The following is a 61,337-nucleotide window of genomic DNA, read 5'->3' as shown; positions in this document are numbered from 1 at the left end:
GCTCCCTGGACCCCTCAGTGGGAGGGAAAATAGCTCCAAAGAAACTTGGTGAAAGTTCCCAGGTTTTCATACTAGTTTTTCTTCCATGGTGTGTTAAAGGCAGCAGGGCAGCATACTTTTTTTTTTAAGCTGTAAAATTAATTAATTCCCTTGTAATGCTTCAAGAGACCTTCAGAAAAGCCCTAATTTAGCATGCTGAATTTCTCTTTGATAAGAGTTTCTTGGAGCTTTCAGTTCTCCTTTTTCCTCAAACGCGTTGCTTGGAGTGTCCCCCTTGGAGGGTGCTGGCTCCATCCCCAGCCCCTCTCCTCCTCCTGGTAGATACACGGGCTGATGCAAGGCTGGTCCTCAGTCCCCATCTCACAAATCCTATGGAGCAACTGCTTGGGGGTTTAATTAATGATATTTTGAGATGCTATGTGCTCTCTAGCTCCTTTTTAGTGACGCTCCAAAGCCTTGGACTGGGGTCCCACAGAGCAGCAGAGCCAGGAGCAGCACCCAGTACACAGCATGGGGAACCCCAAGGAGCACTTGGAGCAAGTGTCATTTTTATGTTAAAATGCATTTTCTGTAGGTAATGTGCAGGCATGCCAGGGCTCCACATACACCAGGTACTGCCAGAACACTATGGCACAGGGTATGCATCAGAAACGTAGTATTTTTTTAGTGAAGTGCATCTCAGATGTGCTTTTTGCAGTTATGAGTAGCCTTCCCCATTTCTCCCTTGTTGCCCAATGGGAAGTGATGCAGGAAAAAGCTCTGCTCCTCTCCTAAATGAGCACATTCCTTGAAAATGAGTAAATCGGCAGCTGCAGAAGAGCTGCGGCCTTTTGTTAAGCAACAACCGGGCAGCTTTTGTGTTTTTAGTCAGCTCTGCAAATCAGATGCAGGGTCCTCAAGCTGCTGAAGTTCCAGGACAGTCAAATTCCTGTAACAAGTTGAATTATCGTGTGGCAGTACACCTTTCCAACTCATTTGGATTTCCTGGCTTATCTGATTCTTCTCATCTCCCTGTTTTGAATGCAGATCCATTGCAAAGCTGTTTTTTTAAAAAAAAACCAACAAACTTCATCCTGATTCCAGCTGTGTGGCAGCTGCTGGAAAAGCAATTAAAAGGAGTGGAAACTGAACAAAAAAAATGATTAAAAACAAAGGGGAAATGAGAAACAAGAAATAAAAATCCCGTTGGTCCTTGGCTGCGGGATTCACCTCTGCAGAGGAAGGAGTGCTTGCTGACTCAGGCTCTGAGCAAGATGAGGAGAAGACGGTGAAGTTTTCCCTCCAGAGACACTCGGGCAGGGACAAGGTTGCTTTGCCTCCGACCAGGAGATCACGTTTGCCCCATCTCAGGGCACGCAGCTGTCCTGCTGCTGCTCTCCCCGGGACTTGCAAGCCTGGCAGAAATATGCTGTTCTATTGCACACAATGCACATGTTCTATTAAATACTGCAAAATGTAGTGTTAATATCTGCAAGCTCTAGGCCAGCTGGTTGTAGGTATTGCTCCCCAGTTGTGTCATCACTGCAGAAGCGTTGAGAGTGTTTGCGCGGCCGGGCCGGGAATCTGACGTCAGGCTGGAGAGGGGCATGGCCATCGGGCTGGGCTACAGCATTTGAACCCTCTCCAGGACTGCAAGGAGATGAAGAGCCCAGACATCTCAGAGCTGCAGGAGACATCTTTCTAATGGAAAACACATCACCAGGTAAGGAGTTTCGTATTTCTCTTTTGTTAAGTGAAAAATTATACCTAGGGTGTTTTCATGCAGGGGTTGGGTTTGATGATAAATTTTTTCCTTATTTTTTTAATACAGTGTTATGCTGAATGTATAAGAGCAGTATCTTCCAGCTCTGCTCTCTGACAAACGTTGAGCTTTGCATCAAAATATTTAAGAGGCAAAGGAGCAAAAATATTCTGCTTTTCTGGGTGTGTGTGTGGATTTTGATTCTTGCTGCTGATGTACTTTGGTTTTAGGCAAAGAGCCACAGATTGAGTGCTGGGTCCTCCCAGCTAATTGATCCCTCCCTTCGCTCCCCCTCCTCCAGCCTTGCTATCACCAATAAAGGCTTCTAAAAACACTGACCCCCAAATTTCACTTCTCTGTATGAATTAAAGTGTTGAACTTTGATACAGGGCAGGATTAGAGCTGTTTTTCTCCAGAGCAGGAAAAAAACCTGTTTCAAAACCTGTGTGTTTTAGAGTAGAAGCAGTACAAATCTGTCTCGTATATATCAGGAATTAAAGACAGGGCTGCACAGGGGCAAGATGCAGTTTTTATATTTGCAGTAACTGGCAAAACGGGGAGGGCACGCTCACCTCTGTGCTCCCCACGCACAGGGATAAATCATTGGCTCTCGGAATGCCGGCAGCTCCTCTGGGAAGCACGAGATGCAGCTCACATTGTTCTCTCCACAGCCAGCATCGAGTGGGTCCAGCCACTGCTCCCGAAGAGCAACTTGCCTTTAGGAATCTGTCACAATATGCTCCATTAAGTTTTTGTTAGAGGGGAAAAAAAAAATCTGAGGAGGTGCCAAGTGGGAAATCACTGAGACAGTAAATAAATGAAGTGGTTATAAGGGACACGCCTTCCTGGGACAACCTTTGGTATAGCAGAGCTAGACCCAGGATCCCAGTAAAAGTTACCACTGGGATAACAGATATCACGAGGATAGATATCACGAGGAACACACTCAGGAGTGTGTTCCTGGAGAGCAAGAAGTTTGGGTGCATGTACTGAGCCCTCAGGAGGGAAATGCTTCCAGAGACACCCAGTTTGACAAGTGATGCTCGTAACTGGATTAAATCTTTTCAAACTCTGTTGCCTCCAAATAAACCTCTGATGTTTGTTTTTGTCTTCTGAATCTGAGGTTTTGAAACTCAGGTCTTGTAGAGGCATCTCTCCTACTTACATTTTGTGTCTTTCGGTGTCTAACTGAAAAGTTCTCCCTGATGAAGTTCGTGCAGCATTTGTAGGCAGCATCACTTGTTTGAATTTCTGGCTTCGTGTTTCAGCTTCCAGTGGTATTTGCTTCTTGCTCCACAGGCAAAAATAACATTAAAACTGGTAGAAATTTAGCTGGAATTTTCCAAAAAGTTTTAGATTTGCTCCATTATTTTTTAATGAAGTGTTTGTTACGTCTGTAGATATTCAGAACAGTTTTTACAAGACCATCATCATGTTTTCCATGTTGTCCAAACACTCCAGTGTGAACCTTTGTTTACTGCCTCAACACCCCGGGCTGGGCTGCTGCTTTCAGTTCACAGTGGCTGAAATCCAGACCTGGGCAAAAAAGTAGCACTTCCTAGAAATCCCTTCCTAAATTGCTTTTAACCTTCATTGTAGTCTGCGGTGGGGAAGCATGGGAGAAAGCTCCAGGCAGGGAAAGCAGAGCACTGGGGAGATAAGCCTGTGCTAACAGTTGGAGGGTAAACAAGGATTCTGGATCCATCGCCCCTGGAGTACGCAAATATTTAATTCTTCCAAAAACAAACAATGAAGGGAACAGAGTAGTAGAAACGTTTATTAACTCCAGCTGCCCAATCCGCGAAATCAGGAAATAATGTCCAAGGGGAAAAGAGTACTATGCGTTTGAGGTTGCTTTGATTTTTGCTTTCAGCCATTTTAAAGGATTAAAATACAAAAACATGTTCTGAGGTTCCCTCCCCTGCTCTCCTTTTGAGAAGGTCATGAAACCAGTCACCCTGAAATTGCTGTTGTTCTTGCACGGGATATTTGCTGCTTGGCCACGTGATCCAAATTGGAGCTGAAATAAATATTGCCCATAAAAATATCCCAAATAAATACTCCCTGCTCAGTATTTAGGAGGCTATAAAGAAACACATCAGTGTTTTAATGCTGCTCTGCTCTAGCTATACTAGAGTCATAATTCATTATATTAGCATTTGGGTGAAAACAGAACAAATTGATCTCTCACCAGCCTGCTTACGGGAGAAGGTGGCAGCATCTATTTTAGGCTACTTCTAGCATCTAACCAGTGTTTCTAACTTGGCCTCCTGGGTTGCAGCTGCCTTCCCCCTGTAGAAGATGTGGGGAGAAGGGATGTATGTAATGGGGATGTTTTAGGGTCTAGTTACAACATCTAGAGCAGATGAGCAGTGGCTTTGCCAACAAACCACATGTCTAAGGCAAGACATAAATTCACTGTAAGAACTGCAGCATCTGAGGCTCAGCTCAGATGTACAGCATAAACCAGAGCTACTGCACTTACGAGCTGGACTTGATGCCATTGCTGCCAAACATGGAGATCATGTATGTTTTAAGTATTTTGAATAACTGCATAAAAAGAGAAAATTAGAATTTATATCTCCTTTCCTCTACATGCCATTCAATCTTCTCACATTTTTAGTACAGGACAGACTGGCTTTTCTGTTGTTAATTTTATGTAGATGAAGAATCAAACTGTAGCCATTTGAATGCCTCATTCTACAGAGCCTCTTTGGGATGAAGAAGGATGAATCTGTGCATGTGGAAGAGGCAGCTGAGTCCAATGATGCTCTCTGTTCCCTTGCATGATCTTGGGCTATTTCATCTGAACTTCTCCTTGATTGTCCAAACTGTAAAACGGGGAGGAGTTCTTAACCTTTGGCATGTTATTGGCTTCATCTGAAGTGGTGTTTACCCAAGTAAACGTATTAACTTCCAGACATCTGTTTTATTCTCAATTATATTATTTTCTTTCTCATCCTAGGTGGGAAAATGCAGGGGATGTTCAAGAGAGCCTCAAAAATATTTCAGCAAACCCGTGCTCTACTATGGAAAAATATTCTTCTGATGTGGAGGATGAAGACAGAAAGTTTTCAGGCAAGTATCAGTTCTTCCCAAGGGAAGTTAGGATTTCCACTACAAAGTATTTTTACGTTGCATTGTTTTTATGCTAGGTGATATATGAGAAGCCTCAGCTGGTAATGCGGTTCTCTGGAAAATGTCAGCAGTTTCACTTCTTCCTGTGACACTACAATATCACAGCATAGTAAGGGCTTGTTACAAAGCTGGCTTGTTGCTTTTGGTTGTTGATCCCATTTCTGCACTGTCCAGAGGAACACAATGTCCAATTCATGATTACGGGTGTAAAATTATCAGCAGACCTTGTTGGCTCCGGTACTAAGAAAACATGTTTTTCACTTGGAACATTCCTCGTATTTTAAAATTATTACACCTGTGAAACAGCTCTTCCTCATTTACAGAAAGAAGGCATTCACGGCTGGAGGAGCTGGGCTGTGGAGCCCGATCAGGGCTGGATGAGAAGGTCCTAGAGGACACTTACCACCCAACCTCCAAGTCACTGGGCTACCCCTCACCTTTGCATTTCCTTCCTTTCATTTAGGAATGGATTACATTGGCGATATTTCTCTTAATAATACAAACATCATCAACTATGATATTCCACTACCCACGGCAAGAAATTCCTTATTACTTCCTTGGCCGATTAGATGACCCAGCCTTCAACGCTACGGGAGTTACACTCGCATACACACCTGTAACAAACACCACCAGGCGAATAATGAGCAAAGTGGCTTCGGATTCTGCAGTGACGGGTAATGCTGCTCTTAAGTCCTTGTTACAGCTGCATTGTCTGAACCGACCCTGATACAGTCCTCTCTCATTGTGGTGGGGGGAGAAAAGCGTTTGGACAACCCAATTTCACAATTTTTGAGGATACAAATTGTGGCTGATGACCATTTTCCTCTTCTTGCAGGACTAATCAAAGTTTCAACTGTGGTGTTTTGTTTGGTTTTTTTTTTTTTTTTAATGACAGGTATAATAATAGAAGAGGTGGAAGATGAGAAAAAACTGGAAACAATAGGAATTGTGGAGGAAGATATTATTGGTGTTGTTTTTAAGGATGACTTCTCCTACCATCTCAGATTTCAAAGCTACAGTGTGCTGTCTTCAAATGATGCCTTTGAACACATCGGTAACAAAATAAATGAAACAAGAGAACTTGATTTTACATTAAAAGATGCTTAGATGGATCTCTGCTGCCATGTCACTTGGAAGGGATCGAGGGTGTATGTGCTAAATGCTTCAAGAAAGACATTAATTAGAATTTGAGGGTTTGTTCACTTAGAAGGAAACAAATGCCAGAGAAAAAAAGTTTTTAAGACCACACACACATTATCCACAGTCCTTTTTGTCCGTCTACCTTCTATGTCTTACCACGTCAAATCACGCCTGGAAAATGAGCATTGTGTGTGCACTAATGTACTTCTAACCTATAGTCCACGGACATATATTTTATACATTAACAAGTAAACCTACACACACATTTGTCCACATTACTACTACTTTGACCAAATGCACCCCTATTTGCTGACTAAAAGTAGTGAACAAATCAAAAAGTAAGCTGCTTATCAGATAAAAATCAAGTGAGTTCATCAGTTGGGGGGGGGGGGGGTGGGGGGAAAGTATTTTGTTAAGAACTGGTCTTGGAAAATGGAAATGGTGGAGAGCCTATTTACTGTCTGCACAAGTCAGTAGCTCTTTGCAAATGTGACGCCAGCTCCAGGATGCTCTGGATTTCTTAGAGGTGCTCCTCTCCTGCCCTCAGCAATGGGCACATTTACGGTCGCTGTTGAGCCTGGGCCCCTGCCAAAACAGGCGAGCTGAGTGTGGCTGGCTCTTCTGCACCACGAAGACAGAGTTGATGCCACATCAGGTGGCCCATGGAGCCAAAGTCACCAATTCCCAATACCACGTTATTCTTGGAGAAAAATGGCTGCTTCGGGAAAAAGACTGAGTAAAACTAAATCTCGAGTTCCTGACTCTTAGGTCAAATACATTTTCAACCCCACAATTACATATAAGTATATATGGAAATATATAGATAAAATTCTTCATTTTTTTTCTTTTCCACAGATACCTGCTTCAATTTTTCATCGAGTTACTGCAAAGTTCCATCGTACTGGTATGCGGGTTTCCTATCAGTGCAGTCCAGCATTGATGCAGCAGTCATAGAAGTAAGTATGATCATGATAGAAAATATGCTTTCTGTTCTTTCTAGTTATCTGTAAACTTAAAAGAAATAACCGAACAAAAAAACCCACCAGCAGGTGCATTAAGTGATCATTAACTACTTAAATACATAATGTAATTGAAAAGTTAAAAGACTGATAGATCATTCTCATGGCTCAGGGCGGTGTTAGTGTTTATAACAAGGCAACACAAAAAAAAACTAAATATTTTTTAAGTGGTAAATAACCACTTATAAATGTAACATTGTTATTGACAAACTAATCATTTTAATGCTTATGAAAACCTGTTTGTTCTGATGTCAGCTGTTTCATTACAGAAAATCAAATTAATGGCTAATTTCTCTAGGTGAAAACAAACCATTCCGTCTGGGAAGAGATGAAGTCAATTAGTGGCATTCGTCTGAAATCACCTTTGATCAAACCTGTGTATAAACTGGATTATATTTGGTTCATTATTTACATTATATTGTGCTTCTCCCCATATATGTACTTTTTATCAGTGAAAGTTATAAGAGAGAAAAAGAAGCTCAAGGTATTAATGAGAGCAATGGGTTTGCAAGACATCGCATTCTGGTAAGTCTCATAGAAATAAACTGTGTAACTACAGGAATTATATTATTGTATGTGTATAAGAAGTATACTAGCTTGCAGGATGGATGTGGGTCTGGTACCACCGCTCGGGTGAGGAGCAGCAATTCCCCAGACGCCAGCAGCAGGCATTTGCAACCACCTAACCAGATGTCTGGGCTCTTTGAAGCCAAGTTTTGCACGTTGCTGGAGCAAAACATTTGCTGCTTTTCTCTGTGACGCACCGTTTGCTGGAGGACCTCAGTTTCCAAGCTCTCACACAGGATTTTTTTGTTGCTGTTTGTTATACTTAGCTCTGCTCTCCTTCCCCATAAAGAGAAAGAGCACTCTTCATGTAGCAGAGATGCTTGTAGCAAGGTTCTTGGGGGTGAGGTGTTGCTTGCCTCCAGGAAATGGGTGGATACACGCAGAGAACACAAAAAGCAAAGAAACAAAAAAATTTTGGAGAAAATTGTAAATGATGAAGCACGGGAGGGATGTAGGGTCTATCAAAACAGGCTTTCAAAGCCTCTGAGCGTGAAGTATTTCACATGATGAGGAAAAGCATAAGTGATTCTGGCTGTAGAGCCTCTGCTAAGATGCCCTGTGGCTCTTTGCTGGCATCGTTACATCTGCAGAAGTTTGGGTAGGTGCAAGACTTGGAATTTGCACCTTTCTGGACTGGAAACTAAATGGAAGTGTACTTGGAATTAGGAAGTATTTGAATTAAAAAGAGTGTATCTTATATTGGCTATGTCATGGCAAGTGCTGTCATGTACAGAGGCAAAAATAACTGTGCCTTCATTTGTAGGTTATCCTGGAGCTTGCTGTACACCGTTTACATTTCCATAACTGCAAGTCTGCTGACACTGATCACGATTACAGAAGTCACCCATGATCACAACTTTTTTGAAATATATTTTTTTTATTTCTTTTATGGCATAGCATCTGTAAGTCTGCTTTTGTGTTCTTAAATGATGCACAAATTTTCCATTTCCTGATTAAAACATCTGCGACTCAAAGACTACAGAGTCCTCTAGGGCTGAGCATTATATGAGAAACTAACAAAAACTTCACTACTGGGATTTATTGTTATAATTCATACGCTAATATATCACTGCTATCACATTTTGGGAGATTCAGACTTGAAATCAGAGTAAAGAGAGGTGCTAACACCAGCATTAATGGGAAGGCTGGGGCTGCCTCCTTGCATCCAGCCTCCTCGAGAGGCCAAGAGGGATCTGATCTGTCTGCCCCTATAGACCTGCCCTAAATATCAGAGCTGTCTGCTAAATGATGCAAGCCTTGTGCTGTGCCATGTCCATCTGTAGGGGACAACTGAAACTCAACTGGGTTTCTGATTTTGCTTGTTGGATGTTCATGCTGGGTTTTTTAATCACCAGCAGAAATGCATCCTGCTAACTAGTGTTTTTCTCTGTTGCAGATTCACTTCTGTTTCATGCTCAGCTCGTTGTTAAAGCAGCCAAATATTGCCAGTTTCGTGGGATTTGTCCTTCACATCATCTTTGGTTTGCTGGGCTTTTTGACATTGTTTGAAAAGCTACCACAGTCTTTGGAATGGATTTTAAATCTCTTCAGTCCTTTTGCCTTTGCAGCTGGCTTCTCAAAGGTATGGTCAAATTAAAGCCAGCACATCATAAAAGTTGAGCCCACAGTGCTGCCAGATAACAGTAGCTGCCATATGTAATTCTCAGTGCCATAATGACCCAATCGCACCCCTCAGCCCTAGATGCTTTGTAAAAAGAAATCTTGACTCCAAAAAGTACATGCTAATTCATAACAAATACAGTTGGACTGTCATGTGCATCACAAATTTGACCAGCTCTGTATATACAATAAATTCTGATCTCTGGAAAATTATCACAGCAGTGGGGTGTGTCTGGTGGGTACCAAGATCTGCAAGAACCGTGAGGTCTTGAAGTGCTGCCTTAGCAAATACCATGTGCATCACTCTTCTCGTGTAGTAACTTCTGCACAATTTTGAATTCAGTTTACTGAAGCACTTCTGATACTTGTGGTCATAATAAAACGTTGCCTTGTTTAGAAACAGCACCATGATCATGAGTGGGTGTGGGTTTCTGGCAAAAACAGTCATGATGACACAGCAGTGACTCGCACGTAGTGTATCTGGCTAAAGGAAGTGTTACATCTGACTTGTGCTTTTTTTTTTCCTCCTAGATAGTAAAATTGGAAAAATATGGACCAGCCTTTTCACCAGAATTGTACCCTTTCTTTAATCTGTACATCATACTGAGCCTTGACAGTGTCTTGTATTTGCTGTTGGCCATCTACTTTGATAAGGTTTTGCCTGGTAAGTAGAAATGTGAGAGAAAGAATACAAATTTCTTTGCATTTTTCTCTATAATCCTATCCCCTCATAGGGAGAAAGTTGCCAAAGGGGCCGTGGGATAGAGCTGAGAAGACTGTAATCTACATGGAACAACAAAAAAGCAAGCTGGTCAGGTTGTGGAAGGGCATCTTAACAGCAATCAGCCTTGCCACGTTACATCAGGGGGTGAAAACTAGATTTTCTGTATTGCTCAGAAAAAGAATGGCTGGGAAGAATCTTGTTTTCCCAGAAGCTGGGTGCATGTCGCTACCTCATTTGGTCCTGCCTCAAAATCAAGCTCCAAAAGGAACGTTAAACCCTGCAGCGAGTCACTGAGATCCTACTCCAACAGCCCTAACCACTGGGTTTAAAGGGATGTTGTAGGACTTGACCTGATTTTCCTGTATGCTCTGGGCCAATGCCAACGAGTTTGTCAGTGAGGTCTTTGCTGTGATTTACAGACGTGGACGAGTGGACAACTTATATTGCAGAACTTACCAGTCCTTCTACACTGCTGAAAGCCTGTATTCTGCAGCTAAAGAGGAAGAGATGGCTGGACATGGCGTTTGTCAAAGTTGAATTGACAGATAGCAGGTTTTCGTTGATGATTCACCTTCTCTGTTTCTGAATTAGGCAAGTACGGAGTACCACATCCCCCTTCATTCTTCCTGAGACCGTCATACTGGTTCAAGCCCAGGAGTGGGTACGTGGGGCTGCGAGCTGGCAGCGAGAGCAGCCACGATCCCATCTCCAGTAATAACACCGAGCCGATGCCTCCAGGCTTCGATGGGAAGGAAGCAATTAGGTAAAGACTCCTGTAGGCATGAAAAATATAACGCTGCACATTGTAATTGACTCTAGAGAGCATAGCTGTATTGCACTGGTAAATGTTAGACTCGGCCATCTAACATGCACAGATAAGCTGAATGGCAAATATGTGAAAGGGAGGGTTTGTTCAGTGTTTCATTCCCCTCCAGAGCTGGATTTGAACATTTCTTGGATGTGGTGCATCCTCTGTGCCAGGGACCAACTCGCTGCCCCGTGCTTTCCTCTTTGCAGAGTAGCAGCAGTGAGTCTGTTCCCCTTCGCTGTCACCTTTAAGAACACTGTGGATGGAGTGTGCTGCATAAGATACTGTTATTTACATCCTTACCGGGCTAGTATGGCCCATTGCTGTTGCTGCCCGTTGCTTATTACTAGAAAGCAAATATAAATACGCTAAAATAATAGCTAGGTCATTCTTCTAATTATATAACCACGTGTTATCTCATTCCCTAGGGCTTCCTGCTTCATTCACTAAATGTTTATTGAGTTTGACTTTGAAACTTTTTAAACATCTTTTAGAAAAGTAATTAGCTAATTCTGCTGGATCAGTTTGAGGAGAAAGTTGAGAAATATTCTTCCAATAGTTTTTCAAAGGTTATTTTGAGGCAGAGGAAACATGCCAAAATTGTGAGATTCAATAGTAACAGCTTGCTTACTTTCCTTTAGACTAAACAATATTAAAAAAATATACAAGAAGAAGGGCAAGACAACTGAAGCTTTAAGGGGTAAGAAAAGTTTTGTAATTCTTTTAATGTCATTTTTCACTAGATATGAACCCAAATGCCTCCAGCACTGTTAAAATACATTATGCAATGGTTATTTCTGCTGGAGTAAATTACTGGCAAATTTCTACCAGGTTGTTATCTTCCTGTTCACTCCAGGAAAATTACTATTTATTATTTTTGCAACAGCAGAAGTGTCCTTAAAAGCTGTGGTTTTGCAGCTATGACCCACTCTAAAAATCCCTTTTTAAACCTCCCTTTCAAAATGTAAACTATTTTGGGCAAACAAAACTTGGTATTTTGGTTCCTGGCTACAGCCAATTCTGCTGTCACTGGCTGAGCCGTGTTCTCCAAGCTCTTGCACGTCTGCCAACTGCAAGTATGCAAGTAGTTGGGATAATCAAAACATAGTAGTGGGATATTTGTTAAATGCCTTTATTTAACAAGAACTCCAAGTGACAGTGAAAGTATTGATATGGTCTCAAAGGTTTATATTGAGTAAACCCAACAACCCACAAAAATCAAAAATAAGTATTTTTTTAAAAGAAGAAAATGAGGTGGCTAAGTCTGGCTGCTTTGAAATAACTCTTCAAATTGCACACGCTGGAAAGGCTCTGGGCCTCTTCTCTTTCTGTGGATCTCTCTTGAGCCATGCTAAAATGAAAGATTATGAACCTTGCAGAAAACAGAAGTCAAAATTTTTTAAATATCGAAATTAATAAACTTGTTCCCTCAGTTCAATCAAGACATGACTGCAAGTTCCTTACTAAGTTTAGTCCTAACTGCTGAAGATGCAATCCATGTTTTTGGATCTGTGTTTTTGCCTCTCAGCTTCAAAAGGAATGTCACTCCTCTGCCGTACTTGGCAGCAAGCCACAGGTACAAGTCTCTTTCTCACAAAGCATCCTAATGTTATCCTATTTCTATTCTAGGTTTGTCCTTAAATATATACGAAGGCCAGATCACTGCATTACTTGGTCATAGTGGATCTGGAAAAACTGCTCTCTTAAATGTGCTCAGTGGATTTTCCAAGCCTTCAGCAGGTAAGATGATGGATCTGAAGGCTGAAGAGGAGAAACTGTTTGTTTTTTCAAGTGTAAGGGGGTAAAGATGCAAAAACCCAAGTTTTCCCTCAGTCATTCAGTCTGGTTTGTTGTCAGGGCAGATTGCTTCTTCAACGTGAGCTTCAGGGCTAATGCATCCTCTGTGGATACGCTCATGTGTGCGAGCATACACAGCCGGTTAGTTCTCCATCTGGATGGCCTGATGTTTTCCATGAGCTGCATACCTATAGGAAAAATGTTTTAGTTCTTAAGGGAGAAATTTGATGGTCTGAAATATTTTTGAGTGGTATCAAAACTTTGGACAACACAGAGTTATTTTGCTTTTTTTTTAAAAAAACACTTGAGAAACATCCCCGATGATGGAATTAATGTCAAAGGTATGAACACAAAGCAGTTTGCTTTCCCCTTGGGACTGGGAAATACTGTGTAAAATTTGATTCATTCATTCCTGTGTACAGGTTCTGCAATGATATACAACTACAAAGTTTCTGACCTATGGGATATGGAAGAAATTCAGGCAATGGTTGGGATTTGCCCCCAGTTTAATTTGCATTTTGAAGCCTTAACGGTGAAGGAAAACTTGAGAACTTTTGCTCATATCAAGGGGATTCAGCCGAAGGAAGTAGAGCAAGAGGTTGGTGTGTGTTTGTCAGTCACTCTGTTTTATGGCATCTTGGACAGTCTGAGCTTTCTTTATCAAATATTATTGCAGCATCTTGTTCTATGGAAATTACAACAACCCTAATTTATGGGAGAAGTGTTTTATCAGTTCTTTCCTATCCTCATGCTATAAGAGTTAGAATTCAGATTTGCAGTATTTATCTCTAAGCAAAGCCATTTAAAATAAATAAGTTTTAAATCTTGAAGTTATACTCTCTTGTACTGTGTGTAGCCATTTATGAATTAAAATGTGACCAGTGCTTTGGAAATCTTGTCTTTGCATATTGCCAAGGTGCAGAAAGTTCTCGCGATGTTGGATCTCACCAACCTTCAGGACGTTCACGCCGATACTTTGAGTGGGGGACAAAAAAGAAAATTGTCTCTTGGAATTGCAATTTTAGGGAATCCCCAGGTAGGGACCGATCGTATTTACACAAAACATGTACTGTTTTAGCACATAGATTTGCATTTTGACTTGGCACACAGACATTTGTACTTTTCCTCTGGCACTCCAAGTCTGCTGACCTACTCATTCACTTGGCTGCCAGAATGCTTGAGGAATCTAGGAATAATATTGTAACAGAAGAAAGAGCAATAAAAATGGCTGATATTTGAGGATGAATTTTATTCTTAGAGTGAGATCATCAAAAGCATGAAATGAAATGATGTAAACGCGGAATTGCCAGGTTGGACACGTGGAGATCTGATCTTGTTCGCCTTTGTAGGTGTTGCTTTTAGACGAGCCGATGGCTGGGTTGGATCCCTGCTCCAGGCACCACGTGTGGAGCCTTCTGAAGGAGCGCCAGGCTGGACGCGTGACGCTCTTCACGACCCAGTCCATGGAGGAGGCCGATGCTCATGCTGGTGAGCCCAGATTTTCACAATGTGGTTGGCAACGGTTTGCAAACAAGCCCACGGTCTGTGCTCGCTGGACACGTTTTGTCTGATAGTGACCACCCAACCTAGGCTGAGCAAAGGCTAAAACTGGACTGACATGCCCCTCCAAGCCCTTGCCTGTGCTCTGCTTCAGGATGAAGCAGTTGCATATTATCTGGATATACCACTAGCAGCACCCACACAAATTAGTGATATTGTTTGAATTAATATCTCTCCTGTTTCCTTATTACTCCTGGGCTGCATGGGAAATTTTCCACAAGCTTGTAAAAATGCATAATTAAAAGATTAACCTTGATGCTTGGGAGAAAGGCAGCGGTTTAAAAAGAAAAGAATCTTCAGCACTGGCCTGGTTTTAGTCCTCTCGACTTCATTATGAAAATATCTGTTGAGTTCAGAAGGAGCAGTGTGAGGTCAGTTTACTGCGCTATTGTAAATCCCCCCTAAATCCTTTGTATTCCTACCTCCTTAGATCGGAAAGCTTTCCTCTCAAATGGGACATTACAGTGTGTTGGCTCATCTCTGTACTTGAAGAGAAAATGGGGAATTGGCTATCACTTAAGGTAAATCCTCTTCTTTTTGGTCATCACTCTTTTTATGAAAAGTTTCTAGTTGATGTATTTTCATGTAGAGTCTGTGTCTCTATAGAATTTCTATATAAAGTAATAGAAATCTTGACCATTCATTTTAGAAGGCTTCTGAGGCTGCCAAAAATATCTTGCTTTGGATAGCAAGCTGTTTTTCTTTGGAACCCAATCCTGAGAGCTCTGAGCATGTAGCTAAAATGACTTTGCAACCTCCTTCACAGCCAAAGGGGGACTAGAGCAAGATGAATTCCTATTTCCACATACTCTGTGGTGCCAGAGTGATGTACAACAGCTTTAATGTGAAGTTGATTTTCTTTGGATTTTAATGTCTGTGTTCTTGGTTTAGCAGCACTGGCCAGGATGATTATTGTTAACCTCAACTATTTCTTGCATGCATGGCAAAACCAGGGGCACTGCAGATGTCTATAAAAATTCCCATTGAAATGCTGCCCAGGTTTGGAGGTTTCCCTATGGCTTGAGGAACGACTGCTGGCTTTGTATTTTAAATGGATGGTGCGTGCATTTTTTTTTTCTCATTTAATATTATAGCAATTGCTTTTTAATACAAACAGAATACGCATAAATGACCTGTGTGACCCTGAGCTCACATCATCCCTGGTCAGACAGTACATCCCCGATGCTGTGCTCAAAGGACAGAAGCAGGGCGAGCTGTGTTATACGCTTCCTCTGGAGAACGCTGATAGCTTCCCAGGTAAGAAAAGCCTGTTGTTGTGCCAGGGTTGTAAAGGGAAACCAAGTGGTGGGAAAAGCAGAAAGCAAAGTTGCTGTGAAGGGAATAACTATATTCCCTGATCCATACTGCAATTAGGAAGCCCAGAGCTGCATAAACATCAGCCTTAAAGAAAGCCTCTAATGGACATGCTAATATTAATAATGCAGATAAACAAAAGAAAATCCAACTAATCTACAAACCAAAATCCACTGAGTCTCCTCTGGTTTCAGGATGACCTTTCTCCCACCAGAAAGGTCCATGGTAATCAAGAAGTCTGCATTTTCCACTACTTATCTCTGAAGAGCATGATAATTTTGCCATGGTTTTTAAGTTATGGAGTTTAATAATGTGAATGCTAGAACATAGTGTTAATCATGTTAGCCTGAGTTTCTGCTCAACGCTAGCTTTGGTTGCTGGGCTGAGTCTGGTTGTTTCTATCCTGCAGATCTGTTCAGCCATCTCGAGAGCAGTCTGTTGCAGGGGGTTGTTAATTATGAGGTTAGCAGGACAACCCTGGAAGATGTTTTCCTGAAGCTGGAGGGCGAGGAAGCCATCAATCAAGAAGGTAAAACATTGACTCCAATTTGTGAGTGCGGTATGATTAAGGTTCCACATATACATATGTTTTAATTAAATATCTAATGAGTTTCTGTTAAAAGTGAATTTTGGTAGTTTTTGGTAGGTCAAGAGTTGCAGTTGTATTCAACTTTCCTTTAGTGAAGAATGTCGTCTTGGAGACGTCAAGATGATTCAGTCTTGACTTTCCACAAGCTTTTAAGCACAAGAATTGAAGACTGATGTTGGAAAGGTGTTCGCCTTTGAAGGCTATACTGCCCAGACCAGGAGGTGGGACGGGATAAACTAGACAAAAGGCATTTCAGAAGGCCAGTGAAGATATTGGATATGTTTCCATATGAGCCAGGGTTCAGCCAGTCTGAATTCACCATTGTAAATTATGTTCTGGATAAATTATGGCCCCTTTTCTCTGCCCTTGTTTCTTTTCTGGGTAAAAAATAAAAGCGTTTCTCTATTCAGAACAGAATATTCTTGTTGATTGTTTGCAATTAAAACGCGTCCTTTGAATGCTCTTTGTGGATAACAGTATTTCTCATGATGAACATACAGAAGACAGAGACCTGGAGGAGTGGGACCAAAGCCACCTGGCATTTTCTGAGCAGGAGAGGGTGGCAGTGAGTGGGATGGCGCTCTGGAGGCAGCAAGTGTGTGCCATGATGAGAATTCGCTTCTTAAAACTAAAGCATGATGGAAAGTTTCTCCGGTCCATGTAAGTATGAGAGCGCTTGCCCACTCTGCAGCCCTCGTGCTTGGCTTGGTGCTTTGCAAAGGATTTGATCATTCCCTTGAGTGACTGAGGGAAGGCTTAAATACTGATGGAAATGTTCAGAAGCAGAGAATTAGGTCGAAAATGATTAAAAACTGCAGTAATAAGGAGAGTTGGAACTTACTGGTAGAGCTCTGAATTGCTTAAGTTTTAAATTTCCCCTTGTCTTTCTCAACATAAACCACACAATTAAAGGTGGAGTTCCCCCGGACCCGCTTATGGTCTGTTTTTCCATCTAGATTGCTGTTCTTTGGAATATTTATCCTTCCAATAATGACACTTTTCATTGGATTTCAACTGTGGGACAGCTCCAGTAACTGGGAAATCACGGCTAGCTTGTATTTCCTTCCCACTGAAGCGAAAATTCAAGATAAGTCGACAAATCTTCTCATCTTCAATGATACAGGTGAAGAAGAACGTGTGATGTTGATTCACTTTCTGCACCACTCTGAGTCCTCTTAGAGTTGATAGATCAACCTTGCCTTACTATTTCTGTACGTTCCTTTATATATTTGTGGCTTTGGGAGGTATTTTCTTTTGAGCAAAAGCAAAACCAGTTTTAGTAATGATAACTGCGTAGGTGATACTTAAAAGAGTAATGAACCAGGCAAATTAAAAAAAAAAAAAAAGCAGTAAACAAGTGAAGTAAGGAAACATATATTGTGTTTAACCAGTTTGATTAAAATAGAAAAAGATAGAGAAAATATAAGTTTGCTTAGATTCTGTATGGTATGGGGTTTTTAAACATACCTCTGCTTTGCAAGTGGGAACTTGTCTATATGAAACTGTTTATATTTAAAGGAAAAAACTCTAATTACTCTAATTTCTGTTCCTGACCTGATTTCAGGATCAGAAATTGAGGATTTCATTGCTGCTTTAAAGACTCAAAACATAACCCCAGAAATAACTCATGAGAAAAACGTCACAAGCATTCCACTATACAATGGAGCTATAAAAATATCCCTGGAAGGCAAGGTGAGGGGTATTTTTTTCTTCTTTCATCCTGTATGTCAACATGATTTTCTGAAATGTGTTTAAATGAGGCGCAGCGAAATACACACACCAGCAAAAGGGAGAATATTTGTTGGACATATTAAATAATATCAGTCGTCCTGTTTGTGGGAAGCCAAGATTATATTTGGTTCTTTCCACTGTATGCTTCTTTAGTGATCTTTAGAGAAAAGCATTAACGCAAGTCCTTTGCAGTTTTCTCCAGAAATTGTTGTCTTCATCAATCATTTTGCTCATGGTTCCACCAATAAAGCTGCCTGATTGCCTTTGTCATTGCTTTTCTCTAAACTCCTCACTGCAGTCAGCTGCTCCTCACACCTCTTGCGGGCATGAAGGTAACGTCTTTTGCTTTTCCATCTTCAGAGCTACCGATTCACGGTCATGTGTAGTGCAGAGCCCATCAACTGCTTCCCCGTGCTCGTAAATATCCTCAGCAACACCTTCCTAAGGCTCTTCAATTCCACTGCACGTATCCGTGTCTGGACGGAGCCCTTTTACAGTGTGAGTGTCCTGTCTGCCTTGGTGAAGATGAAATGAAATAGCCACGCTGAAGTGATAAGGACTAGAGGGGTTGGAAATCTGGTTGGATGAGCAACCGCCAAGGGGTTGGGGTCAGTGGTCCAACTGCTGGCCAGTTCCTGGGGGCATTGCTCAGCAGTCAATACCGGTGCTTATTTAATGACAATTTCTTCTGCAGTGTATAAGAGCTCTATGGGATTTCAGTGCCATAAGATATTTAATCTTGCGCTATGTGGCAATGTGGTAGGAATACAACAGTGATACTTGCAAACCCCACCTTCCTTCAGCATTTGGCAAGAATCAGCATCAAAAAGATGGTCTCTCTCCTCAATAATTTACAGTAATTCCAATATTTTTTGCAAATTCTAAGATGCTAAATGCTTGCTTTATGGCCTTGTTTTGTGTTCTTAAACACAAATGTCTCACTATTAGTCTTATTGCTCACTCGTGTGTTTAACCATTCTACGAGCATCAAACTAGCCAGATTTTCCCTGAGCAGCTGTTGATTACTGATGACTCTGAATTTCTCTTCCACAGACACAAAATCCAGAATTAAAGAATGATATTTTCTTCATCTCTCTCAGCTACATGCTGATTTTGGCTGCTGGTTTGTCCCCTCACTTTGCAGTGAGCAGCATGGAAGATTACAAGGTAAAAAGCACGTGCTGACGGTGATCTTACACAAGAAGTGAATGCAAACGCAATGTCTCTGGAGCACAGCTCATGTACCGGTGGGCTGGCTGGCATTTCTAGGTAGGATGCTATTAAAAAATATAGCCACATGAACACAGTGTTGTGCCAAAGCACATTACCCTGCATCCTGGGGAATCGGCTGGGGCTCAGAATGGTTTGGATGTTAATAAAGATTTTGGGGTCAGGAGGAATTTTGATTTTTTTTTTTTTTTTCCTTTTAAGAATGATGTGGTTTTAAACAACCGTAGAACTAAGAAAGAATTGAAAGTGCTTGGAAAGCTCAGCCAGGGAAGTGAGGAGGGGGGGGAGTAATGGAGAAGGGAGAGGAATGATGTTTTAGGCTCTTCTAAATCAGCTCTTTTTTCCCATTTGCTTTTGCAGCTCCAGGCTCGCACCCAGCTGCGTCTTGCAGGGCTCTTCCCCTCGGCATACTGGTGCGGGCAGGCGCTGGTGGACATCCCGCTCTTCTGGACCCTGCTGTGCCTCATGTTTGGGTTCACAGTGCTCTTCAACCGCATGTGCCCCTTGCAGGCCAGCACCGTGCTGCCCCTGGTGAGTTCTGTGCCTACAGGAAAACAGGCAGACACAAATCCCCCTCCCTTGCTTTGTAGTGAGATTTTGCTTTAAATATTTTAATCAAAACAAACTGCTCCAGGGAGGTTTTCATATATCCACACCCATCTCCTTGTCGTTGACATCAGTCTCTCTCTCTCCAGATAATTTGCGTCACTGGTTATGGAGTATCTCTTGTCCTCCTCGTCTATTTAATTGCCTTTAAATTTCGCATGGGACGAAGTAATCGTTACATTTGGTCTTCCATCTTCATTCTGGTAAGTGAAGTGAATCTTCGCTCTGAAGTGTCTGATTTACACATTTTGCCGCTTGAGGTTTCATTTCAAATATACTGATATTCAGCAGAATAACCCAAATCAGTGACAAATAGCTTATTTTTTAGCAACAATACATTAATATTGGAAATACTTTTCCTACTTTATTCCAGGTGAATTTCATTCTCTATATGTTCAGTGACCTACACGAAGCATTTTACTTCATCTTCTCTACTTTGATTCCTGTGTTTCCACCGCTGGGCTGGTTGATGTTCTCTACACCAGTGAGTAAACATGTCCTACTAAATTCAGTAATGGTCCTAATAGTGCAAACGGGAAAAGCAAGAAGCACTTTCCAAATTCCCTGTCTCAAAGTGCCAACTGTCACAAAGAGAGAGTGAGAAAAGATAACAGGAGAAGAAAAGGTCCAGGCTGGTGAGTGAGAGAAGAGACCAAGATTTGACTTGTTAATCCTTTGACTAGGATATTTCTAGTTTATTTACAAAAAGCTGTTACGATGACTGTATTTTGGCAGCTGGGGTAGCATGGGAGGGGAAGGCGGTGGAGTGGGAAGAGCTGAAGGGATGCAGTGAGCAGACAGAAGGAGGTGAAAGTACTGAGAAGAGAGAAGCAATGATGGAAAATGTCAATCTAACCTGCCTGCTTTGACCTCTGAATTAGCCGTAGCCAAGGAAGCCACAGCTCTTTGAGGCAGTATGAACCCCCAAAAATAATTACACATCAAAGGCCCTTTATTCCATTCTGAAGAAAAGCTAAGCATCCCTACATCCCACACTTATTCTGACCCTGCACCAAGGCACACCATGTTAAAGAATTTTTCTGACTGACTGATATTTTTTTTTCTTATAGCGTTTCTCATTGTTTCACAGTAGCCATCTTGAGTCATGGAATAACATCTTCGTAGCTGTCTTTGCAGTAAGGAGCAATTTGATGATGGGTGTTTTGGAAAGGGCGACTGTTCTAATGTGATGGACTTGCACTGGGCTTGTATAACTCTCCCCATAAATAAAGCATGGGTTTATGTGGTCCAGGTTTCACATTAAATGTTGGCAGGGGAGGGACATCCAGGTAATCATGGGCTTGTGTCTCATGTGACCCCTGGATGCTGAATCATATGTGCAGTAATGGTGGGGGGATTAAGTGGTGCTCATGTAGAAGGCAGTGATATTATTAATCAAACAATCAGTCTAATGCTGCTTCTACAGAAGAAACGTGATCTCTGATCCTGTCTGTTGGGGTGCAGATTATCTGAGCTAAAACTGCAGTATGAAATCAAGGCTTTTGCAAACAATCTGCATATGAGATAGAAATGTGTGTGAAACACCAATTTACCTTCTTCCCCTTTTGGACCTTTTCAATAGCTGAAGAAAATGAGAGGGGTCCCTGGATCCCCTTATAATTAAAATTGATTGTGTTGTTATCTTGTCTCCATACAAACCTAACTCATTTTTGCTTTTTAGCCTTACATCCATTGTGTGATTTTTGCTTTCCTCCTGCGCTGTTTGGAGATGAGAGGTGGAGAAGCAGTTATGAGACTTGATCCCATCTTCAGGTGTGTCCTGGGCAGCCGGCGTGCCTTGCGAGTCACCGTTATCCCAGCCTGCGGGGTGGGCTCGGTGCTGCACGGCCAGGCAGGACCCTCCTGACTCACCCCTGAGAGCAGGAGGAAGGGAGGAGTAAACTTAAAAACATTTTGCAATGTGTGGATAAACCCCATATTTTTAGTTTTAACCAGTTTATCTGGAGGGGAGGAAACCGAGAACAAAGGGAGGATTCCTCTGGGTCATTAGCTTCCAACTTGACTTACGGGAGTTTCCCTGAGTGTGTCTGGAGGCAAATTCCCACCCAGTGTGTTGCAATAGAAGGTCAGTTGAACTACTGTATCCTAGAGAGAATAATAAATGTGATTTAAGCTTTTCTTTATTAAGCTTCATAGCTGAGGTTTCAGGACATTTCACTACAGCTGGCTAAATTAATAGTCATGAATTGAAATCCAACATTTTAACTCCTTTTTAAATATGTCAGTTTGCTTTCTGCAGGACAGAGACTTTCCCTAAATCTTCATCAGGCTGGGATCGTCTGCTATCTGCTCTCTGCTTATCTGTCGCCAGCAGCATGCGACTGACCACCTAAGTCATGTGGGAGAAGATTTGTAAAAAATACTAAATTGTCAAACATTAACAAATGTGACTCAGCAGGGATTAGATGCCCAAATAGCTTTGAAAACCTGCCCCATGTATTTTAATTCTCCTTGAACAGATTATTGGCATGTGTTGAGCAGGGGACCACCAGTCAATACTTACTGATGAAGGAAAAGCTAAAGCTGACCTTTATTTTCTCATGCATGCCAGTGGGATTTTTTTTTTTCTCCCCCCATGAATAAATATTTGAGCTGTGGAACAGCTCCCTGAATTCAAATAAATTTTGTGGGGCACTGCACTGGTGCTGCACTGGGAACAAATTTGTAAACCCAAGCGTTTTTGGAAGTGATTCCTGGTGACACCATCTCTCCTCCTCCTCATAGGATCCAGCGGAAGAGAGCGGTCACCCGCCAGAACAGGGACCACCCTGGGGAGGAGTCCCCAGAAGTCCAGGCGGAGAGGGAGAGGGTGAGGAGCATGATGGCCTCTCTGCATCAGGAGGAGGTGAAAGCAGCCTTCTGGCTTGTTTTCTTTTTCATTCTCCATCTTCAGGTCTGTCTCTGCTTGCTTAGCTCATACATTTATTACTTACCAATCTGATGTCCAAGTGCACATCTCACCATCCAGACCACAGTCTCCCTGGCACCAGAAGGAGTTTAGCTGGCACTATATTTTTATTCCCATTCTGCTTCTTTCCTTTTTTTCTGTTGCTCTTTGATTTTTAATTTAGAAATGTTCTCTTTAAAGATTCATGCTTAATGGCAAGAACAGATGAGTTGTCTCATGGGATAGGAGCAGAGTTTTTATTTCCCACTTCATCTCTTCACAGGAGTCGGTTATTGTTGTCAACAGTTTGCGCAAGGAATATGAAGACAAGAAAGCCAGTTCCATCTTTAAGAAAAAGAAGAAAGTTGCTGTCAAAAACCTCTCTTTTAGTGTCAAAAAAGGTTCAAGTATTTTGCTGCACTCCCTATAAATGGCTAAAATCTGTGAAGGTCACATTTGGAGGCCATATTTTTGTTAGAATTTTCTTGTGTGCAACCAGACCCAACACACCCGGGCTCCTACGTTCACAGTTTTAATTTATAGGGATAAGATAATGAACAACCCTTTTTCATACTGTACTTTCAGATATGGCCTAGAACACAGGGAAGAAAGTCTTACTAACAAAAATTATTATTAACAGTTCTTACATATTTGTTCCAGGAGAAGTATTAGGTCTGATAGGACCCAACGGAGCTGGAAAAAGCACAACTATAAACATGATTTCTGGAGACATAACAGTGACTGCTGGGGAGGTAGGTGATTCCTTTGGAGCAGCTGAGAGGATGACCTTGATGCTTTTATAAATTAAGGATGTGGTAAGGCGAGCTGGCAACACAGCCCTTAAGGAATTTATGTACATGCAACCCTGAATATTTACAGAAGTAAGAAGAAAGTGTTGATTTACTAGAAGCACATTGTAATTTTCATCAAAATCAGTGTTACAGACTTAAGGGTTTGAGCTACACAAAATCTTTTGTGTGCATTTGAAACCATCATGAAATTTCACAAGCACTGTAAGAAATGTTGACATCTTAAAAAAAAAAAAAAAACCCAAACCCAACACGCTTCATAAACAGCCTTGCAAAACCAGGAAATTGAAAACGAATGTGAACAGGGTTGGGCCAGCAACAATCCATCGCTTAATTATGTGTTGATTAATGACATGTGCTGGGGGAGGGGAAATACCATTGCTGTTACAGATTTGGGACTGAATGTTTGAAATAGAAAAATATTACTAGGAAAAGATAGTGTCATGTTGGTACTGTTACCCAGTTTTATGGTAGTATATACTGTTTGGTTCTGTGGAAACTCTGTCCTGGATTCAGGTGAGCAGAAGCCACGGGAGAGGGGGATGATCGCTCCAAGGATGCTGGCCCTCCTTTCCCAAGTGCTAATGAGGTTCCTTATAACACAGGAGAAATCATTTCCACATTTGCAGGGGGTTCATTGTTTCACCCCAGAATTACAGACTACAACTACAGGGACGCGTGTGTTTGTGCAGGTGCTGCTCCAGGGCCGCGGTGCCGTTGCCTCCTCCCCCGGGCAGCGCAACCCGGGGTGCCTGGGCTGCTGCCCGCAGCGGGACCCGCTCTGGCCAGACCTGACGGTGCACCAGCATCTGGAGGCGTATACTGCTGTGAGAGGGATGAGCAAAGAAGATGCTGCTGTGAGCATCAGCCGGTATGAAGCCAAATGATTTTAGCTTTTGGTTCTTCCTCTCTTCAGAGATGCAGGACAGGGAAAGGTTTTCCTGCAAACAAACCTGGCTAGTGTGATTAAGAGACAACACCTACGAGGCCTCTTTACGTTGGAGAAATGGGATCTCCTTCTGATGAGATCTTCTACTTTATACTGTTCTCAATCCCTTGTTAATGAAGCCCTAGTTTATCTAGAAAACTTCAGAAAAAAAATTAAACTTGCTCCAGTTCATGGCCAGTTACATGAGTAACTCACTTCTCCCATTAGCTGTGCTTACTGTCTTGAGTTTCTACAAAAATTCCTAAATTTACTGTCTGAGCTAGGAGTAAAATCAGCAAGTATCTCAAGGTGATGCATATCAGCTGAAACAAATATGTTAGTCTCTGGTTTCTCAGTACCCCCGACCACAGCATTATCAAACAGAAATGGTCATTTCAGTATTTTTCCTTTCCTCACAGCATAGAAAAGGCCTTGGATCTCCAGAAGCATTTAAAAACCCCAGCTAGGAGGTTATCTGCTGGAGAAGCCAGAAAGGTACGTGTTAGATTTGTGTTACTTGAGCAAATCCTGCTCTTTCTTCCTTGAATGTGGTGCACAGGAAAACTTTGGCAGTGTGGGTTCCTCACATTAGGAACCTGCAGGATCCCCCCTCTCCTCTTTCCCCACTCTCTTGCATTGTGTTTTTAATAAATGCTAACCACAAATTGGATTTACAAGGTAATCACCTGTCCATGCCCTACCACATGCATCTGTCAGTAAATAGGATGGAAAACCACTTTTAGGTCTTTGGCAGGCTTTGGATTTTGGGGGAAAGCTGATTTGGGGAGATAAAAGTGATAACTAAGATCACCCGAGATGGGTTTGTTTGAATCCCCGTTCCTTCTGCATTTTGGAATCCAGAGCTTCATCTTGTAAAAGATTCCCAGGGATTAAGATGTAGCAGGACAACCCACCAGTTTTGCAGGAAAAGTAAAAGCAGACCTGACCTGACCTTGTTGTCTTTCCCATTTCAGCTGTGTTTTGCACTGAGCGTCCTGGGAGATCCGACGGTGATGCTTTGGGATGAGCCATCGGTGGGCATGGACCTGAAAGGGCAGCGCCGTATGTGGTGAGCAGCCCTGTTTTAGCAGAACTGAGATGTAACAGATTTAACAGGATGGGTCTTACCCTCCCTATTGTAGCAGCCGTTGGCCAGGCAAAGAGGTTCATCCTCGGTGGCAGAGTACATCTATATTTCTGTTTTTCCTAACGCACAGGGGATGGGGTACCACTCCCTAAACTCCTTACTCAGTGGGCAGCAAGCCCTTGCTAACCATCAGATGTAATCTTAATGGTAGTGCACCCAAAAAAATCTGAGTAGACACCAGCTGAACTCATGCATTTGGTACAAAAGACAAAAATTCCTGTTTTCTTCAGAGCAAGAGAAAAATTTATAGGTAGTTCTTCCTTTTCATCATTCCCCCCAGCGCTTGTTCTAGCTTTTCATCAACAGTTTGCACTGAAAGTGAAAAATTTGGAGGGATGCTGACATGACAAATTGCAGCATAGCATTGGCATCCATAACTCATCTTTAAGCAAGATGACTGAAGTCTTTTAAACAGTCACCCACTTTTTTATAATTTTATCATTTCGGTTGGTTTTTGGAAGGAACATAAACCAGGAGATATTCTTTGGCTGTTCTTGGGAAGTAACTGTGATCCCTGTGTTCCCAGGAAGGTTATTCAGACTGCTATGAAAAGCAAGGAGCGGGCAGCCATCCTCAGCACGCAGTACCTGGAGGAGGTGGCGGCGATGTGTGACCGGGTGGCCATCCTGGGCTTGGGGCAGCTACGGTAGGTACCAGGGTCAAACTGGGATCACCAGGATGCCACCTGACTTTTAGTCTGGGGTTTTTTGGGGTTTGGTTTGGTTTGTTTTATTTTCTTGTGAATCTAACAGAAAATGTTGGTTTGGATTGTCCCAAGTGTGTAACAACTGTGAGGAGGCAGGTTGTTTTAGCAGCACAGTATAAACACCTGGTGAATAAGATGACGTACATCTGCTGCTCATATCCAGTGATCACTTTATTTGCTGCTTATGATGGTTTGAGTGCTGTTTTCACTCCTCTGCAGGTACATCGGTTCGCTTGAGGATCTGAAAAGTAAGTTTGGCACAAGTTACCACCTAGAAGTCAAAATGATGGACATGGGGCAAAGCGATGCTCTCCACGCCGAAATTCTGCACCTCTTCCCCTGCGCGGCTCGGCAAGAAAGGTCACTGCCCCGTGGGCTGCACACCCAGCCTGGACTCATGCTGGGATGCTCTGTTGCTCCTACTGACCTTGCTCAATAATTTACCCGGGAGTACAGTAATCCTACAAGCACCCCTAAACCTTGGTGCTGAGTCACGAAATGATAAATTCATGGGTTTTTATTACTTTTTCAGGACTTCTTCTTTGCTCGTCTACAAGATACCAATGGAAGATGCACTACCTCTGTCGCAGTCTTTCTCCAAGCTAGAAACAGGTAAAAGGAAACAATCAATTAAGTAATAAGATTGCTTTCAAATTGTTCATATGGATTTGTTTTTTAAGGATGCCTTCTCCATCCCTCCACAGCTAAACGGAATTTCAGGCTTGAGGAATACAGCTTGTCATTGCACACTCTGCAACAGGTATGCTGATGTAGGAGTCACAGGTTAAAAAGTACCTGTATAAAAAGAAATAACCCTTGACCAATGTAAACACTGTCAGTCCTTGGCAATAATGGGGTTGTTTCCACTGTGGCACATTGCAGGCGTTTGTAGACCTCACCAGGGACCTGGAGGAGCATGACCTGGATACAGCATCAGATGGGGTTGTGGAGCAAAGACCACTTCACCCCTGAGCCCTTGGAGCCACGAAGGAAAATACTCAGCGTATTTCATCAGTGTTACTGATACATGTGATGGGATGCAGCCCTAGGACTTGGTTACCCATGTCACAACACATACCACTCTGCAGGTTTTGTGCCTCACAAAGAAAAAAAGAATTATTATTTTAATAAATAAAGCCTTTATCCTTTGACAAATTAGTGCCTGCCATTCATCTGTACCCCTGCTCAGACTGAAGATTTGCTGTGCTGCGGAATAATCCTGCCAGGATGAATTGCTGGTCCCAAGGCAGCGAGGTGGGCACTGGGGCCATGCATGGGGGCTCGGTCGTTGGAGAGAATCATGTGCAAGCTCAAAGGAGGTTCTGAAACTCTCATTCATCTGTGGCGGGAGGACACCAGGGCTTTGGCTTGCTCAGTCCCGAGAGCATCCTTCTGGCTGGTGTAATGTGGCCAACGGAGGTGATGTTTTCTGGTGGAGGGGTGTGGGGTTGTGATTTGACCCAAAAAGCTGGTGTTGCTGTCTGTTCCAGCTCAGGTTACCTTGGCCCACCTCTGCTCCCCACCACTGGGGACATGGAGAGAGGAAAGGACTCAGCAGTCCCTGGAGAAGAGTAATGCAAACTGGCAGCTCTTAGACCACCATCTTTTAAAAAGCAGTTATCATCTGGAGTCAAAATAAGATGTGCTTTGACCCACAGTAAAGCTGGAGCAGAACAGTAGGCTGAACAGGTCTTCCGGCCACAGCACGGGTGTCTGACTTGCTATGGTGATCAGGAAGACAGGGTGGGCTCCTCACTAGCACCCACCCTCTGTGGGGGCACTGGTGGGGAGAGGGGAGCAAGCACCAGCAGTCTGACCTCGTCTGAACAGATCAGCATCTCTTGTCACTCATCTGCCTGACAGGGTTAGCTTTAAACAATAAATATAAAAAGCTAAATAAAATAGAAACTCCCTACTTTCAGGCAGCTTTGTGTCTCCCCTGGTGCCCCATTGCCCTGTCCCCCAGCACCCCCAGGAAATGCTGGGCTAGGGACCTGCTGGAGGACAGGGGCAGCACCACCCCATGGGACGGACACAGCAGTGAGACCCTCACCCACGCCACGAGCCCCCCTGGTTCCTGTGGATGACACTGGTGAGGCAGGTGCAGATGATGCAGGCACGGGCAATGCAGGCAAGGAGGATGCGAGTGGATTGTGTGGTCCCAGATGCGTGTCTAGGCAATGCAGGCAGGGATGTGGGCAAGCAGGTGGCTACCATGGCTCAGTGATGGGCTGCTCCTGTCAGGAACCCAAAGCATTCACCCCACACACCCAGAGAGCTGCTCTCCGTATGGATCTCCGAACGTCAGTGCCTCTGTCGAGGAGGTGGGCAGGGACATTGCTTGAGATTCACTGACTGGGGCCTGGCATACCCACTTCTTCGCCTAAGGTGGGTTTTTTTGCCTTTGCGAGGAGGGGCTGAAAGGGGAGGAGAAGGTCTGTACACCTGAAGATGTACTGGGGACAGGTCTTAACTTCATTCTGTGTCCTGACTTATTACGCCTCTGGAGTCTGCCTGGCTCTGAAACATCTGAATGTTTTTTAAATCCTGGGAGTGTTTTTTTTTCCCGCTAGGCAGAGCAAAGGGAAGCAGATCCAACTCCTCCATGGTTACAAGCCCAGCCTCTGTCCCGGCTGGCCACCGCTCCCTCCCACCACCGGTCCCTCAGCCATGCTGCGGTGGGCAACGGAGGGGCAGGCATGCTCTCAGCCTGGGGATGAAATCAAAGCCATTCCCTTTAGAAGCACACGGTTAGTCAAGAGATGTTTATTTTAATGTTTACAATATGTGTTTTAATCCGAAGAGCTGTTGCTATCCAGGAGGCAGAGCTTCACTGCTCTTCCTACACCGGGGCTGGTGGCACTGAAACAGCTTGCAAAAACAACCTCTACCCTTCGGAGATAAGCGAGGGTCACTCTTTGCTCCTCCACCCACAGCAGTGTGCTGTCATATTGCTGTTGACTTCAGCCTCTCTTGCTGTACTGAGAAACATAACGGAGTTTGCCAGAGAAAGGATTTTTGTGTGGTTTGTTGTTGGGCTCATTTTTCTTCTCTTGGCCAAGACTCAAGAATTTCCTGAGTAACTTTTCAGAGAATCCGCTCCAGCAACTCAACAGCAATATGCTCTGTTTGCTTTTTATATCATAAATAATTCTGAAGATCTGCCAAGGAGGAAGGGGGGAGGAAGCCAGGGAAAAGCGAAGTGATGGTGTGAGGAATGCCTTTTGGCAGAAGTGCCTGAGTGAAAAAACGAGTGCGTGGACAAAGGAGCCCTGAGAGCTGCTGGGACAACCGGCAAGTCCATCCCAGGGAGACTCAGCATCTCCGCTTTTACAGGCACGCTGCAGAGGACGAGCTCTGGGCTCCGTTCAAACCTTCCCTTTAAGGTAAGGCTTAAACATTCTTCTTAAAGCAAATAAAAACTGTTATTTAAAAGGTATAAAAACATCCAATAGTTAATAAGACTGCTAGTAAGACTGAATGCGTAGGTGGGACACTGGGCATCTTTCTAACAGGCTGAGTCAGTTAAGCTTGCGATTAAGCTTAGTGACTATTTAAAGGAGATAGTCTTTTTAACCTTACTTTGATGTGAAATAACACACAACTGGAGCTCAGTTTACAGCAGAGGTGTATTTCCAATGTTTCTCAGTGAGAAGAGAATGCAGTAGGTTCAGCTCAGCTTAGTATTTTAAGTAATCCAGCACATATGAAGAGCAGTGTAAGCTAAAGATTAAACTTTAAAAGTCTTCTGTCCATTTTACACTCTTAAAAATTCCTCTTGAAATACTGAAGGAGCAATGAAATTGGTTCTGCCACTTTTCTCCCAGCTGCCCAAACTCTGCAGCAGCGTGGTTGGGGGTCAGGCAACACTGAGGGGTGACGGAGAGGGGGGACATGTTGGGATGTCCATGATGGGTACCTGGTGTGGCTCTTCATCCCACCCAGGAGCCCCAGTGATGCATCAGCTTGTTGAGATTAATCTATATGACTATTAAAATGAAGGACAAACTGGAAACCTGCTTTAGCTGTGACACAAATCTCTTTTCAGTTGTGGAAATGTAGGTAGGTGACACACACAGTCTTACACCTTGCTTCTGTTAGGTTAAAAGGTGACCAAGCAATTGCAAGTTTAACTTCACAGTTTCCTCAGGGAAGTCTAGAGATCATTAGCACAGGCTGAATTCAATTTTTTATATGCCTGGATTTAGTGAGATCATCTACAAGAGAAAAATCTATTCAGAGTGATGGCAAAACAGCAGATTTCTGCCACTGCCGCGTCCTCCCGACGTGCCGTGCCAGTGCATGTGTTTGCAGTGTGTACCCAGGGAAGACCATTTGTTGCAGCTGCTTTTCCAGCATTTTGGTGCCTGCTGCCTCCTTGCAGCAGAGACATGCCTCTCCTGCAGACTGAATATAAATATTTGGAAGAAGATAAACTCTGTCTTGCCTGTCAGCACCGTGAGGCATCATCCCCCAAAGGGAACAGGACAGCATAAATCCTCCTTCCGTATGACATGAAGGTTTGAAAGGATTAGGTCTATAAATGCTCTGGTATTTCTACCTGAGACTTCACTTAAGAGATCAAGATCTTGTTTGAAAGCGTATTTTAGCTACATATGTGACAGCAGAGCAGTTTGGCTACGTGAGTGTAGCTCTTTCGTGTTTGGCTACTTAGTCCTTTTGCTCATGATTATTTTACTGATGGTTAATACGGACATATCTCATCTGCAGAACTTACTCTGACAGCCAGCTTTATGCCTACTTCTTTAAATTTCCACCACCAGCATTAATCCAGGCATCAAATCTTTGTTTTGCTTTGATCACGTTTTTTTAAGGACGCTGCCATGGCTTTTGGAGTAACACACCACTGCATGCTCACGGCTATCTGTTTCTCTCTTGTTTTCCATGAATATCCCCGACAACAACAGCTCTTCCGATGCACTTCTGAGAATTTGCTCTCTCGTAGCTCTGAGTTGCCTTCAGTCAACGCTGCTTTCCATATGAGCTCAGCTCACACCGGAGCCAGGAGTTGCTCAACACTTACTGGTGTGAAGCCTATAGCACATTAAAATTACATGCAAAAACATTTTGGTGATTTTAATTGACCATATTGTTGTCATTTCTTGGATATTAAAGCCTCACAAGATAATTAGGTCATGTAGTCTGATCTTCCATTTTTTATCTCCTAAGTAACTCCTCCCAGCCTTACCATGCTACAGCATGGAAGCATGAAATTCTGGTTATAATCAGTGTGTTACTTGTTGAGCTGCAAGGATTGGGGGTATGTCGAGGATGATGAGGTCTCTTGGTCCCTCGATGCTAGAAGCTGTGCTGCAGGGCTGGCTTGTGCTCAGCACATGAGGTCTGAGTTGCTTCAGCTCTCTCTCTTCAAGTAAAAGGAGAAAATATCACTGTGCACGTGCACAAGGACTGTGCGAATAAAAGCAGTCACTGCTGTTCTAGCTTTCGTTGTATTTGAAAGTAATTTTTTAAAAACCTGATTGTAGGTTCAAAGATGACCCTTCAGAGAAATATGAGTGTATTCCAGCAAACTAAAATTCTCTTGTGGAAAAATGTACTTATCAAGTGGAGGATGAAGATGCAGAGCTTTCAGGTAAGCTAAAAAATAAAAAAATAAAAGAAAAAAAGTGAGTAGCTAACCATTGAGAGTGGCCAATCCCTGCCTGTCCCTATACGCCAATTTCTTTTTGTAAAATTCAAAGTTAAAGTACTTTTAAAAAGTCTGACTGGTAGTGAACACTTTGAGACTTTACTATCTTAAATAATATTTCTGTCTTTTATGTGACATATGAGAGCACAGATGGGCTCTTTGAGCAGAGTAATTTACAGAGGTGCCAGGCACAATGCAAAGACCCTGTTAGTTAGCCGACATCTAAGAAACTGGTGTGACTGTCTCTTGTTTATATTCTAATCCCACAGAGAACATGCTCTTATACTGCTGTATTATTAAATTCTCTTCTCTGCTCTCCCCCTTCCCTAGGAGTGGATGCTGTCTCTGCTCTTTCTGCCGCTGACGTTCATAGTGGGCACGTTCATGATGAACACCCGCTACCCCGAGGTGCCTTACAGCTACCTGGGGCAGTTGGATGATCCCGCCTACGACGCCACTGGGGTCACCATCGCTTTTACACCCATCACTGTGACCACAAGGCAGATAATGAATAAAGTGGCCTTGAACTCTGTAATGACAGGTATGTTTTGCTTTTTAAATATTTAGCTTTGTCACTATTTAACCTATTATATGTGTTTTAGTGGTGTGTCTTTGGTCAGTAGAGAAAATTAATCCCACATTCTCCACTCTCAAAAATATTTCTTCTCTAGTATTTAAATCACTAGTGAAGCCAGTGTGTGCTTCTGAGCTGTAAAGCTCTGTCTTACCTGACATTCACTATGTAGACTAACACTGTTAAGTCACCTGGGTTCATTCTTTTGAGGTACGCCTCTTAACTGGTAAAGTGTGAAGTATTTAAAGGTGCCACCCTGACCAGTGAGGAGAACTGGAAAGAAAGAGTTGCAGTGCTGAAAAAATAGAATATATACCCAGTGCCTGTGCACGCATTTCCAGACCTACAGAAATTCATTGCAGTATTTTTATTACACACCACAGGTATAAAACTAGAGGCACTGGACAATGAGAAAGCCCTGGAAGAAGCCTGGATTTCAAATAACGATATTATTGGGGTTGTATTTAAGGACAACTTCTCCTATCGCCTCAGGTTTTCTTCTGGGAAAGTGGTTATTCCAAATGACAACTTTGGATATATAGGTAATACAAAATGAGAATTTATGGGTGGGTGGATGGCATGGATAGTTATCACTTTGTTGGAATAATCCATATATGTTAAGTGATGTAACGAACTGCTAATTTTTAAATTATTTTGTCAGTGGGCCACTGTCCATTTGAAGTTTCCCATAGTGCACATGCATGCTCATCATCAGCTTTTGTAGTGAAAACCAATTATATTTCACTGCTCTTTCCTGTGATGCCCTTAATCTTTCACCTCACCCTTGCAGACAACTGTTACAATTTCTCCTCGCACTACTGTCAGAGCCCAAAGTATTGGTACGCAGGCTTCCTGTCCCTGCAGTCCAGCATCGATGCTGCTATTATAGAGGTAAATCGAATTTATGAGCTGATGTAGGTGTCCTTTTATTTTAAACCTGGTCCAGGTAAAACAAATTGTTCTGCGGCAATAGCAAGGGACGGGCTTGTCAGAAAACCAAATATTTTAAAATACTCAGCCACCTGAGTATTATTGACAATGACAGTGAGAACTTGAATGCAGTTGGCAGTTTCTGCAGAAAATGACTGCTTTCTATTTAATTTTGGAGATTTGTACTAACTTTTGTTTCTCTTCAGAACGCTATTTCTCTTAAAGGCTAGGCACTAAGCGTAATACCGTTATTTGATTTAGAGTATTTCTCAGATACCAAGGAAAAGGCAATTCTTGCAGGAGACTGGGGTCTCCATAGTATGCACAGCTGCTGGATGACTTGGTTTCAAAGTCATGTCTGTCATTTCTTGTCTGTCTTTCCCAAATTGTTCCTCAGAAGTATACCAGGGTAGGGGTCATTCCGCCTGGCTGTGCACCTCCAGCTGCCCAGGCTGTTTTCATACTCGGGGAGAGAAACAGGGCCTTGGGGATTGCTAATCGTTTGTGTGTCTGGATCCTTACTTCTGGATGAGCTGAAGGATTTATCTCTCTCAGTAGACAAGGGAGGGAGTCTAGCTGAGGTGCAGACACACAAGTGAGTCAGATGAGCCTTTTCTACAGGGATTTATTGCATTCCTTGCTGATGTTTTCTCTAAAGCTGCATTTAAAAAAAAAAAAAATCTAGGGCCAATGAACCAGAAGGTTCCTTATATAAATAGACCTCACTGTAGAAAATAATTAAATACTGAGATGCTGACCTTGAATTCTTTTAGGTCGTGTCAAATCATTCTGTTTGGGAAGAAATGAAGTCAATTGCTGGTGTCCGTATGAAGTCCCGGAGTGTCATCTTCTCAATTACATTAGAGTACAGTTATTTCATGATTACTATCGTGATGTGCTTCTCTCCATTCATGTATTTCTTATCGATGAATGTTGTAAGAGAAAAGAAGAAGCTCAAAGTACTGATGAAAACAATGGGGCTGCAGGATATTGCATTTTGGTGAGTTCTTTTTTAACTAAAGGGTCTGTTTGCCAGAAATCAATATACTCTTGGGCATTTGTGCAATGAACTAAGTGAAAGGAGTTTATAAGTTTTCTCCAGTACTCTAAGGGCAATCCAGAAGGGTTGAGCATGGCAGTGGCATATTCTTCTTCCTTGGGTATTTCCTCCTAAGGTGGGTGATGCTATCTGTTCTGCCCAGAGTATGAATGAGTTGACCCTGGGGAATACTAAATATTTTAATTTAAAATGGTTCTGCCACGCAGATGAAGTCGTAACAGCAGTTCTTAATTAAACGGAAGCGTAATGCCACCTTTCCATCCTCAGGCTCTCCTGGAGTCTGCTGTATGCTGTTTACGTGATGGTCCTCTCCTGCCTGCTGACAGCTCTTGTGCTGCAGGATGTTTTCTACCTCAGCAGCTTCCCTGCGGTCTTACTGCTGTTTTTCCTGTATGGCCTAGCATGTGTAAGTCAGGTTTTAAACCAAATCGTCTCACCACATGATTTATTACTATGTTGATGAGCCTAAACATTACTCCACAGACTTTTTCACAGTGCCCAGGGCTGTATCCTTTGCATGGTCATACTAACTGAAATAGCTGAGTGGATTCTCTGACTCAGCAGCAGCAATTTGAATTGCAGCCTGAAGGTTTGACATTGGCTACAAAAGGCCTGATTTGAAACTCAGATCAACCCACTAAGGACTTTAGTGTATTTTATTACACAGACTCAGCTCACCAGTGATCTGTTTGCCTGGCAAATGGAAGTGCTGCTGTTAAAGATATTTAGTTCCTTCAGTGACTGAAGGAAACTTCTATTCTTACAGATCCACCTGGTTTTCATGCTCTGCTCCCTCTTAAGGAACCCCAAACTTGCCGGCTCCATGGGGTTCCTCATCACCTTTCTCTTCGGATGCGTGAGCCTCGCAGTGCTGATAGAAAATCTTCCCGAACCGTTGAAGTGGTTTCTCGGTCTCTTCTGTCCTTTTGCATTTAATGCTGGCATTGCAAAGGTATGGGGCAGGCATTGCAAAGGTATGGGGCACGAGCTCTGCAGCTGAACCTTCTCAGTAGTTTGCTGTCCGGGGCCCTCTCAGTGGGACAGAGAACTTTTTCTCTCAAAGAGTGGCAATAAAAGACCCTGCTGTACTTTGCTGATAGAGAAAGGCATAGGAAGTCATAGTCCTCATTTTAAAAGACCAGATTTTCCACATCTGTAAAATCTTCAGGTGCTTTTCATTCACATCCACGTCCTGTTTTGAAACATCCATGGGAGCTGAGCTGCTGTTGGGCAGCAAAGAGGGGCTCCAATGCCCCCTTCCCCTATTTAAAAAGCCGATGAATGCAAAGAAAACCACGGCCCTCATCACAAATAATCTGCTGTTGTGCTCTTCCATAACACCCACATGAACCCGAGGAAGTCCCAGCGAGCCCATCACTGCACACAACAGCACCATTATCCACCAGGGCCAGACCCAGGCAGGCGGGAGTTGACTCGGGAACATCAGCTCTTCACTGCCCGGTCATTCCCCTCTCACCGCAGTGACTCTTCCTGGCAACAGAGGCTGTGCAAATACAATTCGAGTTTTCTACTGTGGCCATCCTTACTCCATCCTCGCTTTGGATAATTCTGTGCAGTTTCCCATTTTTCTGTCAGTCATATCTCCATAACTCTGAGCGATGCTTTCTAGCTGCAGTTATTTAATATTTGATTTCCAGATATATAAAAAAATCTGCTTGGGAGAGGAGATTTCTGCACCAGCAGAAAAAGAAACTGAGTTTACTGCTAATTTGATGTATGGTTAAATCAATTACTACGTAAAATTATACCATCTTTGTCGTGACCCTGTCACATCAAGGGTGCCAATATCATGTTTCTTGAATGATTTTCTATAAAACTGTGATCTTTGCTGCTGCTTCTGGATTGTTCTGGAAAATTATGAATGAAAACATAAGACCTCTGCATGGAGTAATTTTATTTCCCTTCCTCATTAGAAAGAAAGGAAGAAAAATTGGTCAGTACTGCAGAAGATTTCTGGGTTAACAAAGTCAGTTGCATCTACGGTTTGATGGCATGTGCATAGTTTTCCGGCCTGAAAATTATTCTTCTTTGCCCTTTATTCCAGGTTTTCTATTTAGAAAAATATGGAATGGGTTTCTCTTTTTCTAACCTCATGGACGAATCATACTTTTTATTTTCGACTTACATTATGCTGGTCTTTGACTCAGTCTTGTACATGCTCTTAGCTATGTATTTCGACAAAGTTCTGCCAGGTAGGTGTGATTAATGCTTATGATCATTCTTTCTTCTTTTATACTTTTGATTTATACAGAATGCATGTAATAGCGCCTCAAGGAAATGATGGGCTGCTTCATTCTCTGAGTCAACAAAAATAGGTTTTGGACTAAAAAAAATTATTATATCACTGAGTGACTTCTCTGCCCCTGGCACACAGACTCGTAATTCCCAAATCAAAACCAACAAAGTATTTAGTGTTTTTTCTTTCTAATTATACTGCAGTTGAACTGTTTATGAGAAAATAGTGTAATAATGTGTGGGACAATATTTTAATTCATTAAGTAAAATACTGAATTCATTAGATATGGCCCTGAAGCCAACCTTCTTGTCTTGTCTACCCCAGCTCCAAACCTCTTTTTAACTGGAGAAAGTACCAATTCTGAGGCAGCCAAGTACTTATTAGAAATGTTTGGTCTAGGACGGAGTCTTGGTTTTGGCTTTGGTTAATGACAGGTCATCTTCTTTGCTTCCCTGTCAGGCAAATACGGCATCCCAGATCCCCCTTTTTTCTGCCTGAAGCCCTCGTACTGGGTGCGGAGCAGGAGAGGCTCCACCAGGGAGATGCCCAGAACAACAGCGAGCCCTGAGGAGCTCCTCGGTGATGATGTAGAGCCGGTGCCCTCCGAATTCATGGGGAAGGAGGCCATCAGGTTAAGAGAGAAAGAATTGTTATTCATGCTTTTGAGTTGACTAGCTTGGGTTTAATGCTCTCACAGATCACTGCTTCTGCCATCAGCTTTGTTTTGACTTATCCAGGCAGTTTTTATGTTCATGAGTCTCTCGGAAAACACTTTGTTTCACAGAGAAAAACTAGAGATAAAATATAGATGAGATAAATACATAATTCAGGCTGGTCACTAATGGTGAAATGAAGATAAATTCAGATTAAAAAATAACTGGGTTTTTTGCTGTGGACTTTGTTAAACATCCATTAGCGACAACAAGGAGAATGCAGAGGGCAGCCCATTGCAAAACATCCATCTGTTGCAATGGGCTTGACCTTGTCTTTGTAAGGCTTGGTGCTCCCGTATTGCGTGCCGGGTAGTGATGTTCCCGCCTGTGTACAGAGCATGCCAAACCCTGCTGAATCTCAGGGTTGCCTCCCAGGACCTATTATTTTCATGCCATTTCTGACATTTTAAATTAAGGGCCATAAGAGTGAAAAAGGGCACCAGGGAAATATCTTTACAGGAATCTTGAAATAATACCCTCCTTACCTTCCTTTTAGACTCACCAATATTAAAAAAGCATATAAGAAGAAGGACAAGAAGACAGAAGCTTTAAGAGGTATGAAAGCTGTGATATTGATTCCTGTTAGGATGAGGAAAAGCAGCTGTGCAAACATTTCAGTCAGTCAAAGAAATAAAAGAACCTTGCATTGCTTGAAAAATTATGTAAAATATTAATTGATATGACTACTATTTTATTCAGTTTTTACTCATTTTCCATCTTTAATAAGACTAAAGAGAAGAAAGATTTTTTTTTTCCTATTGTTTTATTTATGTCTTTTCTGCTAAATACAGAGCAGCTTCTTATGCCTTTAGTTAAAGTTTTGCAGAACTTTGCCCACGTTGCTTAACGCACTTCTGGCTAATTATTGCTGCTTAGTTCTTATACTTCTTGACTTGTATTGCCTTCGACAATGAATTAGAGGCAAGTCAAACCTCATTTCTTCCCAAACTTGATGTTGTTTTCATTCTAGGTTTGTCTTTAAATATTTATGAGGGTCAGATCACTGCCTTACTCGGTCACAGTGGGGCTGGAAAGACAACACTGTTAAACGTGCTCAGTGGACTCACTTTGCCTTCTGAAGGTAGGATGGCAAACGGTGGGATGGGGTGGGCTTGATACAAAAGCTATAAAGACCAGTTCATTCCACCTCATCATGTTTATTCCTGTAAACAGGGTCTGCAACAATATACAACTACAAACTGTCTGAAATAGGAGATAGGGAAGAGATTAGAGAGATGATTGGCATTTGCCCACAATTCAACGTACATTTTGAAGTCTTAACGGTGAAAGAAAACTTGAAAACTTTTGCAGAAATCAAAGGCATCAAGTCCAAAGATGTTGAGCAAGAGGTAAGTGTGTGTTCCCCTGAAACGCATCACTGCACAGCAACACGAGGCTGTAGGCAAACCCCACGTTTCAGTAAAGGCCCCTTTTGCACTGGGAAGCTCAAAGGGTCCACCTGGCTGTGTCTTCTGAAAATTGAAGCTGGTGTTGAGCTTTGACCAAGCAAGCTTGTGGGCTTGATGCAACCACAGCGATTCCTCTGCTCAACCCGAGGAGACGATGGCATGTAGCAGCCCCTGCAGTGGAGTGCTGGTGGTGGTAGATCTCGGTACACGCTCTTAGAAACTGTGCCTTCAGTGCCAGCCAGATCTCCTTCAGGGCTAATAAAGGGTGGAAGGACAACTGGTGCTGAGATTAGCTATTATTTAAGGCATCCTTGTGCCGTTCTAGGTGCAAAACATTTTGGAACTGCTGGATATCAGTAATATTCAAGACACCCAAGCTGAGAAACTGAGTGGTGGGCAAAAACGGAAGTTATCCATTGGAATAGCCATGCTTGGAAAGCCCCAGGTAAAGCAGCAAGCACAGCTCTGTAATATAGGGAATATTCAGGTTCAACATAACTAAAACCTTATGCATGTACTTGGCTACAAGTTCGTGCATGATTTCAGACCTCTTTAAAGCACTCATAATTATTAAAATTAATAAATCTAATAATTCCATTTCATTAAATTCATAACCCATCTTGCTAGTCTAGTTTTAAAGCAGATAGATAGTTCCCTGACCTCTGCACAGCTCCCAGAAGAGCTGCCTTTGTATAAAAGGTGGCTTGGGTCTCTTGCCTTCAGGACCTGGGGCTTTCAGGGGAACACCAAACCCAAAAGATGTGCAATTGCTTCAGCAATGAAGAATGTCTGATTTCATCCTTTCTGCAGGTTTTGTTCCTGGATGAGCCAACGGCTGGGTTGGATCCCCTTTCCAGGCACCAGGTGTGGAGCCTCCTCAAGGAGCACAGAGCTGGGCGGGTGATCCTGTTCAGTACCCAGTTCATGGACGAGGCCGATATCCTCGCAGGTGAGCACAGGCTCAACCTGTAGCATCTCTGCAGAATAACCTTGGAGCAGAAATCCCATGTGAAGTTCAGTTGCAAAAACAGTTTTGAGTGACTGCTCTACAGTAGAAATTCCTTTGGCTTTTTCTTTCTTTAGACCGCAAGGCTTTTATCTCACATGGGAGGCTGAGGTGTGTCGGTTCTTCTCTGTTCTTGAAGAAAAAATGGGGGATTGGCTATCATTTAAGGTACCTACTTCAGCCCCAACTGCTGTCTGGGAACATGCATGTACAAGGAGCCACCAGAATGACTGTAAGGGGGGAACTGTAGAGCAGATGTTGTCAAAACAAGAAAATTAACTGAATTAAAGTGCTGAAGCAGCACTTTACTCCAGAGTAAGGAATGGATAAAGTATGCTGGAGTTTTCTTTTTATGCATAGTAGCAAATATAATGGTGGTTGTTGTTTGTTTGGGTTGGTTTGGGTTTTTTTTCAAAACTAAGCATCTGTTTCTTTTCAACTGAACAGGATCCATGTCAGTGAGTCTTGTGACTTAGAGAACGTGACATCTGTGGTTAAACAGTACATCCCCAATGTCATATTCTCAGGACACAGTCAATATGAGCTGAGATATAAACTGCCATTAGAAAACGTGACTAAATTCCCAGGTAACGTATATTAAAATAATAGAGAATTGTCTATCGAGAAAAAATAATCACAGATGTGGGGAAAGAGAAATGAAAAGGGAGATTTTCTACAGGAGCCACATAAGGACTTTAGAACTGTTGCATTTTGTTTTTCTCTCCACAATTTTAACATCCATACATTTAAGATCAAAATGTACAACAAATGCTTTTCTACTGTTTGTAAGGAAAAACCTAGCAGGCTGAACTGGGCTACATGTGTTACTGAGAGTTTATTTTCCTTTCTGTTAAAAGAGAAGATAGTGACAAGAGAAAACACCATAAAACCAGTACCACCCCCCACCTGCAGTGGCACCAGGCAGACCCTCACACACCACACATTCAGTGTGACAGTCCCACAGTCCCACCACCTCAGAGGATGCATGGCCTGAAATGCTGGTGCTAAGTAGAAAAGTATCTTCAATGAGCTATGTATGGATCTGGCAGTTTTGTGTTCCTCCAGACCCTTTGTTTCCTGGCAGCTTGCTGCTTTATTGTGTTCCCTATCACTGGAGATGCTTCAGTCAGGTTGACTCAGCTGAACCAAAGTCTGGTCTGAAGATACATGCTCATGTTTGAAACCTTGAAGGCACTTGTATTATCTCTGTCCTGCAGATCTGTTCAGTGGCCTTGACAGCTGCTCTGACCAGGGAATTATCAATTACGGAGTGAGCATGACAACCTTGGAGGATGTCTTCCTGAGACTGGAAGAAGCCACAGCGGATCGAGAAGGTACAATCATGGCTCCAAATACACAATCTGCAGCCAAAGAGAACAGCTACTTTGCAATAACCCCTGAACATGCCTCCAACAGTTGATTACTAGGTGGCTCCTGATTTTTCACACATTACAACATAGAAGCTGGTCTTAGACATAAACATGTACATGGAAAACTCTTTGCAGATGAGCACGTCCTTGGGGAGGAGTGGGCAGAAGCAGGACCACGATGTCCCGACGAGATGGAGCCAGGCTCCCTGCTGCTCTCGGACACCAGGAAGGAGGCAGTCAGTGGCTTGGCTCTCTGGAGGCAGCAGGTCTCTGCCATAGCATGGGTGCACTTCTTAAAGCTTAAGAGTTCGGTGAAAAACCTGCGGTCAATGTAAGTACCAAAGTGATTGTCCCTTTCAGAACTGGAACTGGACACAGTCACAAAGGGGGGACAATTTTCACACCCTTGTTTCAATGAGCTTTTGAATTAATTGATATCAGGTCTTGGCTATGAATGATCTTGGTAATCTGCACTCAGTGGAGAGGAAAGCTTCTTCCTTTCCAGTGCCAGTAATATAAAATCTCCTTTTTGTACATTTTCATTTCTATACAGAGTGATTTATGCAAGGGAAACCAGTTTTCTTTTTGAACAAAAGAATCATTTAGAAACATTTTAATTTCAGATGGAGGAGGAAGTTTTAAAATAAACTAGTGTGTACAGAGAGAGGAGAGAAAAATATTCCTTTCAGACTTTCTCTTTAATTGTTTTTAAACCTCTCTCAGGTTGCCAGTGTTTGAATTCATTTGGTCCCATTGGTCTTCAAGCTGGCATTTCCTGGTGGGGCACAAGAAACAGAAGGGAGATGCTGATTTATGAAAAACTTACATCTTAAGGAACTCAGGCTTTTCATGGCCCTAAAAAATTGAGCACTCCAGACCTGAAATCCTCTCCTTGCTAAATTTTGAGGGCTTTTGTGAATGGTCAAGGTTTGAGACTTCTGAAAATAAAACTGCCAAAACTTTTTAACAGAAAAAGCATTGGGTAACCTGAATATAGTACACCATTCCCAATACGCAAATGTGTTCTGCTGAATGTCTGTTTTCAGAGTGTTTATTCATCTCTTTCTTAATGTAGTTTGCTGCTCTATGTGGTTTTTCTGCTTCCTCTGGTTTTGCAACTGGCCCTGGTTGCTGCCTGGCAGAGTGTGAGTGCTTGGGAGCTCTCGTCTGCACGGTATTTCTTGCCCCTGGGGAAGACGGCTCACTCGGAGATGACCAGCCTCCTGGTCCACAACAACACGGGTGAGGGGAATGAGCCATTCCTCATCTTTTTCTATTCTGGGGGTTCTTGCTGTTGCAAAGGAAAACAAGTGAAAGAGCAGATGGTTGTGGGATATAAGGGTTCTAAGGGGTCATGAGGGTTTTCGTGACAGAAGACCGTAAGTATCGTCATTTTTAAAGGGTTGTGAATGAAGCCCACTTTGGCTTCAGCAGCTGGTGAGATCCTGATGCAATGATGTGAAAAGGAATATCGTAGCAGATGAGATTGGAAAGCATGCAGTTCTTTCCCTGCTCCGAATCCAGACCTCTATCCAAACAATTTCTGCATTTTCAGAGTGTGGGATTCTCAAACCAGGCACCACACTCACTAATGCTGAGTCAAATTAATGGTCTACTTCGAGTTTTACCTTCAACATTCCTACATTCCACTTGAGTGGATTCTACTTTGTTATTTGACCACAGTATGATGCTGTTGGCTTCATCAGACCATCACAAAGGAGAATACATTTTGTAGCAACTCAGCAAAGGCGGAAAAAATGACAGTGTGAAAATTCAGTTAATGAGACTGAAATCCGTTCAACTTCACAAAAATGAATGTGCAATGATCCACCACATATGTGCTGTCTGATGTCCACGGTTATTAGACTTTCTCTGTTTTTGTTCGGTTGTCATGGATTTTTTAAAAAAACCAAACCATCAAAGACTCTCTTGCTATTCAGTATTACAATTCCTCTGTGTTTGCCTTTCACATCAGGCACAGGCATTGAAGACTTCATCCACCTGCTTGAGAGCCAGGATCTCACAGTGGAAATAATAAGCGAGGAAAATATCACAGAGGAGCTAAAACACAATGGGGCTATAAAAGTGTCTCGCAAAGGTCAGGTGAGGATTTTTGTTCTCCTCTTCCTGTTTCTTCCCAACAACTGAATAAGTGAAACGTCTCCATCAGCTCTAGCTGTGGGATGGTCCTATTGAATAAGGCCTCCAGGTACAAAGATCTGGAAGTGTTTTAATCAGTAAACTGCATGCTAGAGGAGAACTTACCTCCCTCATCCTCCACCTCAAACTTTACATTTTTGTTTCACAGCTATACAGTCTTCCAATACTCACAATTTGGTTTTTAGCAGACAAGGCATAAGAAAAATTATTTCAGGCCTGGATTCTCCTAGTATGATTCTTTTCTACTGCTTCCCTGCAGATGAGGAAAGCCAAGATTTTTCATCTTGTTTTCTTGCTCTTTGAAGAGCTACAGGTTTACCGTGTTATGCCACATGGAGGCCATCAACTGCTTCCCGGTGCTTGTGAATGTCATCAGCAACGCTCTGCTGAGAGCCCTCAATTCCACCGTGCACATTCGGATCTGGAGTCATCCATTTTTCTCTGTAAGTGTCAGAGCCTGGCAGACAGAAGGTGTCAGAAAATAGTTCTTAAATCTTCTTAAAGTCTCAGTAAGCCATCAGATTTTAAGGGGAAGCCATGTGGGGCTGTCTGTACCTATAAACCCACCTTCCTCAGTGGTGGCTCTGGAACTATCATGTTTGACTTCAGGAAAACAGAAGTTATTTTTTCCTTGTGGGTCTCGAGGGCTCCTGAACCTCTGTTGGTGGCTGGAAGGGTTTCTTCAGGAGTTTTCTTATTCTCTACATCATGTTATTCAAGCTGTGGCCCATCAATTGACAGAGAGATGAAAGCTCACCACAAGCCTGAGATGGAGTGGGACCTGCACCGCCCATCTCTCCTCAGCAGCGGCAATCACTTTGCAGGGCTATGGTTTGGGAAAAACCTTCCTCCTGACAATATTTGGTTTCAAATCTCACTTTGTGTTCATACTGCCTGGTACTTCAGGAGACATGCGGTAAGATGAATTGTGGCATCTAACCATTACATTGCAGATGTTTTCTACAAACGCTTTGTTCTTCTGTTTTCAGATAAATGATCCACGATTCTGGGATTATTTTGTTGCTTTTTACCTCATTTATATGCTATTGTTATTCCCTGGTTTTCCTCCTCATTTTGCAATGGGCTACATGAAGGATTATAAGGTAAATTCCTTGAAATGGAGCAGATTTGGGGTGGGCAGAAGGGGTTACAACTGCATTGCCACAAGGACATTTGAATATGATGGGCAGCTTGAGGCATTTTTCTCTGTATTGCCATGAGCAGCTTTGCAGCCAGCACAAAATGCTAAAAGACAAGAAGAGGTGTAGTTTTACCCCAGTATTGCAATGGTAACAGCTTTTTGTTAGCTTTTTATTTCCTGGAGCCGTTTCTTTGGGTGCAGTTGGCCAACCAGGCACCAGCAATAAACTGCCCTTTGCATTGTGCCTTCCTAGGTAGGAGCTCGTGACCAGCTACGGGTCTCAGGGCTATTTCCCTCAGCGTACTGGTGTGGCCAGGCACTGGTGGACATCCCGCTGTGCTGGTTCCTTCTCTTCTCGATGTTCGGGCTTCAGTTCGCAATGAGCAACAAAGTTTCTGGAAGCATCAACTTCTTCTTTCTGGTACATCTCTTTCTGGCAGTTGCTGGTTCACTAGGGAGGGATTGGGGTAATATTTTGAGCATGTGTAGGGGTAACTGAGACACCATGGGTGCAGACTTCTGGGTCCCCAGATGCTTACTGGCCTTCTCCTTGTTTCATCTCTTATCATTTGGGTTTCCCCAGCTGGAAATAAAAGGCAACAAATCTTGCCTTAATATACTCCTTCACACTTAGCAGTAAAATTGTGGCAATTTCTGAATGCCCTGATCTTAATGCATGGTCATTTACACCAAACCACATTGCTATATATAGATTTCTGGTTGTTAGATCACTCAATTTTCTCCAATGAAAGCCCTTTATTTCTGTAGATCATGGGTACTTTTGGCTATGGAATTTCTATTGTTCTCTTCATCTACTTGATCTCCTTCATCTTTCGCAAAGGATGGAACTGTGATTTTTGGTCTTTTATCCTGATAGTGGTAAGTATATGGCTAAATAATGTGCTGCAGGGTTTACAGAAATGTATTTTGAGATCTTAAGGATGAACTAGAGGTCAAAACACCAAGTATAGATGCAGAACATAAATACGGGCATATGTTTTTTCTATATTAAATTCATGTCACTGTGTTCTGTTCCCACAATCCTGCCGTGGCACGGGGAAATGCTTGGATCCTACCCTGAGCTAGTGCAGGAATGGAGGCAAAAAAGTTATTTATCACTCTGTTCGACACCTCGCATCCAAGAGATGTAAGGTGTTTAGTCATCAGGTTAGACACAGATAGCCCGAGCCTGATGTGGAAGGAGATGGGTTATTTGGCATGAACCAGGATGGGAAAGAACAGGACAGCATCTCGTGCTTTGTTCTTCTGCCTGAAGCAGCCCTGTGTCTGGGAAGAAATTTCCCCAGCTGGCCCAAACCTGCAGCCTACCCTCAGGCAAAGATGGCTGAGGACCTCTTGAATCCTCACTGTTTCTCATCTTTATATTTCTTGTCCATTTTTAGAAATTCAACAGGGAATTGAAAAGGTAGACCCACACAATTTTTAAGATCAGTGAGGAGCATAACCCTTCCCATCAGCTAAGTTACTCTCTTGTTTTATTTTTAGGTATGCTTTGCTTCTTTTATTATCAGCAGAGTCATGGATTTCTTAATCGACACTAGCGTCTCCCTCTATGTTTTGTCTCTCTTGATTCCTGTGTACCCACTGCTGGGTGTAATGATCTACTGCCAGCAGGTAAGCAAGTGGTGGCACTGGGCAAGGAGCAGCACCCCACCATAAAACACAACCATGTGTCCTTGGGAGCAAAGTCTGGTGGTAACCACATGCTGCATTCTGGGAATGTTCATTAGTTTCCTCTTACGGGTGGGATTTTCCAAATTGCCAGAGCACACCATTTCAGATCAGATCTAATTTTTCCAGCTGCTCACTATGGCTAGGGGCTACTTCTCATGCAGTTGAGCTGTGACTGTAGATTAGGTAAGCACTCTTATTTCTTTCCATGCAGAGTCAAGCAACTTGGCTTGAACAATCATAAGAGAAAATTTGAAGTTACACATCTGACTTTGCATGGAAACTGGGTGAGAATTAAGAATGCTCACAAGGTGCTTTACTCTGTCAGCTGAGAGTGGTCACGGAAAATCAGCTAAGAATTTAACAAAACCCTCCAGCTACGTGCAAGCCATAAATGACTTAGGAGTGAAGTCCAAATAGAAGAGACGACTCCTCCGTCCTGTGCCACTCACCTCCCTCTCCTCTGCTGGGACATCAAAGCAGAGGAGACCAGATATTTTCCTGTGATAGGCCCTCACCCCCAGAAGGAGAGTCTGATACAGGTACTGAGTGCCGTGACATTTTCTGATATAGAACTGGAACACCCAAAGTCAAACATCTGTATTTGTTCATCTGTATGGTGAATATTTTGGGTGAATCAGAAGATTTTGTACATTTTCAAAGCATTTGTTGTTCACTTTTAACCCTTCCAAAATTAGCCATCATTACAGGTCTTCATTATGTTTTGTTTTCTTATTCTTACAGATTTTTATAGAAGATGCTGAGGTATTTGGTGTAACTCCAAAGAATGATGTGCTAATAGCTGTCTTTGCAGTAAGAAAACATCTAAGATTATTTTTGTTTAGCAACGTGTGTCTCCTAAACCCCATCCTCAGTTATGAGGAAGCAGGCAAGAACCCTGAGCTCATTTCATGCAGAAGGAGGATCTTGGTGGGTCTGGATGACAGATTGCCCCTCTGTGCAAAAATAACCTCGCTCCTTTGAAACGGGGAAGGGAAAATGAAATAAGCCCAGATCACTTAATGCTGTCTTGTTATTTTATTAATTGTGTTTTTCTTCCACCATTGGTATGTTGTGCAATATTGGTAAGTGGTAGTAGAGTTCACAGCCTCCAGGATTACCCTGAGTTTAGATGTTAGTGGACTATTTTCACATACCGTGTTTTTCCCTCACATATTTTATACCACTGCCACCACCTTCTCAGTTTCAGCTGTAGTAGGATAGAAGGCAAGGCTGTTAATGTGGCAACCTCTTTTTTTCAGCCTTATATCCATTCTGTGGGTTTCATTTTGCTTCTTCGATATTTGGAGATAAAATATGGAAGAGCAGTTCTGAGAAAGGACCCAATATTTAGGTTTGTATAAACATACATGCACCACAGGCACATGCGAGACCTAAACTCCTACCGTGCTGCTTTTCCTTGAAGACAACATTTTGATCAGATATCATTGCCTTTGTGTCCCTATTTTTAAATATTTTTTTTTAATACTGGTGATTTTTTTTTATAATTAGAATAGCCCCGTAAATACTACAATGCTATGGTAATATAAATCAGCCCTCAAGCTTGTTAGTACCTCCACACAGTGTTGCCTGTGCTGTGTGGATGTGCCAGCTTGGTTCGTTGTACAACACAGAAAGATTATAAATATATTATAAAAACCCAAACCCAAACCAAAACAAAAAAACCCACAAGGAACATTGAACCAGAGGGACATTCACTCTTGGTCTATCCAAAATGCAGTGTTGGAGAACAAGGGTGAAGAACTAAATGCTAAGATGGATCTGGTGGGTTTGTAGGATTTCCCCAAGAAGAGAAAGCAGCCACCAGCACCACGAGGAGCTTGAAGAGGAAGATGAAGATGTTAAAGCTGAAAGAGCAGCAGTGAGAAATGCCATAGCAGCTCTGAGTCAGGAGGGGGTACAAGTAAGTGTTGACCTTCTCGTTTTATTTTATACCAGTATTAAAATACCACTATAGTAAAACACCACTGGTAAAAACCAAACCACCAAGTATCAATAAGTGCAGGCCAGTGCTCTGGCTGTATTATTCTCACTGGGAAATTCCGACTCCCAAGCGTACAGTGTGGGTCCCATCAGGATAGAGAAGAAAGCTGTTAAGAGGAACGTGGACAATCAAGTGTCCTGTTACACCTCATATTCTCAGTGAACGTATAAAATAAATTCAAAGATCTTTAGATTTTCTGCCTTTTTTAATGGAAAAATATTACTGAAGGATTAACACTATCTAATATAATAGACTAATCTTCCTCTGTCCTCCTCGCTTTCAGAAATCTGTCATTATTGTCAGCAATCTCTGCAAGGAATATAAAATAAAGCAAGCTGGTTCAGTTTTTAAGAAGAAGAAGAAAATGGCCACTAAAAATATTTCCTTCTGTGTTAAAAAAGGTGAAAACTGGAACTGTTCTTCTAGACCTATTTTGGACCCTCAGTCATACCCAAAGAGTTAATTTTCTGCAGATTCTCAGTTATCTGAGCAAGGACATAAAGGTCAAATCTATTTGCTCTCTGGTTAAGGCATGCTCGGTCTGTGGTTGATGTGTTAATGAACAACGTGATGTAGATGCATCCTATTAGTTACCTTTGACTCTCCGTTATCTAAAATAATGTAGCCCCCTCTCTCCAGGATCCACTTCAGCAGTGGCTTCTGAGACACCTGGGAGCAATATTCAGACTTGCAGCATCAGTTAGAGTTGAAACATTATGGGCTCTCAGAGCATATATTTATACTGTTTACTTTTATACGATCTTTGATATTAGCATGCTCTCTTTTACATTTTTTTCCTTTGTGGGACTGTGCTCGATCTATTTGTTGAATGGGAAATATTACTAAGAAATTGTATGTATTGATTCCAGGAGAAGTATTGGGACTTCTGGGGCCCAATGGAGCTGGTAAAAGCACAGCTATCAAAATGATTACTGGAGAGACAACACTGACTGCTGGGCAGGTAGGAGGCATCTGGAGAAAAGGGATAGATCCATGATAAAAGTGTAAGTGCAAACCTTGCACCTAGGCTAAGCTAAGATTTTTTTTTTTTTTTTCAAAGCACTATTAGCTATCAAGGTTTTATCTGAATTGATTGTGCTATTAAATTAAATAATGTATTAATAAAAAAATATTGTGAGTTACTTCTAAGTTTGACAAGCAGTTGCATCTGCCCTAACTGGCCATGTAAATGAGGGTTTCTACCACCTCTCCCTTGCTCTTTGCGTTTCCTCACCTAAAACCCAGTGAAACCCATAGTCTTCCTCTGAACCGTACCCTTGTTTCTGGGCAAGGCTATGTGAGAGCAAAATGATCAGGCTGGTTGTGCAGGTGCTGATGAAGAGTGGAGATGGAGCAACCTCCCACCTCCAGGACCACGAGCCCGCCTTCCTGGGCTACTGCCCGCAGGAGGACCCACTCTGGCCGAACCTCACCGTGCACGAGCACCTTCGGGTCTACGCGGCCGTGAAAGGGGTGTGCAAGGAGGATACGGCTGCTGCTGTCAACCAGTAAGGATGGAGGGTGTTCCCAGGGGTTGGTCAATGTTTTATCCCTGAGTCCTAGGGCATGGGGAGGGGACTAGAAAGTCAAAATTCACTGTGAGTCAGAGGTAATCTTGAAAAAAACTCAGGAAATGGAGCTGCAAAAGTGATTTTGTGCTAAATGCTGTGATTGAGTGAGTGGGTTAAGAAAATCTCCAATTTGCCTAAGTGCATTTAGTGGGGATAAATTTGCCACTAATGTCCTTTTAAGTATGTTATCTTGGGAAGCATTTCTAAAATCTCTGATGTTATAGTTTGGCACTACAAGAAAGGGTGCTTAAGTACTGCCTGCTCAGCTGACACTGGCAAGGCGGAATGGATTTATAATGCTGTTGACACTAATGATGGGTTTAGAAAAGAGCTTGTGGCTTATTCAGTACACTTTGCTTCAAATATTCACTTACATTTTAATAACACAATAAATGTTTAATGAAAACAAGCACGAGTCAAGAGCAAGGGGAAGAAAGTTTCTTTTTCTTATCATTTTGGGAATCCTTGATGAGGGTGTTGAGTTGGGAATAACAAAAATGTTCTTTTTTCACTTGTTCCCTTTCCCCACAGGATAGTGAATGCTCTGCAGCTTCAAGACTATTTAAAAAAAAAAACCAGAAAATTATCTGCTGGAATAACCAGAAAGGTATGGGGTTTTTTTACCTATAATGAGCACTGCAATGCTCATAACACAAATCAAGAATCCCCTTTGTGAGCAGAAGGGACCTACCTGTGCCCTGAGTTACCCAGGAGAGCATCGTGTTGTCTCCCATGGTGGTGTGCTGGAAACTAGCTTTTTCCAAAACCACATTTCCTATAAATCAAGTGAGGCTCTCTGCAGCTCTTTGTAGACAAAGTGTTAGGGACTGCAAGAGATTTGACTCGAACCCCTTTCCCTGTCATAGCTGTGCTTTGCCATGTGCATGCTGGGCAACCCCGCGGTCCTGCTCCTGGATGAGCCGTCGACTGGCATGGACCCCAACGGGCAGCGCTGTGTCTGGTGAGTAGGACCTCAGGCACTGTGCCACCACGGTGGTAAAGGGGTTGGAAGCCAAGAGTAGATGCCTAAGGTTAGGTAGAGAGTGTTTTACCCCATCTGCTGTTAGTGCTGCTCATCACGTGCCAATGGTTTTACTGGCAGCTCCATTTTCCTGGTTCTCTCTAGCTAAAGCAGGAGCAAGGAGAAAGAAAACCTATTTTACCTTCACCCTTGTTGCAAACTTGAGGACAGTCATGTATGGGATTTGGAAGAATTCATAAAGGGACCTTTTTTTTTTGTTATTTCAAAGTATTACCATGTGCACATCAGTTTAAAGTTGCTGTATGTAAAAGCTTTCCACTTGTTTTTAGCGGAGAGGCATTTGGAGGGACAAAAGTATAAGAAAAAGTGTCTGATATTCCTAGGGATTGTTAACTTTTTCTTATTCCCCCCCCTCTGGTCCTCAGGAAAATGATTCGTGCTGCCCTGAAAACCAAGGAGACAGGAGCCCTCCTGACGACGCACTACATGGAGGAGGCGGAGGCGGTGTGCGACCGCGTGGCCATCATGGTGTCCGGGCAGCTACGGTGGGTGGCAGCGTGGCCAGCACATGGCTGAGCTGGGAAACAAGGGCTTCTCCTCCAGCCTCACCCACCTGAGCCCACCACCAGGGGCTTTAGGAAGGGCTCCCCATGATTTCCCCAGCAGTACAATTTGGGAAGGAGCAGATGGTGGGGCACAAATGGTTTTACACTGACATCTTTTCTCTTTTTTCCTCCCTCCCCTGCAGATGCATTGGCTCCATTCAGTACCTGAAGAACAAGTTTGGCAAAGGCTATCTACTGGAAATTAAGGTCAAGGATCCAGAGCACACTGATCTTCTCCATGCTGAGATTTTGAGGATTTTCCCAAGTGCAGCCCGTCAGGAGCGGTAACTATAAAATATGGGATGAACAGTGTTTTCAACACTACCTCATCCCTAAAAATGTACCAGATGGACAGACACAGGATCTCAGCTGGAGAGGGATGAACAGCTCGGAGTCCCTGCTTCGGGACCTGATTTGATCATTTCCCCACATCCAACCCTGTTGTGATCCCTGCAGCAAAACGTCCATACATCCAGCTCATAGTATGACATAAAGTTTTGATTGCAGAACCTCAATACAGAACAAGAAGCAGTTTTTCTTCTTTTTCTTCAAGGTTTCCCTCTTTGTTAGTCTACAAGGTCCCAATGGAAGATGCACTGCCCCTGTCTCAGTCTTTCTCCAAGCTAGAGGAAGGTAAGAACAAAACAAGTTGGCCTTTTGAAAAGGTGGAACAGGCTGCTAATTTTTGGCTCTTTCTATTTCTCCACAGCCAAACGAAACTTCAACCTCGAGGAGTACAGCTTCTCCTTGAATACTTTGGCTCAGGTGATTTTAAGGCTAGACATGCTGTAGAGGCTTGAGCAGGAACAAAAGCCGCAGCGAGACCTGGGCCAGTGCAGTGGCAGAAGGCTGCTCCACCAAAAAACTGCCTGGGGGTGGTGGGTGAGGGCTCCTCTACTGGGAAAGTGGTGAAAAATGGTTTGGTTTTTTTCACTGCTGGGATTTAGCATGGTGGGAACAAGCCTAGGCAAAGTGTTGCTGCCTGACTCCACTCACCCGTGACAAGCCTACAGCACCGCCAAGGGATGGATGCCCTTGGTAAGGTGCCCATGGCCAGTCTCTATGGTTGCTCCTGAAGCAGCAGGTTATTGCTGCTTGGACAAGGCTGGTGGCAAAGATGAGGCACACTTATGGCAATCCATTGGTGGGTAAAACCTACTCTACAGATACACCTATGGGCAGCCAGTGCCTCTCAGCAGGTTGTACCGGGGAGTACAGGAGTCTCAGCTACTGTATATGTGCTCCCCACATAAAGCTGCTGCACAGGCCTCTCAGAGAGGCTGCAGAGCTGTACCTCCTGTAAAGGAGCATCACAGTGTCTAGGGAAAGTCAGAGAAATAATCAGAGTTTTACCTTGCCCATTTCAGGTGTTTTTGGAACTCTCCCGAGAGCAGGAAAAGGGTGATTTTGATCTCACCTTGGATGGGACTTTCGAATGGAAACAACTTCAGCAGGAGGACTGTTAAAGATCTAAGATGCTCATTTACACATTACTCAGTATTAAGCTAACTGATGTGATACTGCACGTATTTACTGCCATTATCAGCGTACCACGAAGTGGAGGAGCAGGCTCTGCCTTTCCAGCGAGCATTGGCTGAGGGCTCCTCTCCCATGCAGAAGACATTTCACCTGGACTCTGCAGATGTCTACACTGAACCCTACCCCAAGTTGCATTTCCAAGGCCTGGTTGATGAAATAGTGCCTGCACTGGCGGCAGCTCTTGTCAAGCAGAGCAGCATGCAGCAGAGGGACAGAAAGGTTTGTAGAAAGAAAGGTCATAACCCATCTCTGGGGATCGAGGCTATACTTTGCTCGGTGGATCTGGGTGCATCGGGGAATCTGCCAACCTTCTGGGCTCCTCTCCGACCACTGTGTGGAACTATTTTCCTACAATGTGTTTAAATACACCTTATTGAAATTTGCGCTCTATTTTTATACCCTTCCAATAAATGTCTCTATAGAAACTGCGGTTACACCCTCATATGTCATTATTGCTGTGGACCATCAGGAACAGCTGAGCAGCTCAAAGTCCTGCCCTGGGGATGGAGGTGGCTGCAGAGGGTGCAGGGCTGCTGGCCAGGCAGTTGTAGTCCCTCATGTTTGCTATCTCTGGCAGCCTGGCTCGGCGAGCATGCTCATCCCTGCCCTTCACCCATGCTGGGGTGAGTGGTTGTCACTCCTTCCTCTGGAAACCAGCCTGGGGTGCTCATCCTGGAGAATAGAAAGCTCTGAGGAGGCCTTATTGCAGCCTTCAGTACTTAAAGGGGGCCTATAAGAAAGATGGGGACAAACTTTTTAGCAGGGTCTGTTGCGATAGGACAAGGGGTAATGATTTTAAACTAAAAGACCGTAGATTTAGCTGAGATATAAGGAATACATTTTTTATTATGAGGGTGGTGAAACACTGGCACAGGTTGCCCAGAGAGGTGGTAGATGTCCCATCCCTGGAAACAGTCAAGGTCAGGTTGGACAGGGCTCTGAGCAACCTGATCTACTTGGAGAGGTCCCTGCTCGTTGCAGGGGGGTTGGACTAGATGACCTTTAACAGTCCCTCCAAACCTAAACTATTCTATGATTTTCCTCCTGATGACTCAAGCACACGTTATCCCTGTGCCCAGCTCACTTGCAAAGGTTAAAACTCTCACGGAAAATACCAAGTCCAATTCTCTTTATATAATCTGCAGCGGTGGCTGTGTTGCAATCGCTGCTTGTGTACATTCCCCACTCAGCTTCAAAACATATTTTGGCAGTCGGAGGACGCATATTTAGAGAGATCATGATTATTTCCCTCCTGGTTGCACAACAGTTCCGTTTCTACTCTCCACCCCTGGGAAATGTGTAAGTGAAATCACTGAACACTTTGGTCACCTGTTCATACACTCAGCTCTGGGAAATGGGAACTCAGTGAAAGGGAAGAGTTTTATTCAGTGCCCAGGGGATAGCGGTGATGGAGAACTCGAGCCGTGAGCTTCCTGATAGAATGAGAGTTTATATAATCCATTTCTGTTGGGGGGTTTTTCATCACCATGTTTTGGTTTGTGCCTCTGGAGATGCTGCTGGTGAGAAGGGTCCCTCTGTTGCGGTGGCTGCTGGTTTGAGGGGACTTGTAAAATACCTCTCCTCTGCTGTTCGTATCTCTGCTCTTACACGCAGACCCTCACTTCTTTAACTGGGAAATCTCTTTTCTATCACACAGCGTGAGGGATCCAGGTCCCTTTGGAGGTCTTTGAACGATGTAAAGACACAAACAGTAATAAAAAGCCCCAGCAAACACGTCCTGTCCCAGAGAGAGCATCTCTGGGAGTTGGAGAGGGGAAGAGGAGTGCACTGGGATACAGGGAAGAGAAGAAAGCCGAAAGCAGGACTGAGGTGTGAAATCTTGCATTTCCTTCTCTGGGGTGAAGAGCATCTCCTGCCTTGGCTATTCCTTCCAATGCTACTTGCAGAGTTGTTTCTTCTAAGTGATTACCACCAACCCCCTTCACCCTCCGCTACCACAGGTTTGATTATTCTCCGTGTTATTTGGGGCTTTTCATTGCAGGGGAAGATGAAGAAAGCAGAGCTGCCTCCCTTGTCTCTTGCACAAGGAGGAGAAGGAAAAAGACCCACCGATAGTCCCTCAAAGATGACCTGGTTGGAGTTGGAGCTTTGCTTCAGCCTGGAGGAGAGAGGAACAAGGCTCATGGCATCGCCAGCACACAGTCAAGATTTCCAGGTCCTGGCCTGTGGCCAGTGCTTGGAGAAAGGGGTTCTGTCACCAGCACAAAGCGGAGCTTAGCTGGCAAGAGGGAATGAATAAAAGTTCTTAAAAAGTTCATGAGGACTTAGCTTTTCCATTGGGGGAAAAAAAAAAAAAATAAAACGAGAGAGAGATTTCCTGGAAATGAACCGGCTTCTTAAATATTCCCTTCAGAAGTCGCCTCCGCCTCTCTCCTTTCCCCTGCCCTGAGCAGAAGGGCTGCAGGGGAAAACCATCCCCCAGCAGCTGCAATCGCTCTACCTGCTCTTTGAGTGCGGGGGCTGACAGCAGCCCGGTGGGAAGCACCCTGCTCCCACATGCAAGCCAGCTCCAAAACTGGCCTAACATTTTGGTTATTCTCCTTGTTTTCCAGCACGAGTCCTCCAAGCACATGGTGTCTCTGCTGACAAAGCTGAACCAGAACATGTTGGTAGTGCTGCAGGGTGCGTCCAATGTCCCAAAACAAAGTGGGTGAGGCAGCTCCCTCCTGAGGATGCTGCACGTTCCCTGCAGTAACTCATGCAATAACTTAGTCTTATTAATAGAGAGTTTCTTATTGATTAGATTTAATAATGCCCTCTTTATGCAGCAAAGCAACAAAGCACACAAAAGGCCATTCACCACCAGCTGCCTCCAGCACTGATCCCCGAGTGCCATACCCCAGCCAGGCATCCCGGAGTGACAGCAAAGAGCAGCCCGTGTCTTTCAGGTTAGGTGAGAAAAACGGTGCCCGCTGGTAGGTTTTGAGTGCTGGGGACCAGGGGAGCAAGGCACATGCGTGTTCAAGGTTTGGGAGTTCAGGGACAGCATTTCACCCTGCAAGGTTTTGGGGATAAATGGGTATTTGAAAAATGTCTGGAGAGGAATGACAGGGATTTCCAGGTCTCCTTGTCCTCTCACAGCTGTGATAGAGCTAGAAAGGTCGCCTAGTTCAAATGCTAGTTAAGCATCTCCCCTTAAGTGCAAGTAAGCAACAACAACAAGAAGTGATATTTCTGAGAATTTCAAGGAACTTCACAAAAAAAAAGTGATGCAAGCTTCAAAATAAGTATGAGACAAACTTCTCTAGAATAGGAGGGCAAAGCTGAGCAATGTTAAGCAAAGGACTGGTGTCCTGCAGGAAGCCAGTAGCAGCGCTGCCTGCAGTGGCCTACAGGATGGTGTCCTGCCCACAGACACCCCCGGAGTAAAGGAAACGTACTCCAGCCCCGTGCAGCTCCTCGCAGCCCCTCCTGTAACCCCTCTCCACAGCAGCAGTGCCACGGCCATGCGTGCTTTCTCCCAGGCAGGCACCCCCAGATCTTGTAGCTCAACTGAACAAAACCCATCCTTTGTTCAGAGCAACACAGGGGGAAAAAAAAAAAAGACAAAACAGGAGACGAGACCAGCATCAAACAGAACGTTATTTGTGTCTGCTGTGGAAGGAAAGGCACCATGAAGACATCTCCCATGCCACGAGGGCAGTGAGCATCTCCAGCCGGGCAGAGGCCGTCCTCCGGCCAGCAGACCTGCGAGAGGCTTTGTCACAGCGAGCACAGCTCATTCCCGTACAACACATGTGGCCAAACATGGCTGTCCCAGAGCAGAGCCAGATGTTCTTCAAGCAGAAGAAATGAGGCAAGGCAGATGTTGGCAACCTCGATGGCACGGGAGGCCAATTCTCTTTTTCCATTCACTTGAGACAAAAGAGGAAATCAGTGTTGGATTACATCTCCGCATGTGGAGGGGGGTGAACAGGGTGTATCAGGTCCTCAGCTAATGCGAACCAGCGTACGCTCTCCAGTTTGCAGCACGTGAGTACCAGCATGTCGTAACGAGCATCTCTCGAAGTATTTAATTTTTAAGGCATTTCAGCTTGAATTACTACACATGTTAAAGCTGAGAAGATTTTTCTCTTGCATTGGTACTCCCTAATTCTACTCAGCACCTCAAAACCCTTTTGAGACTCTCAGCTCAAAATATTCTCTTTAGCAGCAGATGGATAAAATATCAGGCAGAAGACTATGTGTGGCTGTGACAGCAGCCAAACCCAACAAAATATTTACTTCAAAGCAGGCAGAAGGATAGCTTGTCCAGCTGGAAAAAGCAGGAAACATTTTTTAAAAGAGTGGAAGAGGGAGACAGAGGAGGAGATGATTGTGCAAGTCATGATGTTTCAATTAGATCATGCTTGAATGATAACAGAAGTTCATGAACTTATGTTCTAGGCAAAATGAAGGTGTCCAGTTTGTCCCTGTGCATCTTTATCCTGGCACGGACATCAGATGGTGATTTATGGACAGGTAAGGAAGGGCATGGGCTGTGCAGCAGCTGAGCTAGAAACATTACTGTGTGTCTCTAGATGCCACTGGTATGAAGACATATGTTTTTTCAGAATTAATTTTGGCTATTTGAAAATATCAGAAGACATCTAGTCCGGTAATCAGTGTTCCTGGAAAGGACTTGGGTTGGGTCAGAGGTGGTTGATGGATGTCAGTGGGAGCCTAGATGCCAAAGGCAAATCCTTCCCATGGATTTGGGGCACGCTGGAGCAGGTCCTTCTGCGTCATTGTGGCAGTAAAATATCGTGGATTTGCTGGAAGAATTGTCACTACCACCAGCAACCTTCTCTCTCCCAGGTAAACGCATGCAGCTATAGGAACCTAGAATGCCTACAAATAATCAGCTCTCTTGCAGGTGGCCACATCAGCCCAGCCCTCACTTTGAGCAACTTTCTTCTTTGCAAGTCTTCTCGCTCCGTGTCCCACAGCCTTGAGAGCCAGGAGCCAGCCCAGCCACCAGCTCCTCCAACCACAAAAACTGCCAAGATGACCTAAGACATCTTCCTTCCCATCCAGGCATGTGAAAGAAGATATTTTTGCCCACCATCACCTGCCCCAGACCCTGGTGGGATCCCAGCCTCCAACAACCACACATCAGGCTCAGCAGGTCTCTGAGGAGGTAACTGAGAGCAGCGACTCCCTGTCGTGAAGTAGTAGTTAGGATTGAGTTGTAAATGATCTCTTTTAGATTTCTTCAGCTATTTAAGTACTGTATCCACAGATGGAATAAGAGGCAAGGTCTGCACAGGGCTGCCCTGGAAATGTTCCTTTAAGTTCCCAGTCCTAGCAAACATTTATTATCTGACTTTAAAGCAAGTGCAGAGGATGTGAGAGTTTTTGAGGCTGTGCTCGGCCTCACCTTAGGCAGCTGAGGATTTCTACTTGCTGGCGCTGGCTGCTGGCATGGGCCACAGCTTCCTCCACCCCCGCACCTTGGTTTTCTTTGGCCTCACTCTGAGAAATTCATTTCATGTTCTAAATGCAAATCCTCTAAAGGGTTTTCAGGATGCTAAGTAGGAATTAAGAAACAACAACAAAAAGAGCAAGATTTTCTTTTTTTTGCTTTATTTGAAAAATAACTGGCCTTGAAACCACTATGGTTTTTTCTCTCTCAGGATAGGACAGAAGACTCCTGCCAACGTTCTGTAGCAGGGCTATACCGCATTTCACATGAGGATTTGTAATTGCCTCTCACAAGGGACTGACAAGCGAGAAATGGGCTCCAGTAAGCAAATGATTGCACAACATCTACATCTGATTTCCTGCATTTGCAGAACATCTATCTACTGTCCTGAGGCTTTCCTGGAAGACTGGCTGTAGCAGTTACAGGAGGAAACAGATGGGGACTCTCTGAGTAGCAGCTCCGTGTCCCCCCCCGTATGCCCTCCACAGGGGTGCCCTGCACTGACTCTGCCAGCCTGAGGTTGGCAGGCGTGACATGAAGGTAGCTGCATCCACGAGGACGCTGTGAAAACTAAAAGCTGAGATGGCTTTATAAAGCACCTGGAAAAATTCATGCAAGAAAAATGGGGAGCTGCTAAAGTCCCTCCAGCTTAGGGGACCCCTGAGCTGGGGAGCAGCTGGGGAAGGAGCAGCAGCCACTTGCCCTGTCCGTGTGCTCCTTCGCCCAAACGACCCCAACAAGCAGCCAAAGGAGGCGCTTGGTCCCTATTTTCTCAGGACCCCATTAAGTCACTGTTAACTCTTCCAGTTAACTTTTGATGTGTAAACACAAGAAGGGAAAATTGGGAGGGAAGGAACTCTTTTCTGGGAAGAAATCAGATTTTTTTTTTGTTACAAATTGGGCATGGGCTAAGTGGTGAAATTCAGGTGAAATATAGACAATAATTTTCTTGAAATGAAATGTTCCTAGCAGAAGTGCTGGAGGTTAACATTTCATTGAAAGCAAATATTTCTTCTGGCCTGTAATGGCTGATTTCTTCCTTCCACATCACTGTTCTGCCTTTGCTAAAAAGGGAAAATTGACAAAGTTTAGAAAAACGTACTAGTTTGCCACTTCCAGCTGTATCACCTCAGACACAGGTGCCTAAAGACTGCTCCCACAAGGGAGGGACTAAACCTTTCCTTTGGGGAAAATGCATTTGATCCCACCTGGGAATCTGTAAATCAAGACCTGCAGGGGGGAGGCTCGGGGGCCACGAACTGTCCTGGCTCAGCCACAGAGACCTCCTGGGTCTGCTTCTGCAGGAAAAATCTCTGCGAGCTGCTGACTATTAATATGATATAAGCCATAAATGAAGTTTCCCTGAGGAACGTGCTGACAGATGGGCTATTAGAGCAGTGAATGAGGGCACCAGGCAGAGGAACAGGAGTCAGCTCATGCGGAAAGGCCATGGGGACACAAGACAGTGGCTGTCCTGACAGCTGCGTGTTTTCAAAGGCAGAGGAATGTGCTCATTTTTTCCCTTCTCTCCAAATAAAATGTGGGGTTTGTGCCTTCCCCCCCCCCCCCCCCCCCCCCCCCCCCCCATGTGAAAGGATTTTTGCACAATGGGTTTCCGAGAAAGAAGATGCGAGGCTTTTCTTCTCTTTCCTGGAACTGCCCTAATGAATCACTGCGCTCCCCTTTGCGCGGTGGCTCCGCGGTCCCCGCCCGCCTGGCGCAGGCTGCGCGTCCCCGCAGCATCTCCATGCGTGCTGTGCCACCTCCTGGTGACACCGCAGAGCTGCACGGCTGGGTCTCCTGCTCCGAAACACCCCCCCCCCCCCCCGAAACACCCTCGGGACACCCCTGCCTCCCCCAGCAACCAGGCAGAGGCAGCTGCGCAGCTGCAGGATTTTTTTTGCAACCCAGTTATCCTGCTCCCATCTCCCAAGGTGCTGGGCCAGCCAAGGGGGGGTAAGGCCAGCTGTGCCCCCCCGTCCCTCGCCATCATCATCCATGCTGCCCCATGGCATCCCTCACCCTCTGTGCCCTGCATCGAGGTCACCCTTTGCTGACACTTCGCAGGCTGACACAGGGAGGGTGTTGTTGGGACTGACCCCCCCACCTCGTGCTGCCACGCACAAAGGGGTGTGAGTCCAGGGGTGGGTGGCCTGGGGGTGAGCTGAAGTCCTGAAGCAAGGGTAGGAGCAAAATACCTGCTGGGATCATAGGGCCTGGGCCTGAGAAAGGGCTGTGTAAAAAATAACTTTTAAGATTGTTCCGATGATGCGCCAGGGGATGGTCCTGGCTCAGCGCGTTGCTCCAGGCAGGCGGGCACGCAGAGCACCCCAACCTGCCTGCTCAGGATCACTTTTTCACTCAAATACTTCCCTAACCCTCAAGAAATGTGGCTCCTTCTGCATTATCACTGTGTGGTGGCTGCATTAGAGACAGCATTTATGAGAGATGAGGGCAATGAAAGACTGAATCATGCACGGCCTGGAAGACATTTAGGACTCTGGTGCAAGACCAATTTATACCTTAATTTCCCAGGCAACTACCGAGATGCCAGTGATGCCCCTGTCCCAGGGCCGTGGTTTATGAGCATCAGCAAGGGAGGCGTGCTCCCCACGTGGGACCACAGGCTGCAGAGGCAGAAATGTGGGAGGTGAAGAGGATTGGGCTGAATCTGAGGAAAACTCATCAGGTAATGCTATGTCACTCAGAGAAAAAGAGCTTCTCAGAGTTTCCCGTTTCTTAGGGAAAACTTAGAACAACAGCAGAATCTTTCATCAGAATATTTCCAATTTTCTGTGCAAGGCCTCCATCCAAGGGACAGCCCTGCTTCCCAAGGAGAGCCCCTAGCTGCTGGGAGAGGGGCTCAGCCCCCAGGCCCGGCTGCTCTGCACTGAAGGTGGCACCGCTGCCTCTCTTATGAGCGAGAGCCTTGTTCTGCAGCTCTGCTCTGCCTGCCAGAGGCTTTGGGCACAGGCCGAGGCTTTGCAGATGGAAGGAGGAGGTTGAAAAGCTGGACCAGAGATGCTGTGGACGTGGCTGGTGGCCACAGGGATGCAGCAGCCACCGCTAGCAGGGATGTTCACTTCTTCAACGTGTCCTCCGGGAACCTCCCCGAGGAAGTTTTGTTTGTTCAACTTCCCAGCAA

At 43.9% G+C, this 61,337-nt stretch overlaps 2 protein-coding genes across 9 annotated transcripts; both read left to right on the top strand.

Annotated features, from left to right (window-relative positions):
- Positions 1-1,612: 1,612 nt before the first annotated feature.
- Positions 1,613-27,237, top strand: LOC141952108 (ATP-binding cassette sub-family A member 9-like). 2 transcript variants are annotated; one of them, XM_074889150.1, is made up of 39 exons: positions 1,613-1,702; positions 4,707-4,819; positions 5,343-5,553; positions 5,775-5,933; positions 6,875-6,975; positions 7,337-7,563; positions 8,369-8,507; positions 9,002-9,187; positions 9,757-9,889; positions 10,541-10,712; positions 11,399-11,457; positions 12,387-12,497; positions 12,977-13,152; positions 13,471-13,590; positions 13,904-14,042; positions 14,545-14,635; positions 15,232-15,371; positions 15,838-15,957; positions 16,518-16,677; positions 16,974-17,140; positions 17,582-17,709; positions 18,109-18,246; positions 18,802-18,915; positions 19,339-19,509; positions 19,674-19,787; positions 19,958-20,068; positions 20,655-20,720; positions 21,266-21,357; positions 22,330-22,450; positions 22,776-22,893; positions 23,153-23,244; positions 23,994-24,172; positions 24,649-24,724; positions 25,204-25,298; positions 25,903-26,022; positions 26,302-26,442; positions 26,615-26,694; positions 26,787-26,842; positions 26,965-27,237. In XM_074889150.1, exons 1-39 carry the CDS (start codon positions 1,684-1,686, stop codon positions 27,052-27,054), a joined length of 4,845 nt encoding a protein of 1,614 aa, XP_074745251.1. In that variant the 5' UTR covers positions 1,613-1,683; the 3' UTR covers positions 27,055-27,237. The 2 variants fall into 2 exon arrangements, with proteins under 2 accessions (XP_074745251.1, XP_074745252.1); XM_074889151.1 differs by lacking the exons at positions 1,613-1,702; positions 4,707-4,819; positions 5,343-5,553; positions 5,775-5,933 and having other exon boundaries at positions 6,874-6,975; positions 7,491-7,563.
- Positions 27,238-29,031: 1,794 nt separating this feature from the next.
- On the top strand, positions 29,032-55,043 carry LOC141952011 (ATP-binding cassette sub-family A member 10-like). 7 transcript variants are annotated; one of them, XR_012631529.1, is made up of 42 exons: positions 29,032-29,468; positions 31,590-31,696; positions 32,084-32,294; positions 32,711-32,869; positions 33,118-33,218; positions 34,031-34,257; positions 34,585-34,723; positions 35,084-35,269; positions 36,383-36,530; positions 37,034-37,205; positions 37,784-37,842; positions 38,258-38,368; positions 38,461-38,636; positions 39,022-39,141; positions 39,507-39,645; positions 39,780-39,870; positions 40,150-40,289; positions 40,920-41,036; positions 41,208-41,403; positions 42,148-42,314; positions 43,048-43,175; positions 43,538-43,675; positions 44,222-44,335; positions 44,627-44,794; positions 45,142-45,252; positions 45,880-46,008; positions 46,810-46,878; positions 47,328-47,419; positions 47,863-47,989; positions 48,354-48,471; positions 48,940-49,031; positions 49,400-49,578; positions 50,173-50,248; positions 50,508-50,602; positions 51,049-51,168; positions 51,372-51,512; positions 51,782-51,861; positions 51,938-51,993; positions 52,596-52,986; positions 53,190-53,390; positions 54,425-54,597; positions 54,770-55,043. XR_012631529.1 is itself a non-coding variant. In XM_074889004.1 (39 exons), the coding sequence occupies exons 2-39, from the start codon at positions 31,598-31,600 to the stop codon at positions 52,692-52,694; spliced, it is 4,833 nt and encodes a 1,610-aa protein (XP_074745105.1). In that variant the 5' UTR covers positions 29,032-29,468; positions 31,590-31,597; the 3' UTR covers positions 52,695-53,183. The 7 variants fall into 7 exon arrangements, 5 of the variants coding, with proteins under 5 accessions (XP_074745105.1, XP_074745103.1, XP_074745106.1 ...); XR_012631528.1 differs by lacking the exon at positions 53,190-53,390; XM_074889004.1 differs by lacking the exons at positions 53,190-53,390; positions 54,425-54,597; positions 54,770-55,043 and having other exon boundaries at positions 39,780-39,813; positions 52,596-53,183.
- Positions 55,044-61,337: the final 6,294 nt, after the last annotated feature.

Source organism: Strix uralensis, chromosome 19, assembly GCF_047716275.1.
Source record: "Strix uralensis isolate ZFMK-TIS-50842 chromosome 19, bStrUra1, whole genome shotgun sequence".
Lineage (NCBI taxonomy): Eukaryota > Metazoa > Chordata > Aves > Strigiformes > Strigidae > Strix > Strix uralensis.
This window is presented reverse-complemented; position numbering and strand designations above follow the sequence as displayed.

Excerpts from the sequence above, each read along its gene's own strand:
- LOC141952011 (XM_074889002.1), top strand. The coding sequence starts at position 31,598 with ATGACCCTTCAGAGAAATATGAGTGTATTCCAGCAAACTAAAATTCTC. Across the intron at positions 51,513-51,781 it reads AGTGCAGCCCGTCAGGAGCG|GTTTCCCTCTTTGTTAGTCT; the intron begins GTAACTATAAAA and ends TTTTTCTTCAAG. Across the intron at positions 51,862-51,937 it reads TTTCTCCAAGCTAGAGGAAG|CCAAACGAAACTTCAACCTC; the intron begins GTAAGAACAAAA and ends ATTTCTCCACAG.
- LOC141952108 (XM_074889150.1), top strand. Across the intron at positions 10,713-11,398 it reads GATGGGAAGGAAGCAATTAG|ACTAAACAATATTAAAAAAA; the intron begins GTAAAGACTCCT and ends ACTTTCCTTTAG. Across the intron at positions 26,443-26,614 it reads TGCGCGGCTCGGCAAGAAAG|GACTTCTTCTTTGCTCGTCT; the intron begins GTCACTGCCCCG and ends TTACTTTTTCAG.